Source organism: Myotis nattereri, assembly GCF_964212035.1.
Source record: "Myotis nattereri genome assembly, chromosome: 9".
In the NCBI taxonomy this organism is placed as follows: Eukaryota; Metazoa; Chordata; class Mammalia; order Chiroptera; family Vespertilionidae; genus Myotis; species Myotis nattereri.
The window spans coordinates 48,502,728-48,574,816 of record NC_138084.1 but is presented as its reverse complement, the minus strand read 5'-3'; the positions used below and the strand labels follow the sequence as shown (position 1 = coordinate 48,574,816).

The 72,089-nt window shown below is 41.8% G+C and overlaps 2 pseudogenes across 2 annotated transcripts; both read left to right on the top strand.

The window, feature by feature from the left end:
• Positions 1-15,985: 15,985 nt before the first annotated feature.
• LOC308525507 (F-box only protein 34-like) lies at positions 15,986-43,165 on the top strand (annotated as a pseudogene). The gene is made up of 2 exons: positions 15,986-16,164; positions 42,237-43,165. The product of its transcript is annotated as an F-box only protein 34-like (transcript).
• Positions 43,166-43,336: 171 nt separating this feature from the next.
• LOC308525506 (F-box only protein 34-like) lies at positions 43,337-44,191 on the top strand (annotated as a pseudogene). Its single transcript has one exon. The product of its transcript is annotated as an F-box only protein 34-like (transcript).
• Positions 44,192-72,089: the final 27,898 nt, after the last annotated feature.

Here is a 72,089-nt window from a genome sequence, read left to right as displayed (position 1 = left end):
ATCACCCCAGGAGCTTCAGGGATCCTAACCCACAGAGAAGGCCAAATTCACTAGAATGCAGGCCTGGTCATCTTTGAAACTGAGCCAGGTTCAGTGCACTGTTTAATGAGCAGAATATTCCCTTGCTGCCCCTCCCTCTACATTGACTTTCCTCTCTCCCTTCCATGGTTTTTCTATTTTGTTTTCCACTCCCATCCATCCTCCCTCACCCACCCACCTCTCTCTCCACTAACTATAATACATCTTAGGTAGAATTTGATGCCCCCTCTTAATAAATATAAGCAAACTGACTATTTTAAACTGGCTCTTAATGGAATTAGAAGATAAATGATGTTGATTTTGAATTAAAATATTTTTGCTTATTTCATTTTAAATTCATTTGTCACTAGCTCTCTCGGTAAAAATTACTCTGGTTGTAATGTGCAGGCTTATAATGACCTCTTTTTTTCTTTCTTTCTCATAATTTGGCTACAATCTCTAAGTACAAAGCTTGAAAACCAAGCTCTGTTCTTGCTTAAGTTGGCTACTAGGTGTATGCTGCGTAGTGTGGTGAGTGCTATGCTCAGAGAGGCAGCAGGGTGTTCTGTCTGGACCATTCAATCGTCCTTCAACAGATGCTGCTGGGCCCTGGGGTTTAATGAGAGAAAGATGATTAGGTAGAACTCCAGGACGGAGTCTGAGTAAATAGCACAGGTGTAGAAGTGGACAAATCTGGCTTCAGAATCTGACCGCCATTTACTGTGTCATCTTGCAGGGTGACTCCATTGCTCTGCTTGGATCCTCAACTTCCCATGCGCATGACTAGTCAGAGTGAAATGATTCATTGGTATTAGTTGTGTGTCTTGTGAGAGGTAGGGATGGAGGGTCCCATTGGGTTTTCTGTGTTTTACAAATATCTATTTATTCCAGTATATTTGTTAAAAATGTTTTCTTTCTTTCTTTCTGGTGCCTATGTGACCAGCCTCCAGTAAAAATCTTAGGTGCCAAGTCTCTAATGGGCTTCCCTGGGCAAAAGCATCATACAACTGTTACTGCTGGGGGAGCATTGTGTTCTGTGTGCACCTCTTGGGAGGGAGAGAACATGGGGAAACGTGCACATGGATTCCTCCAGACTCTGTCTGTGTCTTTCCCTTATGATCCAGCTGCATAATCTTTACTGTGTCACTGTAACGGAACTTACTCATGGGTACAACTAAAACAATGTGTGGACAGTTCTGGCTTCAAAGTCTGAATGAACAAAAGAGAAACACAAGTATTGGTGAGGCTGTGGAGAAACTGGACCCCTTATCCACCATTGATGGGAATGTAACATAGTGAAGCCACTGTGGGAAATGTTGTGGTCTTGCCCCAAACATTTAAAAGGGGATTTACCATACAACCCAGCCATTACACTTCACTTTGGGTTGTACACTCAAAAGTGAAAGTAGAATTCATAGGGATATTTGTACACCCATGTTTACATAGCTTTATTCCTAATAGCTAAAACGTGGAAACAAACCAAATATCCACTAAGAGATGAATAGATAAGCAAATGTGGTTGTGTATCTAATGAAATATTGTTTAGCCTTAAAAAGAAAGGTAAGTCTGATACATGCTACAACATGAATGAACTGTAAAGCCATTATGTTAAGTGAAATAAGCCTGCCACATACACAAAAATAAATACTCTATGGTTCCACTGCTTTGAGATACTTAGAATAATCAGATTCATAGAGAGAAAAATTAGAATGGTGGTTGCCAGGAATTGGGGAGAAGGGAGGAGGAGAAGTTATTATTTAATGGGTATTGACTTTCAGTTTTGCAAGATGAAATGAGTTCTGAAGATGGATGATAGTGATGGTTGGACAATGATATGAATGTACTTAATGTCATGAACTGTCACTTAAAAATTGTTACGATAGTAAATACTATATGTATTTTACCACAATACAAAATAATTATTATATTGATTAGTTACCTTTGTAAAAAAAACAACAAAATGACTATATAAATGGGTGTATATTTCCATCGCTCTATTCTGTTCTACTAATCTCTTTTTTCCCTTTAAATAGCTAACTAATTCATTTTTTTACATACCACATTACCTTGAATTATGTAGCTTTATGGTAAATCCTGAAATCATATGTTAGCCCTTCAACTTTGTTCTTTCATAATTGCTTCGGATAGCCTTACTTTTGTATATAAATTCTATAATCTGCTTATGAATTTCTACCCAAAAAATAGGTCTCCTAAGGTTTTGATGGGGATTGTGTTGAATCTGTAGATCAATTTAGGATCAGTTGACTTTAAGAAACTGAACATGGTATTTTCCTCTATTTATTTAATTTCTCTCACTAATATTTTGTAGTTTTTAGTGTAGAGGTTTGCCCCATATTTTGTAAAATTAATTCCAAACTATTTTATGTTTTATAAACACTATTTTCAATGAAATATTTTACATATTAGCTGCTAGAATGGAAAACTACAAGTGATTTATTCACATTAACAGTGACCCTACTATCTTACTAAATACACTTATCAAGTCTAATAAATATATTGTAGTTTCCTTTGGATTTTCTATGTGAATGATTGTATTACATGCAAATAGAAACAGTTTAACTTTATTCTAATATTTTTATGTTTTCTTTCTCTTTTCATGTATGTCTCTGTGTATGATGTTTGTTGTAGCATTTCTATAGGAATTTTCATCAAGTTATAGAAATTTTTGAGTTTTTTATCATGAAAAGGTTTTGAAATTGTAACTTTCTGCATCTATTAAAATGAACATATGATTTGTCTTCTATATTGTCTTAATATAGCACATAACATTAATTGATTTTTAAATGTTAAGAAAACCTTACTTGGTGAGAAAAACCTACTTACCCAGGATGTTTTATCCTTTTATTACATTGCTTATTAATTTGCTATTTTTGCATACGTGTTCATAAGGGGTTTAGGCTAAGTTTTAAAAATATTTTCTCAAGTTTTGGTATTATGCTTATGATGGCTTCAGAAAAAAAGATAGGAGCCCTAACTGGTTTGGCTCAGTGGATAGAGTGCCGGCCTGCAGACTCAAAGGTCCCAAGTTTGATTCCATTCAAGGGCATGTACCTCGGTTGTAGGCACATCCTCAGTAGGAAGTGTGCAGGAGGCAGCTATCAATGTTTCTCTCTCATTGATGTTTCATCTTTCTCCCTTCCTCTTTGTAAAAAATCAATAAAATATATTTTTTTTAAAAAAAAAGATAGGAAAGTTTTTATTTCTCTTTGCTTTTCTGATATTTTAAATTGGTTTAATTTATTTCTTTAATGTTTGATTGGGTATTATTTCTTTCTTTGATATCTGATAGGATTCACCAGTAAAATTTTCTTCCAGGCCTAAAATTTTTTTGTGGGAGCATTTGATAGTGAATTCAATTTATTATCAGATACAAGGTTTGTTTTCAGATGTCTGGGTTAGTTTTCTTTCCTTGAGTCATTTTTGCTAAGTTGCATTTTTCAAGGAATTTGTTGAATTCTTAGTTTTGCAACATAAATATATCCATAATATTTGGATTTACCCTTTAATTGTCTGTAGGATCTGTAGTAATCATACCTCATTTAGGCGTTGTTTCAGTGACTTTTATTCTCGATTTCTTTTCCTTTATCAATTTAGCTAGAGTTTTACTAAGTTTCTTAGTCTTTCCAAAGAATTGAGTTTGGACTGTGTTAATTTTCTTTATTGCTTACCAATTATTAATTCGCTTGATTTCTACATTTATTTTTACTGTTCCCTTTATTTCTACTTTCTTTTTATTCACTTTGCTATTCTTTTTGTGGTTTCTTTAGGGGAAATCAGACATTTTTAAAAGCATTTCTCTTTTTTAATATAAGCATTTAAGTCAAATTTCTTCTAAACACTTCTTTTGTTTCATCCTAAAATTTTTGATATGTCATATTTTATTAGAATTTACATAAAATTATGTTCTAATTTCTCTCATGGTTTATTCTTTGATCCATGTATTAAGTGTATCAATTAATTATCAAATATTTGCTAAATTCTTAGATATTATATTGTTATTGACTTCAGTTTAATTCTGTAGAGGTCAGAGAACATGCTCTATATGATTTCAAGTCTTTTCAACTATTATTTTATAAATTTGTGGTCCAACACATAATTTATTTTGATGAACATATGCACTTGAATAGAATGAGTGGGTTTAGCTATAGAGTGCAGTGTTCTATAAATATCATTTAGGTTAAGATGGTTGGTAATGTTGCTCTTTATGTCTTTACTTTTTTTTTCTAGTTACTGAAGGAAGGGTGTTTGAGGTTCCAGCTGTGACTGGAATTACCTATTTCTCCCTTTAATTCTGTCAATTTTAAACTTCTTCTTCAATGTGCTTTTACCATTATAAAGGGACTTCCTTTATTCCTGATCAAGCTCTTTGTCTTGAACCCTGCATCAGTCAGGGTTCAGAAGTCACACAGAATTTGAACAGGGAAAGTTTAATATAAAGAATCATTAATTAGTAACAGGAGATTAATTACTAAGGGGCAAAGAGGACTCTAAAGAACACAAAAATAGCATATATGGAGCACCCAATACCTCTGGGCTGAGGGATAGTACACAAGGAAGAAACACATTTTAAAAATTTATCTTTATTGTTGAAAGTATGACAGATATCCTCCCCATTGACCCCTTCTAACCCACACCCAACTCCTTCCCCAGGCTTTCACCACATTATTGTCATTTTTCTGGTTAAACTCTTCCCGCCTTCCTACCTTCCCTCTGAGATTCAACAGTCTGTTCCATGCTTCTATGTCTCTGGATTTTCTTTGGTCATCAGTTTATTTTGTTCTGTAGATTCCGCATATGAGTGAAATCATGTGATACTTGTCTTTCTCTGACTGGCTTATTTTGCTTAGCATAATACTCTCCAGGCCCCTCCATGCTGTCTCAAAGGGTAAGAGACCCGTCTTTTCTACTGCTGCATAGTATTCCATGGTATAAATATACCACAGTTTATCTACTTGTCTACTGATGGGAACTTTGGCTGTTTTCCAGATCTTAACTATTATAAATTGCACTGCTATGAACATAGGGTTGCATATACTCTTTCTGATTAGTGTGTTGGGTTTCTTTGGATGGATTCCTAGAACTGGCATCAAAAGAAACACATTTTGAGGAGCATGAGATTCAGACCTTGTTGGAGAGTGTGTGGTTTTGGCACATTGGATGGCAGAGAAGTTCACTGAGTATCACAGAAGGGAGGTGGCAGGCAGGAAAGAACACGCTAAGGTATTGATGAAATTCTACAGGAAATTACCAACTGAAGTATCACTGAAACCCTCTGAAAAGCCTCCTCCTGAGGTCTCTACCAAGGTTATCTGCAAGGGTGCTTCTGAAACTCACTGAGAAGGTGCCTATGAGGAGTCACTAGAAAATGAGCTGGGTTGCTGGTGTAAACTTGCTAAGAAGCCACTCACAAGGGTTCCACTGATACTCAGTGGGGAGTGAGCACACCGGACTGATGTCCCACACACTCACTGCCTCCCACCAGATGCCCCAGGAGAAAGGAAGGACAAAGACACACCAATCAGGAAGAGAAACCCTTTCTTCCTGTGATAACACTGCAGCACCCTCTACTGGCAAAACTTATCAGAGGTGACAAAGGTGAAATGTTTTCAGGTTCTGCCTCGGGTACCACAAAGCAGGCGGTGGAGGATGGATTTGGAGCTGAGAAACAATGAATTGATAATTGATAAAAGGTGTAATTTGCTTGATATGGAAACAACTAGTCCAAACTTTTTTGTGTTTACTGTTTGGATGGTTAGTCTTTTTCCATCCACTTACTTTCAAAAAAGCAGTGTCTTTATATTTGAAATGGAATTCTTTTAGACAGCATATGTTGTTGGTTGGGACCTTTTTTATTCTGTAAATTTCTGATTTTTAATTGGAATGTTTGCTACATTCACATTTATTATAATTACCGACATGGTAGTTTTCATGTCTACTAGTTTACAATTTATTTTCTATTTGTGCCCTGTGCTTTTGCTTCTTCCTTTTCTTCTTATGGACTGCTTTATGATTTTTTTAAGAATTCAACTTCATTTATCTCTTGGAATTTTAAATATATCTGTTTGCATTTTTTAAGTGACTGCTCTAGTGATTCCAACTTTTCTCTCTCCTTAGAGCTGATCTTGCAACACCTGTCATAAAACCCCATAACTCTGTTTATCACTCCTCATCTTCCTGTGTATCATAGTTGCCATATTATTTATAACTACACTAGAGGCCCAATGCATGAAGATTCATGCAAAAATAGGCCTTCCTTCCCCTGGCTGCCAGCATCAGCTTCCCTCCAGCACCCGGGACCTGGGCCTTCACTCTGGCCGCCACCTTCTTCCTTTGCTCCAGCCCTGCCGCCCTCCCGTAGCTCCCTCCACCCCTTGGCCCCCCTCACCTCATAGCAAGCATCTCCAGTCAGTCACTGCTATCTTTGTTACATCAATTTGCATATTCCCTCCTTATTGGCTGTGAGTGCCACTATCTTTGTCATGGAGTGATGGTCAATTTTCATATTCCATCTTTATTAGATATGATATGCTATAAGCCCCATAGACAGTGTTATGAAATTTGTTTTAAAGAGTCCCATGGGTTTTAAATAATTTAAGAGAAAACTCTAGTCTAATATGTTTATCCAAATATTTATAATTTCCATTAGCTTTCTCTCCCTCCCAAAGACTCAAGCTTCTATCTGGTAGCATTTCTCACTAGCTTGAAGCCTCTCCTTTACTACTTCACATAGTGCAAATCTCTGACAATGAATTCTCTTAGTCTTGTTTTATTTTAAAATGTCTTTACTTCAGCTTTATTCTTGAAAGAAAATATCAATGGATATTCTTACCCTGGGTTAATTGTTTTTCTTTTCGCACTTTTTGGACTCCATAGTTACTGATGAGTAGTCAGCAAGATTTTGAGTTCTTATTGCCCTTTGTGTAAGGTGCCATTTTCTTCTGGGTGCTTTAAATGTTTCTCTTTATCTTTGGTTTCCAGTAATTTGACTATGATTTCCCTAGATGTGATTTTTCTTTTTATCTATCCTGCTTTGAGTTTTCTGCATTGTTGAATCTGTACATTTATATCTACACCAAAGTTTGGAAAATTTCAGCTGTATTAGTCTGAGTTCTCCAAAGAAACATAACCAATACGGTATATAAGCAGATCTATATAAAGACAAGATTTATTATAGAAATTGGCTCACATGATTATGGAGGCTGAGAAGTCCCACAATATGCTTCCTATAAGCTAGAGAACCAGAAAAGCTGCTTGTATGATTCAGTACAAGTCTGAACCCATAGAAATCAGGGGGCTGTTGGTGTAAAAGCCACAGCCCAAGCCTGAAGGCTTGAAAACTAGAAGTGATGATGTCTATGGTCAGTAGAAGATGGATTTCTCAGCTCGAGCAAGAAGAGAAAATTCACGCTTTCCTCACCTTCTTGTTTTAGTCACATCTTTAACAGTTGGTGAGGGTGATCTTCTTTCCTTGGTCAACCAATTCAAATGCCGGTCTCTTCTGGCAACACCCCACAGACACATCCAGAAATGATATTTTAATAGTTATCTGGGCATCCCTTAGATCAGTCAAGTTAGCATATGACACTGACCATCACATCAGCATTACGTCTCTTATTAATTTATCTTCCCCATTCTTTCTTTCCCTTCCTTTTGGATATTCAGAAGGAAACCTTTTGTTATTCTTTCTTAATTCCTTTGAGTCTCCTTTCATCATTTTCAATATATTTTTTTCTCTTTCTACTCTCACTTTGGATAATATCTAGACTCTTTTTTCTGTCATGCCCATGCTGATGTTAAGCCCATTTAGATAATTTTTATTTCACATGTTACATTTTTCAGTTTATTTGTTCTTTTCAGAAGCTGCTTTCTTTGTTGATATTTTACATCTTTTTATTCACCAAAAGCATAGTTTCCTTTACTTTATTGAGCATAGTTACAGTAGTCTCCTAATTCCAGCAGTTGGGTAACCTTAGGGTCGCTCTCAGTTGGTTCTCTTTTCTTTTGCAACTGAGCTACAATTTCTTGGTTCTTAGAACATCAAGTAATGTTTGATTTTATCCTGGTCATTGTGAATATTATGTTGTGGGGCCTCTAGATTTAGTTACAGCTCTGAAGAGTGTTGTTGTTTTTGTTTTAGCAATCAGTAAACTGGTTGTCTCAGTCAGGGTTCTCCAGAGAAACAGAACCAATACATATTGTTATGGTCAAAGAAATTTATTTTCAGGAATTGGGTCTTATAGATATGGGGCTATTAAGAAGCCAAACTGAGTAACAGATATCATATGATCTCACTTATTTGTGGAATATAATGAACAAAATGAATTGATCAACAAAATAAGACCTGAAGAAGGGAGACATGGAACATACTGCCATACCTCAATGTGGGGTTGTGGGGAAGAGAAGAGATAAACTTATATGCATATATATCTTGTGGACATGGGCAATATGGTAGTGAAGAACTGGAGGGGTGGGTAGGGGCTAGTAGGAAAAGGGGGAGGGGTAGAAAATGGAAGATATGTGTAATACTATCAACAATAAAAGTATATTTTAAAATGAAAATACAATCAAATCTGTAGGACAGGCTGGAGGCTGGAAACTCAGTCAGGATTTGATGTGCAGTCTTGAGGCAAAATTATGTCTTCAGGAAACCTCAGTTTTGCTCATTAAGGCCATCAGCTAATTGGATGAAAACCAACCACATTATCAAGTGTAATCTGCTCCACTTAAAGTCACCGTATTGTAGATGTTAATCATATCTATGAAATACCTTCACAGAAACACAAATATTAATATTTGATGAAGTAACTGCATGCAAATTAGCCAAGTTGACACAGGAGACTAACCATCACACTTGGTTAGACTTACAGTGCAAACTTTCACACTGTAGTGGGCATGTGTTCTTTAAGCCTTAAGTACAAGCTGTTTTTTATTTTGCCCCATACATGCTGGAGTAAGGCAGGGACTTGGACAGAATTTATAAACAGAATTTGGCTGTCTCTTTTCCGAGATTCCTTTCTCACTTTTCAGTGGCTTTGGTTAGCCTGAGTTCTGTTATTTTGTTCTCCAGGCTGGAAAGACTATGGGTTTTTTTGTCATAGATTTACCCACTCTGCAAAATATCAATTTTGCCCATCTTTAGGTTAAAAGCTGTAAAAATAAAAATAAAAAATACACCCCACGCTACTCTCTTCTTCCAAATATTTTATTTCTCTTAAGACTTTGCCTACTACTTTGTCATTTTCTAGTGCTTACAGGTCATTGTTTTCATTTTGGGTTTATATTTAGTCCACAGTTTATAGTTGTTACTAGAGGCCCGGTGCATGAAATTCGTGCACTCAGGGGAGGGTCCCTCACACTGGCCTGTGCCCTCTCACAGTCCGGTACCCCTCAGGGGATGTCTGACTGACAGCTGTCAGTCGGACATCCTTAGCATTACTGTGGAGGCTGCTTCTGTCTGAGCGGAGCTCCCACTGTGGGAGCACACTAACCACCAGAGGTCGGCTCCTGTGTTGAGCATCTGCCTCCTGGTGGTCAGTGCACATCATAGCGACTGCTGTTTGGTTTATTTGCATATTAGCCTTTTATTATATAGGGCTAGAGGCCCGGTGCACGAAATTCGTGCACGGGGGTGGGGCGGGGAGGGTATGTCCCTCAGCCCAGCCTGCACCCTCTCCAATCTGGGACACCTTGAGGGATGTCCGACTTCCCGGTGTGGGATCGGGCCTAAATGGGCAGTCAGACATCCCTCTCACAATTCAGGACTGCCTGCCTGCCAGCCTGATCAGTCCCTAACCACTCCCCTGCCAGCCTGATCAACACCTAACTGCTCCCCTGCTGACCTGGTTCCCCCCAAGCCCTCCCCTGCTGGCCTGGTCCTCTCTTGCTGCCCTCCTCTGCAGGCCTGGTTGCCCCCAAATGCCCTCCCCTGCTGGCCTGGTTCCCCCCAACTGCCCTTCCCTGCAGTCCTGGTCCACCCCCAACTGCCCTCCCCTGCTGACCATCTTGTGGCGGCCATCTTGAGTCCACATGGGGGCAGCCATCTTGTGTGTTGGAGTGATGGTCAATTTGCATATCACTCTCTTATTAGATAGGATTAGTGGAAGGGTGGAATCCCATAGGAGATATACTAAAAGCAGAAGTCGCATACATTGTGAATGTTTAATTGAGACAGTGAAAGAAAAAGTGTGGCACATTTTGGGTACATGGTGAATAATCAATAAATGATAGCTATGATGATGGTGGTGATGACGATGATGAGTCTCTAGCAGAGTGGTGATTCTGATTCACCCTTGGCTCACAGGCAAACTCTAGATGGCTCTCAGGATTCAGGGGGCAGCAAGTCTCCACACTTCAAAGGAAGCAAGCTCTCCGGAGCAAGTCAGTGTCATAGCCAAGCTTGTTTTCCAAGGCTATCTCCAGCCCTTTCCAGGAACTAGTTCTAACTGGGAAACTGAGGCAGCCATCCAATTAGGCAGATGACATTATTCCAGGATTTTTTTTCAAAAAAGTAGTAAGAGAGGACTGGGGCTTGGCAAGCACTCAAGCCTAAACTACAGGCTTGCTACTATAATATAAGCTTCATGGGGACAAGAATTTATGTCTGTTTTATTAGTGCCTACATTCCCAATATCCAGTCCCATGCTTGGCACACAGTAGGGCCTCCATAAACACTGTTTGAATGAATGGATGAAAATTTAGGAAGCAGGTCTTGTTCATACACCTACTTGACAGGTTTAAAAGTGATTTTCTGAAGGAAGATGTCCTCAAAGAAGAGAGCTGAGTCTGTGGCTAAGACATCACCAGTGGCAGCAATAAAATAGCTGAACAGGCAGATAAGCCCTTCTGAACAGAGCCTCCCTCAATCAGCTCAGCCACAGGACTTATCTTCTGCCTCAGCCTATCCTGGGGCTGCAAAGCATTAAGACTGAATGAATGGCCCGTGGACAACCCCAATTTGAGGTTTCATCAACATCTTGAAGCAGTTTTTGATCATTTGGGGTTTGGCACCACCAAAACCAGAGGCTTTGCCAAACCCTCACGCTCTTTTATGTTTCAGCCCTAACACCCTCAAAGCAATCTTGAGCCTGTTGATTCTACTTCTTCATTTTCACGTATATCATCAAAACATTCACTTTAAACATATCACTGGCAATCAAAGGAATCATCAGCCCTTGGTTAAGGCACTGCGTCAGCGAGATCTGGGTTATTTTCCCAAACACTGCACTGATCCCGCTGTCACTTTTACACCCTTCAATCTCTCCCAGCTACAAAATCCTTGGACTGAGCCAGCTGCATTACCTTGTTTTTAAGGATATATATATATATATATATATATATATATATATATATATATCCCAATATATATATCCCAATATATATTTCCCAATATATACTTATTGGGAAAATTTAGATTAATATAGATCAACCTAAGGAAAATATTATCAACCAGAGAGCAAAATGAACATGAATTCTTCCTTTTTGTAGTTTTTCTCTGCCATATGTTTTATACAATTGAGGTTATGGTATGGCATAATTTAGTATCTACTGTTTCACTTAATATAAAGGGGAACTTTTTGTTATTAAATATTCATTTATACAGTTATTATGCCTCTATGTGTCCATTCTGTCAAGAAAATTTTAGTGGGTATCTGCCAGGTGCCTAGTAGTGAAGGCAAAGCCCCTGGCCTCATGGGTCATGGAGGAGACACAACATAAGGAACCAGTTTACGAGTTATAAGTGCAGTGAGGGAAGCTAAGGTAGGGTAAGAGGCATGTGTGCTGTTTAGGGGAAGTCTGTCTGAGGGTGTGACAATTAAGCAATTTAGAGCCTCTATCATACTCTGTGAAAAGGATGAACAATAATTCACACATCTGATAGCAAACATGTACCTTGTTGAAAATATTTAATTACTAAAAATCACTGCTGAACACTTTGAGGTCAGCAAGCATTTTGAGCTGAGTGGTGCTTATGAAAACAAAACCTGCCAGAATGAATTGCATTAAACAGAGGAGAAAGGGGAGAAGAAAAAGAAGAGAAAATGTCAGAGAAAACAGGGGAAATAGAAGAGAGAGGGGAGGAGATGATGATGATGATGATGAGTGTGCGCGCACACGTGTGCGTAGCCTGATGTTGTAATGTGATGGTACCTAAGTCCATAGGTAACACCCAGTAAGGGAATATAAAGGAGGTGCTTTTTTTTAGAGAGCAGTTGTATTGGCAGAAATTCCTATTTTATTGGCCAAGATAGGACTAAATGTAAAGGAATAGGGTTTTCTTGCTATAGCCTAACATTTACCTTTGGTAATTTTCTCTTCTCGCCACCACGGCCCTCTTGGCTGCCAATAGCTAGCCAAAAGCAATCGTTCCCTTCTTGAATTCCTGTAGAATTGTATCTGTGCCAAGCACAGTGCTTTATAATTACAAGGGGTTTAAACAAACGATGCCCTGAATGAATAAACAACTTAGGAATGCCACTTCATGCAGTCTACCCTGAATCACAGTCACAAATGTGTGTGTTTGCTCCTGTGATGATATCAGGTCCCTGGGAAGCAGTCCATCTTCTATACTTACAGTATTTGGTGCACTACAGACATCTCTGTGTTAAGGGAGGAAAGAAGAAAGGAGGTAGGGGTAAGACGTAGGTAAATACAGGGGAAAAAAAATTTAAAAAGGCATTGCAACAGAGACCAGGAATTCCACAAGGGGAAGAAAAAATGATGAATGGAGAGAGAGAGAGAGAGAGAGAGAGAGAGAGAGAGAGAGAGAGAAGGGAGAATTGAGCAAGAGTGAAGAAGCAGAGGCAGAAACATTCATAATGGACAGACCTTAGTTTTAAGCCATCTTCAGGCCAACCATGAGGCCAACCATGAGGCCTGGCAAGTCTGAATTGGATCCAGAAAAAAAGCAAAGTCCTGTTTGGTTCTAGTACAAAAGACAGAAGAGTTATAAAATTAACAACGAAACCAGGCACAGCTACCACCACAATTCCCACCACTTATTGAGTCCTTATTATTATGTGTATATTAGAGGCTTTACAATTTTCATCTCATTTAATTCTCACCACCGGATGGGGAATCATTACTTCTTTTTTCCAAAGGAGGAAAATAAGGTACAGAGAGGTTAAGCAGCAAGCCTCCAAACCACAGAGCAAAGACGCTGCAGAAGCCAGCATTCACACAGAGTGCACAGGTCAGTTTCAAGGGGAAGCCCATGCTGTAAACTCGGCAGTGGAATTGCTTCTCTGTGTAGGACAACTGATGCCTGTCAAGTGCTTCAACCGTTGTCTTAAACTTTTACCCCCCCCCCCTCATTGCAATCAGAAGTCTTCTCAAGTGGCCACAGACGCCCCCGTGGGTCCCCATAGCTGCAGACATCAGAAAGTGTATATCTATCTGATCAGCTTCATTTGCTGCTCAGCCGGCAGCAAATGGTCAAGGCAGCAGACGGGTCGCATCTCAAGATTCATTGCTGCTCAGGGTCTGCACAGGGCTCCCTGTTTGTTGACACCCCCCGCCCCCCGCCTTTTCCTCTTTGCTGTGCCCATGGTCATGATGCAGCAATGTGCCACCATGTATATCTGGCACACCACATCAGTGTGTGTCCACATATGCTTCAACACTTCTAGGCGACAGATGACCTCGGAGAAGGGGATTCTAGCATGTGATTTAAAATAGCTGATGCAGACTACACACAGGCTGTGTCAGTATTTATCTGAGAGCCGCATCTGCTGTTTTGTGTCAGTGTCTCCTCTAGCCTTCTTACTCAATTCATGGACTAGTCTATAGCAGGGGCTTTACATTGAAACTGATGTGGGTTTGAATTATGGCTTTGCAGCTTCTTTGCTCTGTGATTCTAGCCCAGTGGTCGGCAAACTCATTAGTCAACAGAGCCAAATATCAACAGTACAACGATTGAAATTTCTTTTGAGAGCCAAATTTTTTAAACTTAAACTATATAAGTAGGTACATTGTTATTAACTTAATTAGGGTACTCCTAAGCTGGCCTTTGCTAAAAACGTGCTCAATCTGAGGGGTCGACCTCAGCGAATGTACCCCCACTTCTTCTAATGCCACTTCTTCAAAATAGACTCGCCCAGGCCAAAAACCCACTTCTGCGTTTGGGCCACAAAGTTTCAATTGCACTGTATGTGCGTGCCCGCACATGGCTATTTGCGGAAGAGCCACACTCAAGGGGCCAAAGAGCCGCATGTGGCTCGTGAGCCGCGGTTTGCTGACCACTGTCCTAGGCTAATTACTTAACCTCTCTGGCCTTGTTTTCTTTTAAAAATAGTTTTAATTGAGATAAAATCGACACAACATTTATGAGTTTCAGGTGTACAACATAAGAATTCAGCCGAGACCGGTTTGGCTCAGTGGATAGAGCGTCGGCCTGCGGAATGAGAGGTCCCGGGTTCGATTCCGGTCAAGGGCATGTACCTGGGTTCCGGGCATATCCCCAGTAGGAGATGTGCAGGAGGCAGCCGATCGATGTTTCTCTCTCATCGATGTTTCTAACTATCTCTCTCCCTTCCTCTCTGTAAAAAATCAATAAAATATATTTAATAAAAGAATTCAATATATGTACATGTTGCTAAATGATCACCATAATAAATCTAGTTAACATCTGTCACTGCACATAGTTACAAATTGTTTTCTTTTGATGATAACTTTTAAGAAATATTTTCTTAGCAACTTTCAAATATTCAGTACAGTATTATTAACTGTATTCATGATGCTATACATTACGTTTTCAGGACTTATTTATTTTATAACTGCAAGTTTATAACTTTTGACTACCTCCACCATTCACTGAACCCTAGTAATCACTGTTTTCTCTCTGTCTGTAAGCTTGTTGAGTTTTCCTCTGTTTGATTTATTTCACTTATCATTACACCCTCAAGATCTATCTATGTTATCCCAGGATTTCCTTCTATTTATGGCTGAATAATATTCCATTGTATACATACACCACATTTTCTTTATTCATTCATTCATCAATGGGCACTTAGGTTGTTTTCATGTCTTGGCTACTGTAAATAATGCTGCAAAGAGCATGGGATGCATATATCTTTTCGAGTTAGAGTTGTCAGTTTCTTTGGATAATTACCCAGAAATGGAATTGCTAGATCATATGATAGTTGTATTTGTAATTTTTTTTGAGGAACCGCCATACTGCTTTCCATAGGGTTGTACCAACAGCGCATGAGTGTTCCCGTTTTTCCACGTCCTCCCCCACACTTGCTTTTTTTGGCTTTTTTTATGACAGCCATCCTAACAAGTGAGAGGCAATATCTCATTGTGGTTCTGATTGCCTTTCTCTGATGATTAGTGATGTTGAGCTTCTTTATTTGTACCGTTGATCACCTGTATGTCTTTGTAAAAGTGTCTATTCGGTTCCTCTGCCATCTGATTTTTCAATCTGATTTTTTTTTTTTTTTGCTGTTAGGTTGCATGTGTTTTTTATGTATTTTGGATATTAATGCCTCTGTGCCTTATTTTCTTCCTCTTACAATGAGGGATAAGAATGCCCCATCCTGTGGTGAGAATTAAATGAGATGGAAATTGTAAAACACTAATATGCCCCTAATACATATTCAATAAATGGTGGAAACGGTGGTGGTAGTTTTTGTTGCTGTTTTTCTTGTTACCTTATAATTGCTATGTCTTTGAAACTAGATAGGCCTTGGCTTTTCCTTCTACATATTATACGTTATTAATTCCTTTACCCATAAGCCTCCACCATCACCTTTACTCTTCAAAACAACTCTGAAAGGAATTGAGGAGATAGTAGTTATTGATCTGGGGGAGACAGGAGGTGTTTCTGGAAGAGGTGCCTTAGGGCCAGGCTGTGAAGGAAGGGTTGGATTCCATGGCAGGGCAGTGTGAGCAGAAGAGCTAGGCTAACGAGTGGCCACTATGTGTCTCCCTTCACAGTCCCCACGTAGCAATGCCCAGGACTGAAGTGTGGGCACTGATCTCCATCCCAGGAGATCCAGCAAGCTTGTCGAAGCTCTTTACTGCCCTTATAAAAATGGTGTGCTCTAACACATTACACGTTCATGTGAAAGGATTGCCACCAGCTGGCCATAGCTTCAGAGTTCAAGGACGATACAGATCCTGTCTGATGTAAGGTGACTTGGGGTTTCCAGGCTGCAGGGTGCATTAGTGATATTTTGGGTAGAAGTGCCATTAGTCAAAAGCTAAGCTCTATGTTTTTACAGTTATTAACAAGAATTCTCCAAATGGGGCTTCACTCTGAATTCGGTGACATTTTTATGGTTCAAACCTTCTGCAACTTAGACATGCTATATCACCCACCACACACACACACACACGATCAGGCCTCAACATCAAGTGACTTCTTCATACTTGACATTCTCTGATAGCCCCAAATGAGCTCTTGTGGCTCCCTTCCCAACAAGTAGAAGTGTTGAATAAAAATCCATATATTTCTAAGTTTGATCAATCAAACCCTAAGCAAATCAACCAAAATTTTCTCTGGCTAGTACTTTGATTTCTGCTTATGAAACATAATTCATTTGCAAGTCTGTGTTCAGGGCAATGCATGGCAACTCAAAATGACAGGCATGCTAGGGGAGTACCGCTCCTCAAATATTGGCTATAAATTAAATGAACCATGTTTATTATCTGAAGGGTTTTATCTTTCTTTTATACTAGAAAACATGGAACTATTTTTTCCATACATCATGGCATAGCCATAGCAGGTATGTGTGCATCTACGGGGTGTTTAAATCTGATTTGAATAGCTTTACACCCAAAAAGAAGATGCTAGAGGAAAATAAAATAAGCCTTATTGAGAACATGAGATTATACATGAACAAAAATTTTATAATTTGCTGAAGGTTGGTTGGAAGTAATACTGATTAATATAATAACTTTATTTTTAATCTAATTTTACACATGGCATAAAATTGAAAAATCTAACGAGTGTAGAATAAAAGGAAACGTAACTTTCTCTTCTCCCATTCTCTAAGCCCTGCTGCCAGAGAGCCCTTTTTAATTGTTTCATTTTCGAGTGAGGTTGGGTTTTTTAATTACTATCATAATGTTAAATAATACTTTATGCTTTTACTTCTGGATTCATCTACTGCAGACTGTATCATGGGCCCTTTTATTTAAAGGGGAATTTGGTCTTCTTATATTACTTCCCTCCTATCCTCCCACCCTTCTGTGGGTTTTATTATTTTTACTGTATTTTCCTGCTCTGTTTTTCTACTGAAATATTAAACTTAAACCTCTGTTTCTTTAACTGTCATTATAGAGAATATCCACTGGTTTGTCACTCATTGAGTGGAGGAAGCCACTCCTCTATTCTTTCCTCTGACTTCAAACAGATATGCCATTATTATTACTTTGTCAAGGTTGTAGGGTTGCCAGATGTAATTCAGGACTCCAGTTAATCTTGAAGCTCAGAAAAACAATGGAAAACTTTTAGTGTAACTCTGTCCCAAATATTACATGGGGCATACTTATACTAAAAAAATGTTTACTGCTTATCTGAAATTCTAATTTAAGTAAATACCCTAAATTTTTATTTGCTAAACCTGGAAATCCTATGAAGTTTATAACATTTCTAGTCCCTTCTGAAACAGACCACAGTGATGTCATAGTTTATCTTTAAAGTGGTTTAAAAACTGAAAGCCATTACCTTTTGTTTGTCCTATTTATTTTTTTACTTTTTTTATTGTTTAAAGTATTACAAACAGTAGTACATATGTCTCCTTTTTTCCTCATTGATCTCCCCCCCCCGGCCTCCCTACCCCCTGGCACATGTCCTCACTCCCCACCCCCAGTGTCTTGTGGCCATTGGTTATGCCTATTAATGCAGATGGCCTTAGCACTGCACAGACTGGAGGTCAAATCCCAGTTCCACACTGACTGCCCTGAACTTGGGCAAATCCCTAAACTCTCTGAACCTCATGCCTGGTCAGGTCTGCTTTGCACTTGTACTAAGATGAACTTAGCCAACATGCGGCATGCTGAGCCTGGTGGCATGATGGAGCATGGCAGTTGCCGTGTAAACAGGCACTGGGTGTTCACTGAGAGGATGAGTCCATCAGCCCTCCATGTTTGGTGCGTACCAAGGGATGAGGGCGACATTAGCACCATGGCAAATCCACAGGCTGCTTCTTCAGGGTCCTTTTTACTAGGCCCTCCCCTTACACACACTTCATTGTGTCTGACGTGTGTGTGTGCATTTATCCCATAAAGTCTGCACTGCAAATCTCACCAGGTGCTGGAGTGTTTAACACATGTTAGTTTTGTCTTTTAAGTTTTTGTTGAAGAAACCCATTCATCCTTGGCCTTTTTTTCTCTAAATATAATGCTGGGTCATCTGAATGCAAGTGTGAGTAGCCAGGTTGTTTGGATAGATGAAACCAGAGGGAGGGCTGTTTCAGTAGCCACCTGCCTTGTGTCTTTGCTTCCTGCCCCTGCGCTCCAGGTCCACCTTCCCACAATCCCACACTGCTGCAGAGAGATGCGTCTACAGTGCTCATCCTGCCAGACTGCCCCTCTGCATACATCAGCCACAGCCCAGCCCATCCTACTGGAGAGAGTCCAGGTCCATGGCCCATATTTCCAATGGCTCCAAAGTGCCCTCGGCCTCCCCTGTGCTTTGCTCTAACCACGTCATCATCCACTTCTGAGGGCATCACCTTCACCTTGGCTGTGCCCAGAACACCCTCACGTTCCTTCTTCACACTGAATACATAATGTCCTGTTTAAATATCACATCTTCTGGGGCAGTGCCCCCAGCCCCATCTGTACCCCAGGCAAGGTTAGTAAATCCCTTTTCTAGAGCTTCCTGCTACTGCCCTCAGATACATAGTGGTGCCTTGGTGATATCATTCATCAAATGTATGTCAGAACCATTCAAAATCACCCAGGGCCAAAAGCTTGGCATCCAGGCTCTCTTCTAGGATGAAGTATCATCAGCTTATGCTCACTCCTGTTCCATCCTCTACACACAGCAACACCCACCTCCAGCCTCTGCTGCCACCTTCCCTATCACAGTCCAGATTGAACCAGATACCCCACTCTGCAGATCCACTGCCAGTCTGGTTTCCATCTGCCAGGTACACACTTACCTTAGTTACCAGGTACAACATGTACCTCTTTCTTTTTAAAAAATATATTTTTATTGATTTTAGAGAGAGGAAGGGAGATAGAAACATAGATGAGAGAGAAACAATGACTGGCTGCCTCCTTCATGCCTCCTACTGGGGACCAAGCCCACAACCTGGACATGTGCCCTGACCAGGAACTGTGACCTCCTGGTTCATAGGTCCACGCTCAACAACTGAGCCATCGTGGTTGGGCAACATGCACCTGTTGTATTGCACTTACCACTTTAACACTTTATCATCTTTACACCCTTGCTTTGCCTGGCATGTCCCTAGGATCAAAGACTAAATATAATTGTATCATTTTATCCAGTAAATGCCTATCCCAGTACTAGGCTCACCATTGGTCTTCAAATGTGCAGTTGAATGATGAATGAATGAATGTGAATGAATTAATATATAAAGGACCTTACCAAATAACCGATATATTATAGTGGGACACCACAGGAAGCAGCCCGCAGTTAAATGTCCCCCAGCCAAAGGAATGAGAACAATGTTTCATGTCATAATAAGTAGAGCATGTCAGAACTGCAAAGTAATCTGTCTTTTCTTCTAAAAACATTTTTAATAAAGGATTTCCAAAGCTGTCTATCAGAAAGGTGACCCTCCCGATAAGTAATGAGAGAGCAGTGACATGGTTGTCAAGGCGTCAGCCCTAGGGTACCAGGCGCACGAAGGACTGACAGCCCCTGCAAAGTCTCAGTGACCAGCACAGGGTGGTGCCTGACAGGCAGTGTCACTCAGTGAACAAAGCAAGCGTGGAACATGGATCATGGGGCCTGGTGAGGCCGGGGACTCGAGCACAGGCTGATGCTGGGCAACCCGACACAGCACAAGGCCTGGCTTGACCTTGGAGGGTCTCTTGGCTTACACAAGTTGTGGGGGCGGCGGGGATAGTTGAGGACTGATTGTGACCCAGTCATTAAGGGGGAGCTGGGATGGGATAGAGCTCTGATTTTAGAGTGCCTCTTGTGTGCACCATTTCATGTCATCCTTACTATAATTGCTTTCCATAGATAGGCATCATTTGTTCTGTTTCACACGTGAACAGATAACCCAAATTATTAAAAGCCGAGCTTCCATGTTACCTAAATGTGCTCTGTGCATGTGGATGGGACACAGGAACTGAAATCAGCCTAGATGTCCGCATGCTGTTTATTCAATTTCTTCACCTGTGAAATGAAGATTGTATGAATAATACTTAGCAATAGGTGCTCTTAAAAATCAAGGGAGATTGTATATAGGAAAGCTCTTTGTCAATGAGTGGATGATATTATTGTCAGCCCCAAAGTTCAGCGTCCACATTTTGGAACCTGTACAATTGAAAGAGATCAGACATATACAGGAAAATTAGCCTGATGCTTAGTGACTAGTATTTATCAAGCCCAAGATTCTCAGGCTTGGCACTATTGACATTTTGAGACAGATAATTCCTTTTCATAGGGGCTACTGTGGATCATGAACTGTTTAGCAACATCCCTGACATCCACCCATGAGATGCCAGTAGCATCTACTACCTCTGTTCTATAGTTGAGATAATATCTCAGCCATTGCCAGATGTCCCCAAGGGAAGATCACCCTCTGAGTATTCTGTATGTGTTAGACTGAGTTAATAAATTTTTTGTATCTATTTAAACTTCACAACACTTCTAAGAGTTGGTATTAAGTAAGCAGCACTATTCTCATTTTAGGAGTGAAATGAAATTTCTGAGGGTGTAATTAATGTATCCAAGTTTGTGCAGAAGATGGGGAGCCCAGAGCTGGTCTAGGTCTCTCAGACTCTAAAGCCCAGGCCCTTCATTCTGCCTTACGCAAAAGGATGAAACACAACTTGGATGGTTTGGGATTAGCTGACAGATGAAAGAGTTGCCAAGCATTAAAACTGGCCAGTCCCCTCCAGGGCAAATAAATTTCTCTACTAGCTAACAATAGGATTTATTCTTATTCTGACTCCTTATTCCTTCTATGGTCAGACTCTAGCTCATTGTGATGATGATATTTAAAGCATTGACCTTTGAAGATATTATGAGCCAGCAAGCTGGTTCAAGCCCTCCTTTGTTACAAAGCCCGTGTTTTTGCCTACCACAGATGACTCTCAACTATATAATTTTTGGCTTTTTAGCAGCTTTTCTACTTTATGCATTGTTGTCATTCAGTAAATGAAATGAACATGGTGACATGGAGATGCTGCCTGCAGAGAGCAGTGATATCCCCTTCCTCATCTGTGATGGCAATAACAGCAGTGATAATTATAATAGCTAAGTGACAGCAAAGAAAGTATAAGTAGGACTTATTTCCTTAATAAAACTGAGTCAAGGACAACAAATTTTAAACCTGTCCAAAAAATAAACCCTGGACTCAGCTGGACACACTTTAGACTACAACATGCCAACTTGTATTCAGTTGTGCAAGAAAAAAGCCAAATTAAAGATCATATACAGGCTTGGCCAGTGTGGCTCAGCTGGTTGGGGCAGCGCCCTGTGCACCAAAGGGTCACAGGTTTGATTCCCACTCAGGGCACATACCCAGGTTGTGGGTTCAATCAATGTTTCTCTCTCTCCTTCTCCCTTCCCATCTCTCTAAAATAAATTAAAACAAAACACAAAAACATACCCTCAGATGAGGATTTAAAAAATCACGCACAAAATGAAAGGGCTATGTATTACTATTATGTCTAAAAAGCAAAAAAAAAAAAAAAAAAAAAAAAAAATAGTGAATGTTCAATGCCATTTAGCTTTTAAGAGAATGTCCTTATTCTATGAATTTTTTGATTGACATTCTCATGCTTCAGCTTTCACACCCATCTTCAAGGACACACAAGTGAAAGTAGGTTATGCCATTCTCTCGAACAACCTTTTATGGCATCTGATTTAAAAGCCTGAAATTTTAAATTTTATGCTCCCTGCTTCCTCTCTCCCTCCCTCCTCATCTCATCTAAAAAGTCATCAGCCAGAAGAGGACCTGGGCAAAGACTCTTAGGTCGGCATGGAAAAGGAATGGATTATGAAATGGCATCTGTTTAGTAGCATACTCAGAATCTGCCTGCAGGCTGTGTGCAGGTATTGCATCTGGCAATAGGAGGAAAACTCAGTGATGCTGGTATTGAGAATGGACAAAAATAGCCTGTGTCCTGCAGAGATGAAAGGAGAGAATGGAGAGTGAGCTGAAGGGATCCTGCTGTGGACTCTCTGTGAGAGAAACACAATTTATAAGCCCAGATGTGGAAAGCATAACTCCATGCTTTGGGAGGTCCTCTTGTTTTGGAAGAAAAGAACATTCAAGCAGGGTGGACTCCTGGTGCCAAGGCCTCTCTCAGTCAATGCCTCTCTGTTAGTCAACCATGGCCTACTTCTCTTTGTTGGTCAGACTGAATTTTAATTGGCTGCCCCCACATTCATCCCACACCACCTCTTTTTGGAAGCTTACAGGGAGGTGAAATGAACTCACCAATGAAGTGGTCAGTTTTACTGGAAAGCAAAGCCCCTGGCCTGTGGAGATGCTCTCAGGGTGGGCCCTGCCTTCTCTTCCCCCAACCCCCTTTTCATGGCCCATGCTTGTCCTCTTACTTTGGAGTTGCCATCAGAGCTTAGCAGTCTCTGTGTGGGAGCAAATATTGGCTCAAGGGATTAGACCCACATACAAAAAAGGGAAGAATCTTCTTGTTCTCCTTCAAGTAGGGCATGGTCTACATGAATCTGCCAACAGAACACGGTAAATCTTGTACCCAGTCAACAGAGACAATGATCTGAGTCTTTGTCATGCCCGAGAGGAAGTGCCTTTTCATCCGTGGGCCATCCTCTTTTAAGTGAGCCTGAGTAAGTGGTGACAAGAGGTTGCAGAGAGGCGGGCAGAGTGCCCACTGTTATGCTGGCTGATGCTAAGGGACTCACTTCCAGCACAATGCAGCAGGAATACACGGCGGGAAAATGTCCTTTCCATTCCATGAAACTGACTAAGGGTTGCCTGGTGCCAGACCCGGTGCTGGGTACTGAGCACCCAACAACAATGGTACCCTCTTCCTGCCCCAGAGGAGCCCACATTCTATTCTAAGAACCAGGGACAGGATGCAAAGGAAGGAGAAAGAACCAGAGCAAATGCATTCATTCATTCAACAGCTATTTAATAAGTACCTCCTTGAACCAGGAACTAATGTGGACCCTAGGGATAGAGGAGTGAACAATACAGTTACAGCTAGAATGTATTCTGTGCCTGGCTCTAATCTAAGGTATAAATTATCCCTATAACATGCTTATGCTTTCATTATTAGCTCCATTTTAGTATGAGGAAAGTTGGGGAAGAGAGTAAGTAACTTACCCTCTAGTAAGTGGAAGAGTTGGAATTTGAAGTTGGACAACCTAGTCCAAGGCTTTTAAAGATGGGAGTGGAGTAGAGAGGTGGGATATTAGATAGGGGGCCACGCTCAAGAGATGATATTTGAGCCCAGCCAGTGTGGCTCAATGGTTGAGCATTGACCTATGAATCAGGAAGTCACAGTTTGATTCCTGGTCAGGCCATAGGCCTGGGTTGATCTCAATCCCCAGTGTGGGGCATGCAGAGCAGTTGATCAATGATTCCCTCTCATTGTTGATGCTTTTCTCTCTCTCTCTCCCTTCATCTCTGAAATCAATAAAAATATATCTATTTTTTTAAAAGGTGATATTTGAGCCAAGAACTGGGAAGCTGCTGCCCATGAAATAGAATCTGTGTTCTGCACTGTAAATGCTCGCCTCCTTTTGCCACAAGAGCCAAAACAGGCAGGTGATAGCACCCTCATTTCCACAAAAGAAATGGAAGCTCACATTTGGCTAAATCATGCCTGTGAGCATGACTTTTATGTGGCAGAGTTAGAATTTATGCCCAGGTATATCCAACTCTAAAGTCTATACTTTATCCACCAGCCACACCATGCCACAAAACAGGAAATGTTGCCGTAATTATATCTAGAAGATTGGGAAGCTCCTAGGTGTGGATATGTCTTACCTGGGACAGGCTTAATGGAGAAAAAGTTAGCCTAACAGAGACCTACAGGATGAGTTGCCCTGTTTTTTGGTTATTGTTTGTTTTTGTGTGTCTTTTTAAGAGATGGGTTGGGTTGCAGGAATTCTAAGAAGCAGAAACAGCATAAGCAAAGGCACAGGGGTTAGAAACATTGGGGTGTATCTAGAAAACAGTATTCAAGTGCAGTTAGAGCTATGCGCAAGGGGTGGAATATTAAGAGAACAATTTGGGCCAGACTGGTGTGCCTCAGTGGTTGAGTGTCAGCCCATGAACCAGGAGGTCATAGTTTGATTCCCAATCAGGGCACAAGCCCAGGTTGTGGGTTCGATACCCAGTGGGAGGCATGCAGGAGGCAGCTGATGATGATTTTCTCTCATCATTGATGTTTCTAACTCTCTCTCCCTCTCGCTTCCTCTCTCTGAAATCAATAAAAAAATTATATTTAAAAAGAGAGAAAAATTGGGGCAAATTTTGAAGAGTTTCACTGTATTAATTTGAGTGGCATTCAGAATAAACTACACTGAACATTATGCTAAAATCTCACTATATCCTGAGACTCATGGAATCCATTTCAGGCACCTCCTAAAGTAGGAGTTTCTAAAGTAGGAGCTCTGGTTAAAATAATTGTCCTTTGCTTTTAATTGTTGTAGCGAAATCTCTGTCATATGTGTCCATCTACTTTCTGGACATCCGGAGCGTGCTGCTCAAAGCCTGGCTCCGTCACTGTTTTCTGGTGGAGGATCCTGCCCTGGCATCATCCGCTTGAGCATCAGTTTTCATTTCAGAGTCTGTGGGAGGAGAGAAGATTGGGATGAAAATCCTGTATTGACCTCAGAGCAGACTCTGGAAGTTGTTTTTCGAAAGAAAGAGAGAGAGAGAGAGAGAGAGAGAGAGAGAGAGAGAGAGAGAGAGAGAGAGAGAGAGAGAGGAGAGAGAGAGAAAGGAAGGAAGGAAGGAAGGAAGGAAGGAAGGAAGGAAGGAAGGAAGGAAGGAAAGAAGGAAGGAAGGAAGGAAGGAAAGAAAGAAAGAAAGAAAGAAAGAAAGAAAGAAAGAAAGAAAGAAAGAAAGAAAGAAAGAGAGAAAGAGAGAAAGAAGGAAAGAGAGAAATAAGGAAAGAGAGAAAGAAAGAAAGAAAGAAACTTGGTATCAACACATATTATTCTGCTTTGCCTTTTTCTCAGGAAAAGGACATAATGAAGCAGGTATAGAGAACATACTCTGAAAATGGCAGACTCTCTAGTTAGGTAGCTTCCAACCAACTGGCAGTGGCTGGTGCCCATAAGGCTTGTCCCTGCTCTCGGCCTCAGTTTCCCTCTATGTAAAGGGGGACATAACAAAGGCTGTGTCCTACACATAAGTACGGTACTGTTTACAAAGTACTTGGCATATACAATATATGAGCAAGCACTCAACACATGTTGGGTTGCATTGTAATTCTTCCTAATAATTATATTAAGTATTATTTTAAAGTGTAAAAAACAGAAGTTAGAAGGAATATTCTAATAAAGATTTCCCTTATCAGAGGCAAATGACCCAAACCACATTCCAAGCACATATCTAAGCACATATGTATCACATTTCATTCTCAAACTCCACTGAGAAGTATGAATTATTAACCCATATCAAAGATGAAGACCTTGGAGCTTTTAGTGAAAGAGACACTAAAGATAGACTTTGATTGACACAGGGTTGGCACACAAGATATTCACTGTGTTTCTGACAAAGTATTTTTGAGTGCTTACTATCTCTCATGGGCTATGCAAGGCTACATGGGGTGTACAATTAACAAGAATGACACAGAGTCTATTCTCAAGGTCTAAACTCAGAGCCTAGTGGGGGCAGGGGAACATACTGTGATATGCTTTACAAAGACATAATAACAGGCGGGTTTGGTTTAGAATGGGAAGGAAAGTTAGGGGGCCAGGGAATCCAAGCAAATGAAATAGAAGGCTTTTCCATGGAGTAGGAAAAGATTTTGTATTTTCTTTTTGGAAATGTTAGAGGTTCCACTAGGTGAAGCTAAATGCGTGAAAGACGAAGTGATACTACCTGCAGAGAAAAGGAGGAGAGTGACCCAATCACACTAGCCTTGCTAAGGACTTTGTATTCTGAGGTCATGAAATTGCTTGTGGAACATCTTTACTGCTTTTGGGACATTGCTGGATGTGTAATTTTAGTTTGGATTGTGGTAATGGAATCATCCTGTATAATAAAAGGCTAATATGCAAATTGTCCCCTCGACCAGGAGTTCAACAGGGAGTTCGACCAGGGGCCAGGGCCAGCCCACCAACCACCTGCGGCCCCTTCCCCCAGTCATTCCCCAATCCCCCCCCCCACCTCCAATCGGGGGCAGAGCCAGCTGGACCCACTTGTGCATGAATTCATGCACCAGGCCTCTAGTTGGTATATAAAAATGACACATCAGTATGGATGACATCCTATTCTCATTCAAAGAAAATTAGATTTATAGTATTTAGGAAAGCCAAGATTTTTTTTTTTTTTAAATCACATAGCCAGAAATTCAGAGATAAATGTATGTAAGAATGGTCAAGGCCAGAATTTTTATAAACCTCCTAACCTTTGCCTCATGCCCACCATGAGGCTGTTGTAACTCCAGGCATTACATCTGCATTCAAGTCAGGATTAAGAAAGGGTGACACAAGGTTGTGACAGCTGTATCTGTATTCTTTTATTAGGAAACCAAGTGCCTTTTCAGATACACCAACAGAAGACTTCTGCTTACATGTCATGGCCCCCAAATTAGTCTCATGGCCATTTCTAAATTCAGGGAGGTCTGAGAAAGTGATTGTGTGGCTTTGAAGTTTCAATATTATGAGACAGCAAGGGAAAAGGGATTAGAAATAGCTTCTGATTGGTGAATTAAGATGTCAGTAATAAATACTAGAACAATAAAAGAATTCCTCTTTTCTAATAATCAGTAACATTAGCTACCTGCCAATAAGAAAATGTCAATCAAAACAATGGACAGGGAGGAGGGGAACAAAGGAGGGGGTGATGAGAGATATCTGTAATACTATCAACAATAAAAAGTATATTTTAAAAAACAATAGACAAATAAACAAAAGACTTGAGCAGGTACATCACAGAGAGGGAAACACAAAAGTCCAATAATCATTTCAAAGTAACTAAGGAAATGCAAATTGAAACCATGAGAAGAGATGTATAGGTAATACCAAATGGAAAATATTTAATATCTCCGCAAATGTAAAAGAATGGAGGCTTCACTCGGCTGGCATGGCTCAGTGGTAGAGAATTGACCTATGAACCAGGAAGTTATGGTTCAATTCCCAGTCAGGGCTCATACCCGAGTTGTTGGTTCAGTCCCCAGAAGGAGGCATGCAGGAGGAAGCCAATCAATGATTTTCTCTCTTCATTGATGTTTCTATCTCTCTCTCCCTCTCCCTTCCTCTCTGAAATCAATCAAAAATATATTTTTTTTAAAAAAAAGAACAGAGACTTCTATGCACTGGTAATGGAGTACAACTCCTTTGGAAAACAATTTATTATTGATATGTATGTAATTATTTATAATCTATTTTACTCCTGGTATGCACCCTAGGAAGAGTTCCTACACATGTGTACCAGGAAACAAATATAAAAATTTGCATGATTTTTTTAAATAGCAACAACAATAAAACCTTGAAACCCAAATGTCCAACAGAAAAATAAAGCACCATATAGTTACATAATTAAATAGCATACAGCAATTAAAGTTTGAAATACAGCTATGTATAACTTGCTGAATTGTAAATATAAAATAGGTAATTGAACAAAAATACTCTCAAGAAAAACATATTAAAATACACCATTATATGATTCAAAATAAGCACAATTAAAATTAAATACTTATTTAAGTGGTTTTAAAAAAAAATTTTTTTAAAAATCAAGGGGATTATAAACAAACAAAAAAACTTAACATAGTTACCACATGGGGGAATTTGGGAGGACTTGTTGATAGGTTTAATCATACTAGTGGTATTTGAATCTATAAGTTAGATGGTGATCTATATCTTATTATCATGCTTTATAACCTACATATACCTTACTTACAACCCTTTATATTTGCCTAATATTCTATAATAAAAATTTTAATAGGAAGCAAGTTAGCAAGCAGCATGAGTAATATGAGCTAGTTGTACATTTATGTGGGAATATAAAATACTGCATGTATAAGAATGGTGGTTTAAAAATTCTTCTTTTGATCTTTTCTGTATTTTCTAACATCTATAATGAATATAGGCTATTTTAGTAAGTAGAAAAATGTCGGAAAAAGTGTTACTGACAATTTTTAAAGCATTACTTTCTAGTTCAGTGGTTCTAAGAGTTGATAATTCCCATTAAATTGCCACTGAGTTCCTCTGACTGGGTGTTGGCAAAAGTACCTGAAAGTTAAAGAATTTTTTTTTTATCTATTTAGTGACTCCCAAAACATGGTATTAAGTAGCTTAAATTTTCACCAAAATCTTTCTTATCCATTAGAGGAAGGAAGTTTCTAAAATATTTTTGAGTGATGATAACAGGTTAGGATAGATAAAAGGGAGAACAAATACTGTTTTGTCTCCTTCAAAAAATTTTTCATTGTTTCTACCTCTTTAAACACTTTCATGCCCTTCATGTAATATGAGAACTTGTGTTTATGTCATGAATACTGTCTGTGTGAAGAAAAAATAAAAAACGTGTTCACTGGCTTTTGCTGGATATTTCCTCTATCAGTGTTCATAACTTAGCAAAGCCCTTCTGATCTTCAGGTGAGAGATACCACCTGCTCTGGCTCTCTGCATCATCACATCTGTAGACTTCAGAGTCAAAACTCTGAGTCTTGAGACTCAGGAATTTCCAATTTTCCCAAGAACAAGATCTTTTTCCAAATGCCAGAGCATTTTGTGGACCCCACATCATCAGATAATTTTATTTTCTGATTTAAAAAAAAATGCAAAAACAGATTCAACACTTTCAAGAATGACTTAAGAGTCTTGCATTTTATAAATTATAACCACATTTCCATATATGTGAAAACATAATTCAGATATGAGCCAGCGACACTAAATTTTAGGAAGCCAGCAATATTTGATACCCTTGTGGCTGGATTACCAGACACCTGGCAGTGACACCCTTGGTATTCACTCTTCTCTTCCAAACCATTCATTCTGATGACCTGAGCCTTGAGACAAGGAAGCGATGTGTGAAAGGCAGCTCCACTGGTCAGTTTTGGGGATGGGATTGAAATTCAGGCATTTTTATTTCAAATCCAGTTTATGGTGCAGGTATCAAAACACCTGCTTAAGCCCTTCCAGGGCTTCTCTTTCTGCCTCTGCAGACACTTTGGATGACTTCCTGAGTGGCTTACAAAAATAATTCTGAATGATTCCACTTATATAAGGTACAAATAGTCAAACTTATAGAAGTGTAGAATAAAAAAAGTGGTGGGCAGGGGTTAAATGTGGGGGAAATGGGGAGTTGTTCAACGATTATAAGGTTTCAATTATGCTAGATGAGTAAATTCTAGAGATCTTCTCTACAACATAGTGTCTATGCTTAATACAGTACTTGCACTTCAAAATTTGTGGAGTTTAAGAAGGTAAATCGGATGTTACCTATCCTTACCACCGGAAAAATAAATAGAGTCATAAGCATAAGGAAACTGAGTGGTTTGGGATATGTCCTTGATTGGGCTAATGGTATCACATGTGTCTGCATATGTCCAAACTCATCAAATTGTACATATTCAATATGTGCAGGTCTTTGCAGATCAATTATACCTCAATAAAGCTGGGAAGCATGGACTATCTCCAGTTGGCTATAGGAAACAAAATGGTAATTATGAAAAAGATTGCCATCTCTACTTCTTCCTTCAACAAACATTTATTTATTACACAACTTGGTGACTAAAACTATCTTGGGGAGCTAGCAATCTAGAAGGGGAGAAGAGAAATATGCAAATAGAGTAGTGAGGAAGGGGTCAATGGTGGGAAAAGGGGACATCTGTAACACTTTCAACAATGAAGATGATTTTTTAAAGTGATATGGGGCAATTAAGATCTGAGTCAAATTCAGTTGAGAGCCCAGCAGAAGGAAAGATGAATCCTTCCCTAACGTGAGCAAGGCCAGTTGACAAAGACAGAGCTGAAAATGGCCAAGTTTCCCTGAGGCTTCATTCCTGCACAAGAAACCATTTCCTTACTTCTTCCTCTGGAACTTGGTTTCCAGAGTCTTACTTGTCCTCCTATGAAGATGTCCAGTTCATCTGCACCTGTAAGAAATTAATCTCTTCTGTTCTGGCCCAGACTCAGGAAAGAAAAGCAGGAATCTCTCTGATTCTAAACACTCCCTTTTATCAGTGAAGAAGTGATAGCTACAATTTAAATGATAAATCAAAGTTCATAGTAGAAAGGTCAGTGCAGGCAGAAAGAATGTTTTTCGTTGCTGCTGACATTTCTGATCCACTTCAGGTCCCAGCTCTTCATCCAAGGTGAATTCTAGTCATCCCCTACTCATTGATGAGTCAATGTCCCTGCAGAAACAAAAGGCATACTCAAATGGAATGATTGAGGAGAGTTGAATAAAGGAGGTGATTATGACAGTGTGGGCAGAGTGAATACCTCCAATGAGGACTGGAAAAGCATCCCAGAGTGAGCCTGAAGGAGCAGTTTAAGCAGCAGTTCTGGAAGCTGGAAGCCTATTGAGGTTCCTGTGACTCATTTAGAGGACCACAAGGTCAAAACTAGTTTTACAATAATGCCAAGACATTTTTTTGCCTCCTCCCTCTTATTCACTCATGAATGCACAATAGAATTTCCAGGAGGACACAGGGCTTGTGATGGATCCATTGTTCTGATGGCTAATGGAATGTACAGGGCTCGGCAAAGGTAGGACTATGGTTGTTTGTTATGGAAAATAATACAATAATTAATAAATAATCATATGAGAATAAACTCTGTGTTTTGTGTACTCACCTCACGGCTATAAACCTACTTTTGCCCCACCCTGTTTGTGTATTCTTGTGTTTGAGTCTTTGTCCTTTTCAATTTCTAATGTGGTAAACATTGAGAGATAAACACAAGCTATTTGGGGGTCTTTAACAATTTTTAAAAGTCTAAAGGGTCCCACGGTCAAGACATTTGGAAACTGTTGGGTGACTGCGGTTCAAAGGGGGTCAATGTAGAAGATGGCCACTGGGCAGGGCCTGGTTAGCCACCATAGCATCCTGGCAGGGAAAGAGCCTGGGAAATGAATACCCCAAGGAACCTCGTCCTCTTCCTCTCTCAATGCCACCAGGGCCTCCCATTGACCAAACACAGCTTAAAGCCAGAGGGCGAGGGTGGCTCTTTCTGGAGCACAGATCAGGGTGGAAAGGAGTGCATCTGGAGGAGCCAATGGAAAATACCCACACTTGGAGATTGCAAGGAAATTTTAAAAATGAAGAAAAAGAAGGAAGAAGAGGAGGGTGTAGAGAAGGGGTTGGGGAAGGAAAGCAGGAAGAAGAGGGAGAAGAACAGGAGGAACAAGAGCAGAGGGAGTGGGGATCCTTCAAAATGGGATCCAGAGAGAAAAACCTCCACATAGCTCCTGAGCACTTTGCTCCATTCACTTCTCTGGCTAATGAGGAGGATCCAGGTTCAAATTCTGACTCTACAATTTTTAAATCATGGTTCCTTAAGCAAGTTAATAGACCTCGACTCAGTTTTCTCATCTCCAACATGGAATAATGATACCTAGCTCAGAGTGCAGATGACAGAACTGACCGAGTTAATATGCAATATTTAGCGTAGAGTAGACCCTTCACATTGCTCTATTTTCCTCTGTCCTTCCTATGCAAACTCCTGGGAAGAGGTTCTGGTAACTATTAGGGCATCTATCTTGGACTTTGTGTTAAACTCATTTTAAAACCACAAAGACTGGGTGTCTGATCATCCTCATGTCTTTCTAAGGGCTTCCTGCCAGCTTAACTGTTCATAATGGTTAGCCATTTAGAGTGAAAGAAAAAGAACACACGTAATAAAATGTTGTATAAGTGCTAATTATGTCTTATGGGAATTAGTCCTTTGGAACAACCGACTCTTGGCATCCTAAGATTTCATTAAGAAAAAAAAATCTGCAGGGTTTTCTGATTTGCACGCCTTCCCCTACCTTTCTATCATCTTTCTCTGGAGCTGCTGACATTCTGCACTGGTTGTGGGAAGAGATTTGTGTTTAGGTGGAGAGGACTGACATTGGATTTGCTCCACACTGGCTTTTCCTCCCCTCTTTCTGAATGGATCTATTTGCGGAGTCCCTCACAAAGCTCCAGTTGCTACAGCACTTTGATTCTTCCATGGGATATTCACTGTTAACACATGTTTGAAACCTGCTGGGAACATAAGCCCTGCTTAATAGAAATAAAGGTGTGATTAAGGAGATAATCTGGTAAACTGTCAGTCACGTTTTGCAAAGTTATTATCCGGTTGCAAATCTCTAAGTATTAAGGGCTTCAAGTTTTGTTTTGTTTTGTGTTTTTGTTTTTTTTTTCCCCCAAGGAACAGTCATTGCCTGTGGCCTCAGCGAGTGAATTTTATTTTTGTACTTTAATTAGTGGTGTACATGTCTGCAATTCCAACTCCTTTACCATACCTCTTCCCTATGCCCACCAAATCTCTTTCTTTTAGTAAAGAAGCAATGCCCGCCTCCCGCGCCCCCCCCCCCCCAAAAAAAAAAAAGAAAAACCAACAACGCCTCTGGGCCAAACTGCAAATTTGTGTTGATAACATGCAGTTATTCAATTAAAGATCAGATGGAAAGTGGGCAGCCAATTTACCAATCAAATTGATGGATGGGATAGGGAACTGCTGGACCATTGTCCAAATGCAAATGATTTTAAAACTCCAAATACTCAGGGAAAATGAGATTGATTATGAAGCTGCTTTTTTACTCCCATTACTCATATGGGTAAATAGATGATAGATAAGGAGGGGTGAGGGTTGGAGGGTGTCTGGGTAGAAATTGCTACAGGAGCTGCTGTTTTCTTGTCACAGAAGACATTTAGCATCTCTCTTATTCTGATAAGCAGGTTGAACAAAGACTTGAGTTCTTCTAATATATATAGGTATATGTAATATTGATTATGGAAATGGCAAGGGGGGTGTCTATGAAGGGGGAGGGGAAATGTACATCCCTCAGTCCATGATGAACTTTGAAGAACTACAATTGTTATCTCAACTTGGAGATCCCTTCTCTTCCCCTCATACTCCTCCATATGCCTCCTTTCACACACACACACACACACACACACACACACACACACACACACACACACATACTCATCTCTAATACAACCCAAAAGTTAATGGTCAAAATTTGGACTCTCAACAAATTACACTCCCATTAACTGCTGGGCTCTTCGAACACACAACTCACATTCTCCCCAAGACTCTGCTTCAGTGAACCAAGAACTATAATAACGTATAAATACAAGGGCTGGGGAGTTAGTGACACCATCCACTCTGACAAGGAAGGCAGGCCAAGAAGAGCTAGATGTGGAAGAAGGATCATGAATTGCATATTGAACGTGTTGGATTTAAGATGCGTTGAGAGAGCCACATGCACATGTCAAACTTATATCAATAATCAAGGGCTTGAGGTGAAAAGCAGACTCTGATCTCAAGGCAGTTCCTACAAGTTGAGGTTAATTATCTGCCCAGTGTCTATCTTCCCTGACAAAGGTGAGCCTGTCTATCCACCACTATATCCTCAGTTTCTGTCTCAATAAATAGTGAGGATGCAAGAGAGAAGTTGGGAAGAAGGGGAGGGAGGAGGGAAGGAAGAAAGGAGAGAGGGAAGGAGAAAGATAGGAAGGGAGGGGGGAGGAAGGAGGGAAGGAAGGAAGGAGAGAGGGAAGAAGGAAGAGAGGAAGGGAGGGGGAGGGAAGGGGGTTGATGATTTAGTAAATATTAGGGACCATCAACTTCTCCTCAGTCCAGCAGCTAATAGGATGTGGGAGGAAGCTGTTGATCAGCTTCTCAGATTATTTTAAAAATCCTGACTACAAAGGAAGTAAAGGAAAGAAACTTATATTCATTAAGAATACACTGTCAGAAAGACAAAATCCTAGGATTTCTACCTTCATTACCTGCTATTTCCTCCAGAGTATGTTCAGCAGTGGCTGAAGATGCCTCATCTTGCTGGAATATTTTGGTCACCCACCCTAACTCCTTAGCAGATATCAGTGAATAAATGGGCTGTTCCTACTTGTTTCCTTCTGTTATTTGACACTCCCCCTTCCCAACTTCTGATCTGAAGCTGGTATGTTTTCTGTTTGTTTTTAAATAGATTACAGCAAATACCTTTCTTCCTCTTCCCTTTGAACAAATCATCTCAAGTTGTCCTCTTCTGACTACACTGAGAAGTCGGTTCCGTTGTTCTGAGGAGTCTGTACATGTTCACTGCTCTGTCAGACTTGAGAGCATGAATAGCTGATGACTAATAGGGCCCTGGCCGAGCTTTCTCTGCCTGCAAGTCTGAAATGTTCAGAAATTTTCAAATGGTACAACGTAGCTTAATTTTTGAATTGTGCTAAATACTTACCCTTAAAGTACAGGAAAGAGCATTTACAGGTATTTACTAGATGTGAGCCACTGTGCTAGGCACTTCTATAGATCATACCTAGTGTGGCCATACAATCCAGTTTGCTCAAGATGGTATGAGTTTATACTTATTATCCTAGTATAAGTTTTTACAGGGCTTCCCCCCACACACACACACTTCCACAGTGTCCCTGTTTGAATAATAAATTACATATCCACCCTACTCATACCTCATTTAATAGTTTCTCATTATTGTCTTCTGAGTTGACATTGCCAATAATCCCATTCTTAGATGAGGCAACTAAGGGCTCAATGAGTTCAAATCACTTGCCTGAAGTCTGACAACTCATATGGTAGAATCCAGCTTCCAATTGCTGGATGGCTGATTCTAAAGCAGGCTTTCCCAGATCCCATGAGTAATTCTGAATGTATTCAGAAGAATACAATGATCAAAGTTCTCGGTTTCCAAGTGAAACACTTCTGTGTGATCATGGCCCAGCAATTCCCATTCTGCAAATAAAATGAGCCTACACAGATGTATTTTTCTCTGTTATTAATGAACACCTGGCAGGATTTTAGTCAGGATCCATGCTTAATAAGATTGGCAAGGGTAGAAAATTTGGCTTTCCTGCCTGCCTGAACTCTTCTATTCTCTCTCCACTCCTGTAACCCAACACTGCTTCATCTCCTCTCTAACAAAACTCAGGGAAATGCAAGACTGTGTCAGCAGAGACATCTGAATTCAATTCCCAGAGCCAATATCCATAGCTGTGTAAAAACAAGCAAGTCAAATGACCTCTCTTTGCCTCAGTTTCCTCCTGTGTAAAATGAATAACACTGTCTACTCTCTAGGGTTGTACTAAAGATTAAATATGAGGACATATGAAGCACTCATGCAGGGCCAACACATCATAGGAAATCAACAAGTATTAGTCCCCTCCCTGACTCAGCAAAGATCTGCCAATCAACCTCAATTTAAGGGTCTAGGAATCTCTTCCCAGGCTTTTAACTAGTTCTTATTTAGATTGAATGGTGACTAGAAAGACATGTCAAATATTCCTCATTAGCAGATCTGTGGGTACTTGGGAAAAGGTTCCTGTAAGTGGTTCACTCATAAGGTTAGCTGGTGGTGTTGTGAGTGCTATTGTTTATGTGTTTGTTTCACCATAAATATTATAAACTCTGGGGATGCATGTCACCTCATATATCTTACTACTGTGTTTTCTGTGATGAGTCTTGATGTATCAGTAGAAGCTTATCCAATGAAGGACAAGAGAGGGGACAATATCATGGGAAGGGCAGGTGCAAAGTTGTGGAGGGAGGAAGGAGCCCAGAGAATGGCGTAGTGTGGCTAGCTGGTTAGAAGAATGGGATAAGGCAATTCAGACCCACTGAGCATGCACTGTGTGCTCGGCACTGTGCTAAGCACTTCACTTGGATGAACCCAGTTAAGCTTCACAATAACTCAATGTGAGGGGAACTCTGTTATTCCATTTTGTATGCGATGGGCTAAGGCCCAGAGGGAGTGCACACTGAGCGAACAAGATTGTGAACCCAGGCATTCTGATTGCAGAGCCCAGACTCTTGGCAAGGGGTTGAAATGAAAACAAAGCTGATGCTGTATGTTGGGCTCAGACTGCAGGGGTCCCTGTGGGCTAGGGTTGAGGATTGACTTTCACTCTGGAGACCAGGTGGTGAGAGCCTCCACAGGTGCTGAACCAGAGCAGGGAGAGTGTAGACAGTTTTTGAATTTAAAATTGAATGAATTTCCTAATTGATCTAAGTCATTCCTCTTTCTGTCTTTGTGCTATTTGCCAGTGCTTCTCCAATTACTTCAAGAGTTGTTGTGAAATTCTCAATGTAATCTCCGAAGAAAATCAATTTATAAACACATATTACTTAAGGTGAATTATTCATGAGCATTAATGTGCTTAAGTATATATGAATTTAAATTAGTTTTATTGGAGATTTTTAAAAATATTTCAAAGGTACACATACACCAGTTATTCATTCAATATCTGTTGAAGGCCTACTATATGATAGGGAACATGTTAGATATATACCTAAAGACTAATAGATGGTCTGGTAAATAATAATAATATTCCTGAGTGTTTGCTACATGCAAGATGCTATTTTATGCCCTGACCAGTTTGGCTCAATGACTAGAGCATCAGCCTGTGGACTGAAGAGTCCCAGGTTCGATTACGGTCAAGGGCATGTACCTTGGTTGCGGGCACATCCCCAGTAGGAGGTGTGCAGGAGGCAGCTGATCCATGTTTCTCTCTCATGGATGTTTCTAACGCTCTATCCCCCTCCCTTCCTCTATGTAAAAAATCAATAAAATATATACATTTTTTAAAAAGATGCTATTTTATACATTTTACATATATTAATTTACTTATTCCCCATAATGCCTATGTTACTACATTATATCTATTTAAAAGATAAAGAAACTGAGTATATTGTCTGATGGAGCCCAAACTGTTTATCATCAGAGAAGATATTATTAATCCTGATGGTGCACATAAATTCTTGATACCTATTTATTGAATGAACAAACCAAACATTGGAAGTACAAAATAATAATAATAATAATGCCTAATATTTTGTGTAAGATTGTGTCATTCACTTTCCATGCACATTCTCATTTAGAAAAAAAAAATGTATGTAAAGGAGCTTAGTTTCTACCAAAGGAGCTAAGATGTGAACGCCAATATCAAACAATATAGTCATTTGAAAGTATGATTTAAAACATAAAAACCTTCATGAAAATTTAAATAGAAGAGATACGTTCTCCATGAAGGGATGGAGATGGTCCGTGAGGCTGAGCCATGGGGGATTATGCACACAAAGATGGGGTTGGAGAAGCACAGCAGAGAGGGAAGGCTCTCAGCAGAGAAATCCCTACAAGAAAAAGCACAGAAGGAGGAAAACACGGAGCCCATGTGGAGGACATGGAATAGTTTTCTGTAGCTGCAATGCTGCTGCTCAGTACCACCTACTGACGTTTTTTCTGCTGCCTGTCCTTACGCTTCTATCCGTTAGGCCTACATTCAGCAATAAGTACACAGGGAACCCAAATATAGTGACTTAAATATAAGGGTTTATGTTCCTTACATGCCAAGAACTCTGGATAAATGGATGACTGTGGGCATCGTGTAGACTAGCAGCTCCCCAAGGTTGGGCTGGTTGGCCTCCTTTTGAATCTCTTGACCTTTTCTTCATTGTTGTGAGTTAGCTATTCCAGCATTGGGCATCATGCCTGAATTTAAGATAGGAATTGAAGGCAGAAGGAAGTTGGGCCACATTGAGTGGGTCTCTTCCTTTAATCATGGAAGTGAAAGCATCTCAGAATCCTCCAGCAGACATTGCTCATGTCTTAGTGGACAGAACTCTGTCACCTGGCCACTCGTAGCTGCAAAGGAGGCTGGGAAATAGAGTAATTAGTTTTGAAGATTCTGTAATCTGAGAGGAAAAGAGAAGAGGTTGAATTAAAGTGAATTCAGCTGGCAAGCAGTGTCCATCAGACACTAATCTGTGTGTGTGTGTGTGTGTGTGTGTGTGTGTGTGTGTATTATGCAAAGTGTCCCCTCAGGAGTTTGACCGACCAGGAGTCTGATCACTTGCTATGATGTGTGCTGACCACCAGGGGGCAGCATGAAACAAAGGAAAGTCCCTGCCAACAGCCAGCACCTAGGGAAGGGAGACCCCAGCTGGCAGCCAGCAGCTGCCTAGGGACCCTACCTGTGCACAAATTTCATGCACTGGGCTTCTAGTGTGCTAATAATAAACAACTCCCCTTTACCTGAGTGCTTCCTATGAGCCCATTGCAGGCTAATCACTTCACATACATTTCTCTCATTTAACTTAACATTCATTACAACAGAGCTGAGAGAGAGCCACTATAATCCCCATTTACTAAGATTCACTTAGGTCCAGTCATTTGCCTAAGGTCAAGCTCTGACAAGGGGCAGCAGTAATGACACTTCTAGCCCAGCTCTTGGCCTGGATGCTCCTTTGTGCCCCCCACCCCCAGATGATGACCACTAACTGTTCACCTACAATGTGACTAGCTTTCTGCATTTGTTGATTGTCACAAAGGTCTGTGAGTGGTTACTAATTTAGCATTTTACGGGTGAAGAAACTGAATCTCAATGAGTTCATGTGATTTGCACACGATCACATGCCTGTGGGTAGCTGAGCTGAGATTCAAAACTCACACTGCTTCATTCCAAAGCCCATATCCTTTCTTCTAGGCTGTGACACGTTTTATCAAGATTCCACTGGGGGAAAAGAACTCCAGTTTATCCCATCCCAAGTACCTCCCTACTTTCCAGTCCACATCCACTTCCCTGGCTCAGGCCCTCATCACCTTATAGATAAACTATTCTAAGACTTTACTAAATAGCCTTCACACCTTTACTTTCTCCTACCAGATTTACCTTCTCTAGACATTAGTCCTACCATGGGCCCCACCCCTCTGCTCCATGGTTCCCCACTGACTAACAAAGGGAACTGAATAAAAAATGTTCCATTTTATTAACCAAATCTACCTCTCACCACCCTTCCTACCTGGCCTCCCATTATTGGTTATCCTTTGCTTTTGACTCTGTCCCTACTGATCATTGCACAAAGGCTAGTCTTGCCAAAGGACAAATTCAGCATATCCAAAGCCCCATCCAGTGGGATATTGAAAAGGGGAAGGGAACCTAGTTACAGGTGTGTAGGTAGGACATTTGAAATGGACACACAGCAGAAGTAAAGGAATGAAGGTGGAAGGATGAGGGTTTTAGTCAGTCTTCCCATTAGTCTGTTGTGCTGCAGGAAGGAATCTTGTAGTGGAAAATCACAGTGGAGAGTTCTGCCAGTTTGTGTTCAAATTACAGAGTGGGAGAGGAAAAAAAAATATGTTTAGCCTTATATCAGCATGCATCAATATCAAAAGCTATTCTTTGGTTCATGGTCATTGTCTAATGAGTTTGACTAATTCTTCCAGAGAATCTCTCTTCTAATTAGTATCTTACAAATAAAGTTGGCTGGCTGAAGATAGGAGAGCCAACACTGTTTTCCTAGTCCTCCCAATTAGAGAAGGAATCCAGTGTGGGCATAATGGAAAGTCTTTAGCACCACAACAGACATGGGTTTGAATCCTGGCTGTGTGTGGCCTTGGGTACATAAGTCACTCAATCTCTCCAAGCCTCAAGGTCCTCATCTGTCAATAGCAGATAATTGAGCCTATCTCTCAATGTTGTCACAAGGCCTTGAGAAGTCCCAGGGCAGGATTGTGGAAAGATCAGCGAGCAAGCATGCCCACCCCTAATCACTCCAAAGGCACACGGTTTTGTTGGGGAAATTGCTAGAGACCAGGCTCTGCCAACCTGAAAATCATCAGGGCAGGAGTTACAATCAGTTTGGAAAGGCAGTAAAAAGATGCAATTTGTTTCATCTGGCTTCATTTTATGTCTAAACAGGAAAGGAACTTACTAAACTACACTCATGACAAGGAAGCCAAATTACTTGAGTGCAACAGAATGTGGAGTTGCTAGGTAAGGGTGAGTTAATGGGGCTAGGCCTATGCAGCACAGCCATATCAGCTAAGTGCCAGCTTTAGACTGCTGAGAACACATGGGCCAGGTCCGGGTTTAACCCTGCTCTTAACTACCTCTGTGACCTTGCACAGGTCATGGCAAGCTCTCTACCTCCTGTGTGGCAACTATCAAGTGGACAGGAAAAAAGAGACAATGGCTATGAGAATAAAAATGTGAAACACTTCAAAAATTATATTCTATTTAAATTATTTTGTTATAAAATCACTTTAAAATGTGAAGCAGATTATTGATGCTGTTATGTTGGTCCTTCATACAATAACCAAAGTCATCAAAAGGCCCTTCATAAATATTTCTGTCCTCAGGAACTCACATTCTAGTGGGAGAGACTGGCATGTGCATAAATCACTCTTATACAAGGTAAATAGTGGCAAGTACTGCAGGAAAGGAACAAGCCAAAGGCCCTGGGGACACGGGAGTCGGGAGATTAATTTCTAATAGGGCGATCTGGAAAGGTTTCATGAAGGAGATAGGATTTGGGTTGAGCCGTGAAAGCTTGGGAGTGCTATGATTTATACTGTCTTATCTTGTGGCTCATAGAGCACATGGAGCTTTCTCCTCTCCGTTAACTTTGAGCTCCTGAAGGAGAGGGATATTGACTTTCACCTCTCATCACCAGCTCCCCAGCATAGGGCCTGGCCCCCAGGCAGTGATCCATACATGTTGAGTCCAATTAATAATGATAGCCCTAGCCAATTTGGCTCAGTAGATAGAGCATTGGCCTGTGGGCTGAAGGGTCCCGGGTTAGATTCCAGTCAAGGGCACATACCTCAATTGCAGGCTTGATCCCTGGCCCTGGTGGGGAAGGGTGGGGTGGCAACCAATCCATGTATGTCTCTCCTATCTCCCTCCCTCCCTCCTCTCTCTAAAAATCAGGGGAAGAATGTCTGGCTGAAGATTAAAAACAAACAAACAAAAAACACAATAAATAATGATAGAAGGAGGAGAAGTCATACTCATAATATCAGTAGCATTTATTCTTTATAGATTTCATGTTAGGTTTCAGGTTATTTAAAACATCAAGGTGTGGGGGAGGCCCAGCAGGTCCAGGGAGCACTCCACTGCAGGTGCATCTGAGGCAGGGACCCAAGAGCCCTCACATCCTCCCAGGCTGAGCGAGTCACCTGGCCCACAGGGTTCTGGCTGAGGCCAGAGAGATTATGGACAGGCCAGCACCCCAGCGGCTGCGTCTCCATGACCTGCATCTGGTGAGGAAGTTAAGCCCTGGGTGGGGATCACCTCGCAAGGTCACGCCCGCCTGGGCTTGGCCACTCTGTCCTTCCTGTCCCAGAGCAAATGAGCTGGCCCCTGGCCTTAACCTTTCTCAGGACCTGTCAGGACAGAGGCTGGGAAGCTTCTTTCGCCTCCCGGCTAGGCAAGTCGACTGCGGGCGGCCTCAGTTCCAGAGGAAGTCATAGTGCTGTGGGTCCATGTGCCTGTGATGTCAGGGTTTTGCGGGAGGTGGACTGTGATGTCACAGCAGGCTCCAGACCTTAGCGCCAAAGGAAGTTCAGTCTCCTGTCATGAGAAATCACAGCAGATTTGAATGGAAAGTTGTTCAATATTAGCATTTCACAATTTTAATCTTTTAAAAAAGACCAGACCCATCTCAGTAGGAGAAGCTAGCCTCTTCCATTACTGACTCCAGCAGGAAGCTGGGAGATGCGTCCTCAGTCCTTCTTCACCGGCCTTTATTTGCAAGAGCCTCTGCCATGTACCTATGCCACATTGGAAACCACTCAAGAAAGCGCAACCTGTGGGAATCATCAATGAAACCCCGAGAACTCCCATGAGCCACCTGGAGGCTACGACCAAAAAAAAAAAAAAGGTAGCTACACGAAAACCAGTGTCTTTCCTTTCACTTCTCATAGTAAAGCATCATCTCGAAAACCTTTTGGGGTCCTTTCTCCAAATGTTCTGAGCGGCATGAGAGGGAAGAGCCCCATAGAGAGCAGCGTGGATGCTCAAACCAAGAATAAGGCACCATGGGCAGCCATCCACCAGGGTGAGGAGGGGGAAGGGCCTCTGGAATGCAGGGCGCTGGTGAAAATCGGAAACACCAAGGAGAACATCGCATTCTTTGCAGCCCACCAGGGCAGGAATAGTATATGATCTATGAAAATAAAGGGTCCTGGGGTATGGATGGGAGAGCTACGAAAAGAGGGAGACGATCAGGGGACCATACAGAAGCCAGGATTCAGTTAGGATGAGGGAAGCCAGAGGCCGGTGCCACGAGCCTGAGCCTTTTGCATGTGGCATTGAGCACTGTTCTGTGCACTATGTGAGTGACAGTGGGGCCGGCATCTGCTCTCGGAGGCCTCTGTCTGTCACCCAGATGGTTGCCTTCCTGGAGCGAAGAGCTGGTGCTGCTCTGCGGGCCAGTTGTGCTAACTCCCCTGCGGTGGGGAGCCTTTCTGGGCCATCCAGAGCTGTGCCTCCATCCTCTGAGTCCTTTCCTGCCCCCAGGGCTTGTGAAGAGACCACAGAAAGGGGAAATCCTGAGGTTGGTGAATCCCAGAGAGAGCCAGTCAGCGTCCTGGACATGGTAGCCCAGCTGGAGTCCCAGCGCCTGAAGCGGTAGAACCAGCGTGAGCCTGGGAGCCTCCCTCAGAAGAGCAGCTTCCGTGGGAAGCGGGTGCTGCTTGCACATGGCACTCAGGCTGATGAAGGTGCCTTGGAAGCACCTGACACTCGGGTGAATCCTCCTGCGGGGTCTGTACCTGTGGGCTGTGGCCCGTCAAGAGCTGACCACTGTTCTCAGAAGGAGAAGCAGGCCTGGGATGGGGCTCCTCGGGGCTGACCCTCAATGCCAGCAGGCGTGAGCTCCCCCATGGGTAATGCAGAAATAGAGCCAGATCAGCAAACTCCTGTAAAAAACAGCAATAGGCACGATGCAGAAATGACAGAAGGTCTTGAGTGACCTTTTCCTCCAACTCAAGCCATCAAGTCGCCTACAGGTGCCGTTGAATGCATGAGGAGAGAGCTTGGGCCACAAGATCCTGAGCAGAAAAGAAAGGAATCTGTGTGCGTTGGCCTCACTGTGTCCAAGGTGCAGAAGGGCCAGCCTTCTCGGGTAAAGCCCTGTGAAGACCCACTTCCAGGGAGGCTGTTTTTCTATTTGCCGCCTGGTTAGCACCAGCCAGACTGTTCCTGGTTCAATGAAAGCACAGCACAAGTGTCTTTGGAGGCCAGCCACCTGATGGTGCTGCTGAGGGGATGGTGCCTCTGTGGAGAAAAGTGTTGCAGCCAATTCATATGACCCAATGCCAGCCTCTCCCATGGGAAGTATAGTACCGGTGCGTCAGGCCTCCAGTTGGAAGAAGCAGGGGTCTCATGACTTTCTGGAGACCAGGTTTAAAACCCAGCATCTTCTGTAGCCTAAGCCATAGATGGTTTTTCTGCCCCACCACGTTCTGGTGAAAATCTTCAGGTTTTCAGGGAAGAAAATCTTCAGGTTTCTTCCCACAAGAGCTTAGTGGCTCTTAAATGTGCCTGTTGCTATTTCAAGTTCCTCATTGAGTACTACAACATCAGGCCAGCAGATTCTCGCTGGGTTTGAGACCCATGCTATAGAGAGGACCCTTGTAAGCAGTGCAAGAAAAAATATTTGAAGGGGGATGTGTCCCTGTGCCGGTGGCATCCCAAGCCCTGTTGCCAGGCATTGCCCTACCGGCGAGGATACTGGAGGTGCTGCCGCCGCTCTGAGAAGGACTTCCCTGGCTATAAGCTTGGGCTTCATGACAATCACTGGGTCCCTGTTTGCCAGGGCTTTCATCAGGCGATCCATAAGGAAGCAGAAGGGACTGAAACTGAAGAGGAATACTAAAGTCTATCCGAGAGGCAACCAATTGATTGATTTTTAAAACTGCAAATTACCACCTAGATATCCCAGTCAAGTAAATGTTGCCTCTCAGAGCCCTCACCCTAGGAGAATCTGTGCCGGTTTCTGCAGGACTGCCGTTCCTTGGGTATATTTTCATTTACAAGCTGTACAAGAAAACTGGTCTCATTGTTTACACAAGTGCCTCCTATTTGAACCAGTGTGGCAGCCTGCGGTTTGATTCACTTGGCCATGACTAATTATGCCTGTTTTTGTTTTTGTTTTTCAAATCAAATCCATCCTCAAAGGATGGAGACTTGCCACCATTAAGGATGTTCAGAAAAGGTCACTGTGGCCTGTGCAGGCAATCCCCACAAAGCGGTTCCAGAGATGTTTTGAGCACTGGCACCATATTTGAAATAAGTGAGTAGTGTCCTATGGGGAGAACAGCAGCCATCTTGGATGAGAAGTGTGCTTACGGAGGAAAAGTCAGGCACCTTACCTGACGCCTTGCATGCTTGATGCAGTGAGACTGCTGTTTGTGGTTGGAGATGGATGTCATGCCCTGTGGTGTTTACAGTGTGTATAATGGCTGTGTCCTCATAGGGCTGTGAAAGTGCACATTAAACCTGAGTAGCGCCTTTGCCTTAGATGAACGCCCTCGGCCCCTCTGTAAATAACACTATTAAAATCCAGTTGTGTAGAGTGGACAGCTGACTGAACAACATAATCACCACAATGCAGCTAAGATAGTGTTGCAGGTACAATTGGGTGTGTGTTTTGTTGTCTCAAATTTGTAAATCCTGTGTAAAATATGAATGTTTTCCAAATAAATTATGATTGTTTCCCGTTTCCTGTGTAATATGTGAATGTTTCTGAGAAGAAGCTCTAAATAGTTAAGCTGTTAAAAAGATATCAGATAATAGTTTAACTAGACAACCTTAAAATTAGCATAGAAAAAAATTCTTCATTATATTTTAGTGCTCCAACAAGAATGAGAGATTATCTAGTCAGATTATAACATTGTCTGTGTTTTATTTATTCTGTTGAGTTACAATGTTTTTGTTTTTTAATTTCAATAAAAACATGCATCTTAAAAAGCACACACACATAATCTCATCTGACCATCCCAGCAACCCCTGAACAAGCTGTTATCATCACACCCCATGCCCCACCTCCTGTTTGATAGATGAGGAAATTGAGGCCCAGAGGGAGTGCTGTCTGCACCAGGCCCTACACTAGTAAGTAGTGTGACTAGATTCACTCTCAGGACACTTGACCTTGACATAACAGCCAGAACATGAGAACAACATTCCTGGAAAAAGTCTGAGAACAATGAATTTTATGACATTTCTGTTGGGAAAAGCTTTGAACCATATATATATATATATATATATATATATATATATATATATATATATATATTTCTAAGGATTTCCAGAGAACTAGTAGGCCACATTTCTATGTTGAATCTTTGACAGAATTCCTTGTTCTCCAAGAAATCTCAGTCTTTGTTCTTATGGCCTTCAACTGATCGGGTGGGGCCCACCACATTACAGAGGTCAATCTGCTTTACCCAAAGTCAATTGATTGTAAAAGTTAATCCCATCCACAGATAGAGACCTTCACAGCAACATCTAGAATTTGTTCCACAACAGGGCACCATTGCCTAGCCAAGTTGACATATAAAATTAACTGTCACAAGATGTAGATAAACAGGGACCCTAAGAAAGTTTTTAATTTAAGCCACTGTACCCCTGTACCCATCCTATTGTTTTGTTGTTTTTAATTAGCACTTTTTAAATGCATGAGAATAAAAAATGTTTGAAATTCTATGCCTTTTTAAAGGAAAAATATACTTTTCTCATAAAATGAAGACTATTTTTAAAAAGTCATACATGGTTAAAAAAGAGAATAAAAAATGCCAAGGTTTGATTTAAACATCAAAATAGTTGATGCGTGTTTAATTTTAGATTTTGCTTCATAGGGAAGAGTATTTGACTTCTGGTATGTGTGCGCTGACCTGTTTTAAATGGATTTCTACAAGGTCAGCACTGGGAGATCTCAGGTGTCATTTTGTGCAACCTCATGTGTTACAGATGGGAAAATTAGAGCGGATACCCCAATGGTACAGTTTGTCACCTCAAGCAAGTGGTAGAGCCAGGACTCCTGCCCAGTCACTGGTGGGGCTTCATTCATCAGCTTCATTATCCAGTTTTATTATCAGCAGAGAAAAGAAAAATAAGCACACACAAAGCCCACATTCTACACCATAGGATTGCAGGAGCCATACTCAGGCCAGCTGTGAGCCAGATGTCTGCCCTCCCCCCAAGGGGCTGCAAGGGATTCCCTGGATCTTGGTGAAGATGAGGGAGAAGATGAGGATTTCTGGTTTTGGGGGAGTCCAGTCCCCAAGGGACTGGAGGAGGTGGTGAATACAGTCAGAGACCACTTGTCATGAGGAACATCAGGCAGGCCATGAGGTGTGGGACAGAGAAGCTGTCAGGCTGGAGTTCTGAGTTTCAGTCCCTGTTCTGCCTTCTATTAGCTGTGAGCTTGCTTTTCTAGGGCTCAGTCTTCTCCATCAAATGAGGAAAATAAAATGGCTTCACTGTATGAAGGCTGATAAGTCAGAAGACCCAGGTTTGAATCCTGCCTTTGCCACTTACAAATGATTCATCTTTGGGCAATTCACTTCGCCTCTCAAACCTCAGCTCACAGGAGAGGTAGTTATTCCTGGTTAGGATTTAAGGAAAGTAATTGATGTGAAGTGCCAACCATAAATGTCTGTCCCACGGAGTAGGTACCACATTCACATTCCAGAGACCTCTGCTTTCCCGAGATCTCCAATCACGTTGAGACCCATGCAACAATCTTCACATCATCACCTCCACACTAATCAGTCATTCAACAACTATTTATTGAGGGACTCTACTGGGCGTGTCCCTGTCTCCAAGAGCCTGCATGCTAAACCTGCAGCCAGGACCCACAGACCCTCTGGAGGTGACATATTTTAGCATCACCTTGACTGCACTGATGACAGCACTTCCAGGTCCCACCATGCTGGAAGAGCTTGCCAACACTCTCTGGTGGGAACACCATGAGCTTGGCAAGGAGGGGTGGAATAGAGCCCTGAGGGTGGGTCCTGACAGCTGGTGCTACTCAAGTATTGATGATGCCATCCGGCCACCCACGCTTTGGAAACTAGGTGTGGCTGCTTTTGTGTCTCTCTCCAAACAGTAACAAGGGCTCACTCTTTTTCATCTGTGGAGGAACGTATAAGGTGAGGTTTCTTAAGATCTTTGTTTCTTTCTATCAGGCAAAATGTCAGTGGTCTCAAGAGGCCCCATTGATGTCTGGAATCTAGTGCCCAGCTGGTCTCCGTGGGCCCCGAACCACACCTGTGCATCATGTTTGCCCCTGGAAACCAGGGCAGGAGACAAAGAGATTCCTCAGGAGCAGGCTTCGGGCCTCAGGTGTGCAGGGTCTGCAATGGAGCTTATTGTAAGCTGTTGTCTGAAGCCCAGCTGGCCTGACACTGTTCACTGAGTCACGCTCAAATCTGTTTGTGGGGTTGCTCCAGGAAGGCAGGGAGATTAAAGCAACACAAAATGTGTGAGCCAGGAGGGAGCTGAGAAATTGCCTAAACCAACCTCCTATTGTGGGAGCCTCTGGAAATGTCCATGCTCAGGCTCAGGTGCCTGCCCAGGCCCCAGCTGGCAGCAGCTCCAGTCATTCTCACAAGTCCCAGGGCTTCAGTTGCATCCTTCCCACTTTAACACTACCCTCACCCCCCAGTCATTTCATCTCTGAGGGGCCTCCTCACCCACTGAAACAACAGGGGCCCTACACCTCCATGCTAACAACTCCACTGGTAGATAAACAACAAACAAGCCCTCTACAGTTTCCCTGCCTGGGACTCAAACTCAGGTAACAAGCAACCACTGAAAGAAAGTACCCACCATCCTTGGGTGACAGAGGCCTTATGGCCCCTGGTCTGTGGTTCCCAAGCCTTCTCTGCAAGACATAAAGTATAGGACACTCGGTCTCATTTTCCTTTCAGAAGATTGAAGTCACCAAAATTCCCATCCTGTGGACTTAAGATTATCTCCCTTTCCAGGACTAATTGGTTCAGAGGATGCAACCCTGGCCAGATAATTGGTCCCTCTTGCCTCCAGACAGAGACCATACCCATAGATTTATCGCCACTGGCAATCTTCTCACACCCCTTTATTTTATATATGAGAAACTGAGGCCAAGTGGGTTTAGGATATTTGCCATGATCACACTCTCTGGGAGTACCACCCCAATTAGACACCTGGCCTTCCTCCTGCCCACCACTGTCTCTTCCTGCCCAGCACCCCCAGGCCCTGCCTTGGTCATTTTCGCTCAGCGCTCTAAGAGGATATCAACAAGTCTTATGGTTTGGGGCATAAATCCAAAATAGACTTTTTAGGGTGAAACAAAACATTGTCAAACCATTGAAGCATAAACTCCATTTGATCTCCTTTGAGCTCAGTTACTAGTTCCCAATATTCTTATTCTTCTTGAACCTGCAAATTAAACCAGACCTGGAACACAAGTAGGGTCAGAGGCATCTGGAAAATCTAACTCTATCAGGGTCCAGGGTGGCAGGGATGGTGCCATTCACTAGAAAAAGGCAGTGGGGTAAGAGGACAGAGCATGCTTTTTGGAATTAAGCATAAATATAAAGCTTTTCTGAGCATCGTGGTGCTGTGTGACCCTGGGAAAGTCACCTAAGCTCTCTGAGTCTCAGTGTGCTCTGTAAAATTGGAGTAATGACACTTATCTCTCAGGATTATTGCAAAGGTTCAGGAGGTGATGTAGGTGAAGCACCCCATACTCTCTATGCACTAAGCAAGCATTTTTTTTAGTGAGTTTTCCTAACCTATCCCATTGTGGATTTTTAAATTAATGATAATTTGACTATGTACAAATCTCTTGTTCTTTGTGTGTGGGGTGTGTGTGTGTGTGTGTGTGTGTGTGTGTGTGTGTGTGATATCGTGTAGACTTGCCTAGAAAAAGGGTGAAAATGGCAGCAACCAAAAATGCCATGCAACTTGATGACCAGATCCCCACTGTACATCAGAAACCCTTACTTCATCTTCCTCCTGCCAGCTAGCTGCCTTCCCTGGTACAAGTCACATACATGCCTGCCTTTCAGTGTCACCTATGAATACAACTCATACAACCTTTCTCACTGCCTGCTCTAGCAGAATGTAAAATGTTAGATTCTGTGCACCTGAAGGGGTGGTTATCTAGAGCAGCACTTCTTAGGGTGTAGGAACAATGCAAAAAGCAGTGTTCTCTAGCCAAATAAGTTTAGGAAATGCTTCAATAGAGGGGTTTCTTATTGCAGGACTTCTCTGTGCCTTTTATCTGCCAATATGCCTTAGCAATCTCTAAGTGTGGGATGTAGTGTTCTATGCTTCCCGAGGACATTTGACCAGTAAACTTACATTTGGAAGACCACACCCTGGCCCCAGTGTTGATTGCAAAACACTCAACAGACATGCTTCAAACTGCTTCCAGCGCCCAGAGAATGAGAGATTTACCTGTCCCACCATCTTCCCTCCATACAACAGGAAGAGCATCAAGGATATAGCTTTTAAGAGCAATCCCTTCTGGCAGCAAGAGGCAAAGAGGGCAGGTACCAAGATTAAGAACCTGGAGGGAGACTGTAATGGCATTAAATGAAGGTGCTATTGGGAGGCCCCATGTACCCCAAATAATTACAGGAGGTTTCAGCTTAGAGGTGGCACAGCACACCCAAGGCAGCTGAGGAACATGGGATGTGAAGATGGCTGGATTTTTTTTAATGCTTAACAGCAAGGGGGGGAAATGTGAATGTCAGAACCTTTACAGCTATGCTTGGGAATGAAGGCTGATCAGGAACATGAGCAGATCAGTTCAGCATCTTGTATGCAAAAAGGATCCCTCTGAAAACCATTGTACCCCATGGACACATGTGGCTGGGAGTGTGGACCCTGCCACAGCTCTGGACTTTCGCACAAGCTGTTTTCTCACCTGAAATGCCTTCCTCCCTTGTTCAGGTATTGGGAACCACCCCACTCTAATACCCTGTTCCATCTGCTCTCTCTTTTTTAAAAATCAACCAATCCTCTGAAACCAAGTGTAATCCAAATGTCCGCTATCTCTTCCTTCTCCTGATAGCCCTAAATACCTGTTCTACCACCACCACCACCAAATAAACATACTGCGCATGAATATCAGGAGCAATGGGGAATTCACTGAAGAGACCACAGATGAGACTGGGGAGAGAATTTACATGGCGCAGCAGCAGAAGTGGTTTGTGTGTGTGTGTGTGTGTGTGTGTGTGTGTGTGTGTGTGTGTGTGTTTTCTCATTCCCTATCTCCCTCAGACCCTTTCTCTGCTATGTTTCTCTGGGGTCTCCCTGCCTGTTTTACCCTTTTATGTAGTTTATAGCTGAGCTAGCACCTGTCTTTTATTCTAAGATCTTAGAGATTAAAGGCACAGCTACAGACAATGCAGAGAAGTGGAAGGAGCATAATTATTAAAGTCAACACAGACCTCACTTCAAATCCTTGCTTTTCATCTTCTGAGTTGAGGGACACTGGTCAAGTCACTTCACTTTTCTATGACTTCATCTCCTATTGGAGAACGTGGGGATGTGCTCTGTTGCATGATTGTTTCGTGGATGGGAGAGGAGGACTATGAAACCCACAGCATGGTGCCTGGCACAGAACAGGCATTCAGTGGATCTCAGGAACAATGATTCCGAGATGCATTGCAAAGTGTCTGATCCCAGATGGTGTCTGTTAGAATGGGAAAGGAGAGACAGGTGCATAAGACATCATGTCTCAACATGGACTGGGGCCACACTGGAGTTGTGACAGGTCTCCGTTAAAGAGATTAAGCGCTTGGCCTTGCATGAAGCTCAGAGTGCCAGCCATGATGTGGCTTGACAGCTGAGCGTCAGGGACGGCTGTGAAAATAAGCCAGGCATCTCCCAGGGGCTGCCCTGGCGATAAAGGGCTGAATTAATTAATTAAAATAATAGTTGCAGATCTGCTTGACGTTCAAGTAGAAAAATGACAGGGCCACCTAATTGGTGAATGTGGATGAACAGTTAATAAATGGCTTCTTGATTATAGTTCTAAAACATCTTTTAAAAAGTCACGATTTGTTTCAAATTCTGTTTGTGGATGTGCGTGTTTCGTGTTGCTTTATAAAAAAGACTGCTGAGGCATAAAGTGGACGTACCTCGCTCTGATTTTCAACCTGGTCACAAGTGATAAAGAACAGAATATTATAATAGTTGGCTCCTCCAGAAAGCAGAACAAGTCAGAATAGTCTGCAGGTCTTAAATGCTACCTAGTACTTTGTATTAGAAAGACCTGGCCTTCAAAGATAGACAAAGAAAGATCAAAATCCTGACTTTGACCCTCAAGAGAATGAGTTTGACCACAGTATTTAACTTCTCTAAGCCTCAGTTTCCTTTTCTGTGTAATGGGTGTGAAATGTTCATCCTCTCTTGATCTAAGGCATAATTAAGACAACCTAAGGGAAAGTGGATGCCTGGCACATGGTTAATGCTCAAGACATGTTCATGTCCCTTCCTTAAAGACTGGATTTACAGGATTTACATTATTGTCAGTCTTCATATTGGGTACAACAGGGGAGATAAACTAAGACTATTCAGAGGTTTATATATGCCTTCAGTTGGTTATTGGGAGTAGATGTAGGAAGCTAAAAGAACTCAAGAGTATACACTCAGCATTTCAGTACCATTGGTGGGCTAAGTTGCATGATCATAATATAACAGTGGAAAGAGAGATGCTGTTTAAAAAGAAGAAGGAAGGCAAGAAAGAAGAGAAGAAGGAAGGAAGGAAGGAAGGAAGGAAGGAAGGAAGGAAGGAAGGAAGGAAGGAAGGAAAGAAAGAAAGAAAGAAAGAAAGAAAGAAAGAAAGAAAGAAAGAAAGAAAGAAAGAAAGAAAGACTCTCATGAAATGAGGGATTGGGGTCTCCATATATTAAGATCCTGATCATCTATATAGTGCTGTGGAAGTATGAGGCAAAGCATTTGGGTGGTAGATAAAAGCGGGGGGAAGTACACATAAATGTTATTATCATGGGAATGTGCTTCCAAGTCCTGTAGTCTATTCACCTACATGAAACCCTAATGCAGAAGCCAGAACTGGTGCAGGGTCAAGATTAACAGGAGGACAACCAACCATTATATACTCAAAGGAAGGAGCCACAAGAAGAACTGCTCCTTGGGACACTCCTTGGGGCTGAATGGTACTGAATCTTTTCATTGATGGTGATATACTCATAACAGGAGTTTGGTAGAAACTGCCATTTTTGAGGTTAAAACGTCCCACTTAAGCCCTCATGCTTTCTTGACTTCAGAACTTCAGCACGATCCCCAGCCTCCAAAGAACAGATTCCAATTTCCCAAAGGGAGATTACAACGGTACCATCTGCAGTGGCCTGCTAAGTGAGAAAAGGCTGCATGGATACCAGCACGGTCACACAGAAAGCCAAGCTACTTTGCTAACAGCCTTGTAAATGTTGATGTCCTGGAAGCAGCAGAGACTTGAGCTGGGCATGCCTGGGTTTGAATTTTAGGTCCATCCCTATGAGTTATATAGCCTCTGGCAAGTTCTTTAAACTTTCTACATGTTTCCTTATGCATCAAAAAGAAACAATACTACGTATATTGCAGTGTCAGCATAGGGTTAAATAATACAATATATGCAAAATAGGCTACCCATCCCAGGAACATAGAAACTGCCCAAGGTGAAATATGAGGCTCTTTTCCTTTTGCTTTGTGGGACTGTTTGGCAGGTAGATTGGAGGAAAGCCTATGGGATGGGGGCAGATTGCAGAAGTGAGTCTGAAAATTTTCTCCTGTGGGCAAGATGATGGAGGGGCACCATTTTATCCTAACGAAGTGTCTTGAGTGATGGAACTGACAGTCTGTTTGGAGAGATTATTTTGGAAGTATTAGACAGAGGAGAAAGGTTCAGGTAGAATGTGTCCAATCAATGTACCGGCAGGCATCGTCTTGCCATAACAACCCTTAGCTGCTCATCAGGGAAAGTTTACAGGGGCACAGATTGCCACTCTGACCAGCTCCCCAATCCCTCTTTTTTATGGATTTCAGAGAGTAAGGGAGAGATATAAAGAGATAGACACATCAATGATGAAAGATACATTGATTGGCTGCCTCCTGCATGCCCACACTGGGGTTTGAGTCCAAAATCCAGGCATGTGCCCTGACTGGGAATCGAACCATAGCCTTCTGATTCATAGGTTGATGCTCAATCACTGACCCACACCAACTGCCCCCCCCTCCCACCACCCTCCAGTCCCTCTCTATAAAAATTTGGCTTGGATCTTCCTTTCATCACATTGTTTTGGCGGATAAATGACTCACTGCAATTTATGGGTGCTTTTTTGTGTGAGTTCCTTAAGGAACTGAAAAAGCTTTGGCACATCAGGTCCACAGATGCCACCTGAGAACATAGAGCCCTTATGAATTCTGGCCTGAAAATGCAAGCCACTGGAAGAGAGACCACAGGTCTGGGTCCCAGTCTTGACTCTGCGGGCTCTTAGCTCTGTGACCTTGAGCAAATGGCTAGAAACCTCTGACCCTCAGTCTCCTCACCTGAAAAATGGGGAAATGTTGGGGACAAGTTGTGGGGACAGTACCTTCTTAATGTATACTGTTATAAAAGTCTGTTAAAATGTGAGAAATTGTGAATTGCCAGCATGGTGAAGTAGAAGCACCAGCTAAAAGGTATTGAGTGACTACTACCATGTGCCAGAAATTACTCAAAGTTCTTTATGTTTTTAATTTTTTAATCTTTACCTCCCTATAAAGTAGGTATTATCCATAGCCCATTTCACCGGTGGGACAATTAAAACACTGAGAGGTTACATAAGTCACCCCAGGTCACAGAGCTTTTAGGTGCCAGAGCCAGAATCTGAACTCAGTCTGCAGGCTTTCCTCCAATCTACCTGCCAAATAGTCCCACAAAGCAGAGCCTGCAGGCTTTGCCACTGACCTCGACTTTGGAGTTGGGCAGACCTTGTGGTTGAGGTCCCCTCACTTATGATCTGTTTTGCACAGCCATATCCTTTAACTACTCTGGCCTCAGTGGCCTCATTTACAAAGTAGAGATGCTATTTCCTGACTCGCAGGGTTGGTGCAAGTAACAAGTCAGGACAGTATGGGTAGCTGGATGAATTAACAAGAAATAAATTGGCGTTATGATTGCCCAGGAAGAAGAAGCTAGGTGTGATTCTGTAAGTCTTGGTTTTTCTAAGAATAGACAACAAATGGATGGAAATAAACTAATGGGGGGGAAAAAAGAACAAAATAGTCATGGATTATGATAAATATTAGGAGGAAGTAACCATGATAATAGAGAAGAAAAATAGATACCCATGTGAATAGGGTGATCCGTAAAGCAACACTGAGGAAGTAATAAATAGAATAAAAAATAGTGGTGATTGTTTTAATTTTGTGGCAGGAGTTGGAGGACCCCTGATAATGACTGAGGCAGCTAAGAGATCTGGGAGGAATCTATTTGAGAGAAATAATGGAATAATGATGACATTTATTTTGCCTGGGGTGGGGGAAAGTGTGACAAAGAATCACATGCACCTTTTTTGTGTAGAGTGAATACCATGAGTAGAACATAATAGGTCCTAAACAAATCTTATTTCTGTCCCTCTGTAGTTATCATCTCCTATTAGTGGCAGTGGCCATGGGAAGGAGGTACTGTTAGGCATTCTCCTGTCATTTGGGAAAAATCATGCCACTCTGTTCAAATTGGAATCAACACTTTGGCTTCTCCCCACCTGAAAAAAATATGTATTTTAATTTTATCATTAAAGTTTGATGATCCGAATATGCAGTGTTGCATGGGTCGATATCTACATTTCAAATGCATTTACTGTCATTACTGAAAGAATCTCCACTTGGTGAACCATTAAGACAAAGCGTTGAGTAAATTAGCTACATCATCCCCAGGGTAACTGCTCTGCAGGGCTTCTTGGGGAAAGATTCTTCCTGCAAATGATGATTGGTGAAGGAGTGTTTCTGGAAAAGGATCCTTCTGGAGAGAGCTACTAATCAAGGAAACACTCAGGGGAGGCAAGGAGGGTGAGGGACCAGAGGAAACATCCTGGACTGCAAACAAAGAGATCCTTATGAGTTTCCTTTTTGTGTCACCAACCAGCTGTGTGACTGTGTACATATTTCACAAATATTTATTGATCATGTACTATGTGCATGGTGGTGGTCTAAGCACAGAGAATATTTAGCAATTCACAAGTGAAATATATAGACAAGCTCCTTCCCAATGAGGCTTACACTCAGGTAGTAGTATATTATTATGGACTAAATGTTCCTGTCCTCCCTAAATTCATATGTTGAGGCCCTAACCCCAAGATAGAGTTAGAGGAGGTCACAGGATGGGCTCCTCATGATGGGATTAGTGCTCTTATAAGAAGAGATACTAGAGAGCTCTCTCTCTTCCTCTCTCTCTCTCTCTCTCTCTCTCTCTCTCTCTCTCTCTCTCTCTCCTCTTTCTCTTTCCCTGTCATGTGAGGTCACAGCACCTTCTTGCTACAAACCAGAAAGAGAGTTCTCACCAGAATGCATCTTTGTCAGAGCAGTGAGAAAATTAATTTCTGTTGTTTTAAATCACCCAGCCCATAGTATTTTTGTTATAGCATCCCCAGCTGACTAAGAGAGAGATAAATAATAAATAAATACATAAAAATATAGTATGCCCGTTGATGGGCAGTGCTTTTAAGTAAATGAGCAGGACATAGAAAATGATGGCAGTGGATGACCTTCTGCAAAGTTAAGTAGGGTGGCAGGAGAGCCCCCCACTCCAAGCAAAGCCCATGCTGGTCACAGCATAGAAGTTAAATGCACAGCTTATTTGTTTTTGACCTTCTAAAACAAATATGGTTCTAAATCTCAGCTCCAACCATTACCAGCTGGATCATATAGGCCAGTACTTGGTACAATTCAGTCAAATTTTAATCTGTATCATAATTACCTTAAAGGCTTTAAAACTCATATCTCTGGGCCAGGGGTCATCAAACTACGGCCTGCGGGCCACATGCAAATACAAATATCGTATTTGTTCCGTTTTGTTCTTTTACTTCAAAATAAGATATGTGCAGTGTGCATAGGAATTTGTTCATAGTGTTTTTTTTAAACTATAGTCCGACCCTCCAACGGTCTGAGGGACAGTGAACTGGCCCCCTGTTTAAAAAGTTTGAGGACCCCTGCTCTGGGCTCACCACCAGAGGTTCCGATTCAATAGGTCTGGGTCATCTGGCTGTTCCGAATTTCTCCCAAGATTCTAGCTGATGCTGCGTGATTGGGGACCACACTTTGAGAACCACTGTACTAGATGATTGATTTCACTCATCGCCTTGGCTTCCTCACCCATAAACTAGAAATGATAATGTTTACATCATAGTATGGCTGTCAGGGCCTGGTACATTCAGTGATGGCTGCTGCTGCTGGTTTTATCATTCTTGCCAGCAAAGTTTCAGCTGTCTGGGCCTCCATTCATAAACTAACATGAGACCTTTCACTAGAAGAGGTTATCTCTGTGCTAAGGCTCAGTGAAGGCCTCACCCTTCCCCCCCCCCCTCCCTCCCCCCCCCCCCCCCCCCCCCGCCACACACACACAGTCTGTCTTGGTGTCTTGGGGATAGGGGATCACAGAAAGATTACTGGAGATGACACTTGAGCTGAGTCTCAATGGGTGCCAGGGCATTAGCTAAGATGAAAGGTGGAAAGGAGGGTCTTGGAGAGGCTCTTCTGAGCAAGGATACCTGTGTGTGCAGAAGCATGGCAGCAAGGAAAAGCATTGCTGTTCAGGGAACTGCAAATGTCCGGTGTGTATAGAGGTCCACAGAGTGAAGAAAAGCATGTATGAGGCTTAGCAAAGCAGCTTGGTTTTATCCTGAAGCCATTGGGGGCCAGTGAGGCTTTGCACAGGAAGGAGTGTGACCCTGTCATTTAGTTTGAGAGTGATTTCCTGGAATAGTATGGAGGAAGGACTGGAATAGAGCAGCTATGTCTAGAGGCTAAGAGACCAATGAGAAAGCCAGGGCCACAGTGAATTCTGGTGGACATTGTACAATGTGCTAGAATGTCTGGCTAGGAAAAATATACAGGTCAAAATCAAGCCCATAGTTGGCTCCCAAGCCACTCTGGCATGGAACTGGGTCAGTCCGGGGGAAAGTCAGCTCTTTCTAATCTGTATGGATCATCATTTCCCAACAGATCATCATTTCCCAATTTGTGCATGAACCAGCTGCTGGGACTTGTCTGCTGTTGTTCTCTATCTTAGCCATTTGGGCTTCTATAACAGTGCAATAGGCGGGGTGGCTTATAAACATCCAAAATGTATTTCTCAGTCCTGGAGACTGGGAGTCCAAACAAGAGCAAGGTAGCAGCAGATTCAGCGCCTGGTGAGAAAACCACTTCCTGGTTCATAGATGGCTATGTTTCCTCTCTTTTTATTAAAGTTTGTATTGAATTTGTTGGAGTGACATTGCTTAATAAAATTATATAGGTTTCAAGTATACAATTCTATAACACATCATCTGTATGTATACTGTTTGTTCACCACCAAAAGTCAAGTCTCCTTTCATCACCATTTATCCTCCCTAAACCCTCTTCTGTCTCCCCCACCTCACTTTCCTTCTGATAATCACCACACTGTTGTCTGTGTTTAAAAAGCAAGCCCCCTTCCTTCTTATAGCTGTAACTAGAGGCCGGGTGCATGAAATTCGTGCATGGGTAGGGTCCCTAGGACTGGCTGGCAATCAGGGCCAATCGGGTCCTTCTGGCTGCAGGCCAGGACCTGCCTTTGTTCCATGCCACCCCCTGGTGGTTAGCGCACATCATAGCGAGCAATAGAACTCCTGGTCTCTTGGTCGAACTCCCGTGGGGACACTTTGAATATTAGCCTTTAAATATATAGATTCTATTCTCTGGATCTATGAGTCTGTTTCCATTTTTTTTGTTACTTTATTTTATCCATTAGATTCCATATATTAGTGAAATCAGATGGTATTTGTCTTTCTCTGACTGGCTTATTTCACTTAGCACAATAATCTTCAGGTCCATCCATGCTGTCACAAATGGAAAGATTTTATTTTTACCTCCGAGTAGTATTTTCCGTTGTGTAAATGCACCACATCTTTTTAACCCATTCAGATGTTGGGCACTTTGGTTGCTTCCAAATCATGGATATTTTAAATAACACTGAAATGAACATAGGGGTTCATATCTTCTTTCTAATTAGTGTTTCAGGTTTCTTTGAATATATTCCCAGAAGTGGGATTGCCGAGTCAAATGGAAGTTCCGTTTTTTTTTAATTTTTTGAGGAAACTCCATGCTGTTTTTCACAGTGGCTGCTCCAATTTGCATTCCCACCAATACTGCACAAGGATTCCTTTTCTTCACTTTTTGTTTGTTGATTTATTGATGACAGCCATTCTGACAGGTGTGAGGTAATATCTTATTGTGGTTTTAATTTGCATTTCTCTGATGATTTAGTGACATTGTGCATCTTTTCATATATCTATTGGCCATCTGTATGTCCTCTTTGGAGAAGTAAATATCCAAGTCCTTTGTCTGTCTTTTATTTTGTTTTTGTTTTTTTTTAAAAAAAAAAATAGATTGTTTGTTGTTGTTTATTAAGTTGAATTGTACAAGTTCTTTATAAATTTTGCATATTAACCCCTTATCAGATGTATCATTGACAAAACTTTTTAGTCTGATGTAATTCCATTTGTTTATTTTTTCTTTTGTTTCCTTTGCCTGAGGAAATATATCAGAAAAAAAAATATTGCTAAGAGAAATGTCCAAGATTTAACTGCCTATGTTTCCTTCTGGGAGTTTTATGGTCTCAAGTCTTACATTTTTAATCCATTTTGAGTTTATTCTTGCATATGATGTAAGAAGGTGATTTAGTTTCATTTTTTTGCACATATCTGTCCAATTTTTCTAAGACCATTTATTGAATAGACTGTCTTTACCCCAATGTATGTTCTTGCCTCCTTTGTCAAATATTAATTGACCATAAAGGTGGGGGGTTATTTCTGGGCTCTCTAGTCTATTCCATTGATCTACATGTCTATTTTTATGCCATGCCATGCTGTTTTTATTACAATGGCCTTGTAATATAGTTTAATATCAGGTAACATGATTCCTCCAATTTTGTTCTTCTTTCTCAAGATTGCTGTGGTTATTCAGGGTATTTTATGGTTCCATATGAATTTTGAAATATTTGTTCTCATTCTGAGAAATACACCATTGATATTTTGATAGAAATTGCATTGAATCTGTAGATTGCTTTTGGTAGTATGGATATTTTAATGATGTTATTTCTTCCTATCCATGAACATGGTATATGTTTCCACGTATTTATATCTTCTTTAGTTTCTTTGTTCTGTGTCTTATAATTTTCTGAGTACAGGTATTTTACATCCTTGGTTAAATTTATTCCTAGGTGTGCGTATTTTTATGCAACTGCAAATGGGATTATTTTCTTAGTTTGCCTTTCTGATAGTTCATTATTAATGTACAAAATGCAGCTTATTTCTGGATATTTATTTAGTATCCTGGTACTTACTGAATTCACTTATCAATTCTAGTAGTCTTTTTGGTGGAATCTTTAGGGTTCTCTATCTACAGTATCATATCATCTGCTACATGGCCATGCTTTCAATGTGTCTTCACAAGCTGGTTTTGCAGCCACACACTCAATTTCTCCCATTTACCAGAATATTCCAGACCCTTTCTGCCTTCATTCTATTGAAATTGCTCCTTCACCTCCTAGTGTAAGTCACAACCATCATCTGTCCTGTCAGTCTCATCTATTTTCCAGTCCCAGCCCAACTGGCACTTATTCCAGGGAGCCTTCTCTGATCTCCACTGACCACATCACTTGTTGCCTCCTGTGGTGATCTGAGCCTCCCTCTATTGCTTTAGATATATTGTATCCTAATTTACCTGTTCACATGCCTGTTTCTCCCTATTCATCTCTGTATACCCAGTGTCTAGAAGTGAGCCTGACAATCAAGGTTAGTTGAATGGATGAGTAAAGGGATCTGTAGAGAAAGGGAGTGAGTGGGTGGGTTGGTAGATGGATGGATGAAGGCTTTGCTTTGTGTTCAAAAATAGAGCCATACTGCTATATCCAATATGCTCTGAACATTTACCCAAAGAAAGTTCTAGGTGTCCACAATCTCATATTGAATCACTGCTGGTTCTCACCTTCCCAGCCTCCTCCTCAGTACTTAGTCCCCACCCTGCTCTTCCCTGCTGTGTGTCAGTTCTGCTCCACTTTCCTGGGAGCTTCACCTGACTCCAGAATTCAAGGAGACACACCCCATTGTCTGTTAAAGCACAATGCTAATGGCCTGGGCCAACATGAACACTGACATTCCTTCCCCCACTGAAGCAAGACTGGACAGAGGACACAAGGGAGAAAAGGCTACTGATACTGGCTCCCACTTTTCCACAACACCCTATGTGTGTCTCATGATCCTTTCCAGGCAGAAGTATGTTAATTAGGTGAGAAAATGGCCTCTGAGGAAAATCATTCTTCTTAAAGAGAAGGAACTCAAGAGTTCTTAATGTCCCTAATTCTTCCCAAACACAGGGCATTTGAAGGCAGTAGTCCCAAATTATTAGAATCACAAAAGATTTATCTTTGCAAAGATTTTTAGAAACTGATTCTAGGGTTTTGAGTTGCATCAAACCTGTGCTCATTTGTTTGCTTACTTTTAACAAATACTCAGTGGCTGGTATGGATACCAGCTCATCAAGTGGCATTGACAGACTGATCTAGTTAGTAATCATGTTCTTAGCACAAGAACTCAGTAAATGCATTGAATAAATTAATAAACAATAAACATACCAAATGAAATCGTAATATCTTTTTATATCACTGTTATTTGACAGAATACAGTTACTATTTTCTCTTAACCCAATTATTTGTGTTTATATAACACTAGAGGCCCAGTGCTCAAAAATTTGTGCACTCCAGAGGGTCCCTCAGCCAGGCCTGTGCCCTCTCGCAGTCTGGGACCTCTCAGAGGATGTCCATCTGCTGGCTTAGGCCTGCTCCCTGGGTATTGGGCCTAAGCTGGCGGTCAGACATCCCTCTGGCAGCCCAGGAACCCTCAGAGGATGTCCACTTGCCAGCGGGGAGCAGGCCTAAGCTGCAGTCAGACATCCTTAGCATTGCTGAGGAGGTGGGAGAGGCTCCCACCACCACAGCTGTACTGGCAGCTGGCAGCCTGGCTTCTGGCTGAGCAGAGCTCCCCCTGTGGGATCGCACTGACCACCAGGAGGCAGCTCCTGCAATGAGCGTCTGCCCATTGGTGGTCAGTGTGTGTCATAGTGACCAGTCATTCCCAGTCGTTCTGCTGTTAGGGTCAATTTGCATATCACCCTTTTATTATATACGATAGAGGCCTGGTGCATGGGTGGGGGCCGGCTGGTTTGCCCTGAAGGGTGTCCAGGATCAAGGTGGGGGTCCTGCTGGAGTGCCTGGCCAGCCTGGGTGAGGGGCTGAGGGCCGTTTTCAGGCTGGCCACAGCCCCTTCAGGGTGGGAGGTCCAGCTGGGGTGCCTGGCAAGTCTGGGTGAGGGGCTGATGGCTGTTTTCAGGCTGGTCAAGCCCCCCAGTGGGGACCCTCACCCCATGAGGGAGTGGCCAGCCTGGGTGAGGGGCTGTTGGCTGTTTGCAAACTGGCCACAGCCCCCAGCCACCAGCTTCCAGTGGAGGCTGGCTGGAAGCAGGTATCTGGGATTTATTTATCTTCTATAATTGAAACTTTGTTGCCTTGAGTGGAGGCCACAGCCAGCCAGGGCAGGCAGAAATCTTGGCTTCCTCTATCACCGGGGCAACCAAGCCTCCTGCTTGCTCCAGCTCCGTGGCTGCCAGCCACCATCTTGATTGGGTTAATTTGCATATAGTTGCTCTGATTGGCTGGTGGGCATGGCTTGGGCATAGTGGAGGTGTGGTCAATTTGCATGTTTCTCTTATTAGATTAGATGTCCTTATCGCGTAAACCCAAGATGACATAGAGACTCCTTCCTCCTCCTTTCCACTGTCCCAGTATATTCCTCTTGTGGTTCAGTCCCCTTAATCTACAACAAACAACTGTCATTCTGTGTGACCACCAGACTCTGAATTCCTTGAAAACAAGGATCGTCTCATTCATGCATCCAGCTTCTTACACAGAGCCTGGCCTAGAACAGGCACTCAGAAAATGTTGTTGAATTACTGCTGGATTTGGTAATTTCACTCTCCTAAAGTATCAAAGAGGGAGGGAGGTATGTTCTATTATTTTTATTATGAAAATAAAAATGCTAGGACACAAACATCTCTAATAACATTTCTACACTTACTTAGTAATAGAGCTAAAAGTGGAATCTCTGTACTATGGATGCTCTTCAGGGGTCTCCACCCCTCCTCCCTACTCCAAGTTGTGATCTCATCTCACAGGATGAGATCTTGCGTTCAGGAAATCTTGCTAACAGACCTTTAGAGATGGCCAAGAACAGGTTCCAGAGCTTGCTTTTAGATGGCCAGTGAGAGCTAAGTTGCTCTGCATTAATAAACAGGATGTGTTACTTTTCTATCTGTGGTTAAGGAAGACAGGAATTAGGGGGGTCTCCGGTTCTAAAAGGAAAACTAGAGATGGTGTAGAAGGAGGCTGGCTGCAAGGTATACCAAAAGTGAGACAAATCTTTACGCCCAAAGCATAGTAGACAAAGGTACAACATTGGATGGGTGCTTAGCAGCTAAATGGAGCCTACAGATGTGGTGTTTTTAGGTATAATGTTGGAAGATGTTACATAAAACCCATATTTTATGCTTCTCTTAAAAAATTAGAAGTTGTGATAACCCATGTCTCCTCCATTGAAGCTGGGTAGTTGCTGCCACCTTTTGTCCCTATGGCAATTGTACTCTCTACAGTGGGGTCTTGACTTACGAGTGTCCCGACTAACGAGTTTTTCAAGATACGAGCTGTCTCTCAGACGATTTTTTGCTTTGAGTTGCGAGCTAAAATCTGGGTTACGAGCCAGCTTCAGATACCCCACCCCTAGTTGGTTCAACGAACGGCACAGTGAATGCCACAACATCAACCCAGCATCACGTGTCTCACTCGTTCACTTTAAGCGGTAGATCTTAGTTGAAGCATCAGTGTTGTGCTCGCATTTGTGCTCGCAATTATTTTGCAAAACTTCGTTTTTTCAACCATGGATCTGAAGAAAGTAAGTGCGAAGGACAGTGCTGAGAAGAAGCAGATGATGTGCATTGAATTAAAGAAATAAATTATCGAAAAACATGACCAAGGTGTGTGTGTAATCGACTTGGCGAAGCAGTACGAGCATAGCACTTCTATGATCTGCACCATACTGAAGCAGAAGGAGTCGATACAGGCTACAATTCCAGTCAAGGGCGTTAAAATAATTTCTAAACAGCGGACAGCTATCCATGAAAATATGGAGAAGCTGCTAATGGTGTGGTTAACGGAGAAGCAGCTCGCAGGGGATACCGTGACGAAGGCTATAATCTGCAAGAAGGCACGAGCTATTTATGCTGATTTGCTGCAGGAGACCCCAGGCACTTCAATGGATGAGGCATCTGGCAAGCCGTTTAAAGCCAGTCGGGGCTGGTTCGAAAATTTTAAAAAGAGGACCGGCATTCACTCCGTTGTCAGACATGGTGAGGCAGCAAGCCCGGATATAAAGGAAGGTGACATCAACGAGCTCATTGAGGAGCACTCCGAGGAACTGACAATGCAGGAGCTAAAGAAGCTACAGACGCAGTAGCACAAGGAGGTTTTGCAGGAAATAGATGACACGGAGGAGGAGAAGGAGGTTATCTCTATAAGTGAGATAAAGGAAATGTTGGGAATGTGGGAGAAACTTTCAGACTTTATTCAAAAGAAACACCCAGAAAAAATTGCAACTGGGCGTGCGATGGAGCTATTTAATGACACTTGCCTAACTCATTTCAGAAATATTCTGAAAGGGAGGATGAAACAGATCTCATTGGACAGGTTTTTATCAAAAACTCCTGTAGATGAAAGTGTGGCGAAAAGGGCAAAAATCAGCAAATAAGATTCAGTTATTCAGTTATTCAGTTCAGCCTTTCTCCTCCAACTCCATCAGCATCTTTAAGTCGTTTGATCTCCAAGGTAAATGCTGTACATTAAACTTAATAAAACAAGTTTATTGCACTACATTCTATCGTTCAGCATTGTGTTTTTATACAATACTCATTATTTTTAAATAAATTGTTCTTGTTTAAAAACATTTAACAAAACAATTGTGGTGTTTTTTGGGTGTCCGGAACGAATTAATGACATTTCAATTCATTGTAATGGTGAAAATTGATTTGACATATGAGTAATTTGAGTTACGAGCTCCGTCACGGAACGAATTAAACTCATAAGTCAAGGCCCCACTGTAGTTTGCCACAGTCCTCACCACTCCTTATTGTTCTCATACTACCCTAATCCACTGACTCCTTTGCAATACCTACCTGGCACCTGCATGCCTTTGAGTTTGCAACATCTGCACAAGAGAGAAATGACAACTCATGAAAGAAAAGAACAGAGTTTAGTCCCAGCTCTCCTACAGGGTGCACCTAGCCATGTGGCAAATGTTGTAACACCTGTGAGGTCATACAGGGGCAGTAAGTTTCCCCATTTTAAGGCTGATGAAACTAAGGCTCAAATAGGGTAAATCTCATGATCATGGTAATGAAGCAAGTAAATGTTAGAGCCAGGATTCAAATCTGGGTTGATCAGATTCCAGATCCTATACTGTGTCTGAACTACTCCAAAAGCATTTGTTAAGTCCTCCCTCCTCCATCTCTTTCCCAACTCCTTTGATTCTGAACTTGAATGCTGACCCAGAAGGTCTCATTCATTTACATATTAATTGAATGTGGTCTGAGAGAAGGGTCATTGGTTCCAGTGTGCAGTCTAAAAAATCCTAGATAAACCAGTGTTTCATTTGCTGGTTCTTCTTGGTTAAGGGAAGGAGAAAGAGAAATAATTAAATGACCTGGGCGTTTGGACTTTGATGTTCAGACTACTAATTGTTAAAGGCAAGAATCTGATAATTGAGGGGCAGGAGCGATGCTTTAGTACATCAAGCCTCTGTTTGTTGCAGACATGACAAGGGAAGTTGTAACTAAAGAGGAGGATGTGTATAATTAAATGTCAAAACATATTTTGAAAAATGGTTTTTAACTTCTCAAATCTCCCAGCAGGATGTAAAAGAGAAGCTCTCAGATACAGCTGGTCCCCCCTCACGGGACACCACTGAGTTATTGTTAGGTGGCAGAAACCTGGGGATGAGATAGCCCTAGTGTTGGCCGCATGTGCTCCTCCCTCTGTTCAGATAGGAGTAGCTAAACAAAAGGGGGTCTTAAGTACACATGTTAAGTACCTAAATGCATTATCTCATTCGATCTCCACAGTCATTATTCAAAATGTGATTCACTCCCATTTCACAAATGAGAATATTGAGGTTCAGGGAGATTTAGTAGTCCACTCTTTCCATTCCCTTCCTTCAACTCTCTGCCTTAGCCAGTAGCCAGCTGCTTCCTACACAGGTCCTGCAAATCACCAAGGTGTGAGAAAGTTGTAGAAGGAGACAAAACTGTGAAGACTTTCCTAGACCTGGGTTCAAATCCTGGCCTTCCAGCAGTGAAGGTTGGGCAGTTTAATCCTGCTTCTCTGAGATTCATCTTCCTCATCTCTAGAACAGAAAGACTGTACTTGCAGGGTTCTTAGTGAATTTAATGAAATAATATACACAAGTGTGTGGCATACAGTAGGTATTCTAAAAGTAGTATTGAATTTTCATTAGTTACTTAAATAGTTTGCTTCACTAGTTTTTCCTGAGAGTGAAATAAACTTTTCATTTCTTCCATTGGAATGAATGGCTTCTTCCATGTTAACAGGTTTTGGTCTTTGCCTAGCAGGAGAGGGTGGCTGGGGCCTGAGCCCTGTGCTGGTAGTCAGCTGGAGCCAAGTGTCAGCCCTGCCTTTGCCATTTGGTAGCTGTGGGACTTGGGCCAAGTTATTTTAGCTTCAAGATTTCAGTTCCAAAAATCATCGAGTGGAGATAATAAATACTCCATAGCAAGTGGCAAAGATCAAATGAGATAAGACTTCTTCATAAGAAATTGAGGAAACATGTAAGGCCTAATAAGTGTTCCTCTCTGAATACAGGGCTTTACACCCTTTGAAGGAATGGATAACAGTAACTCTTAAACTTTTGAGAGTCACACATGTTTTCCAAGTCCATGACAGTCATGGACTCCCTGACCATCCACGTGTAATGCATATAACGCATGTATATACGACTCCAAGGGTTCATGCCCCGCCCCCTCCCAAAACTATCCATGACCTACCAGGGAACTTCCCCATCTGCAATTCTCCAAATACCTTTGTAGCTATGGAGGGTGGGGACTGGAGATGTCCCACTGTGGCTGCTGCTGTTTATTTCAGGAAGCTGCTGGGATGCAACAGGAAGGTAGGCAGAGCAACCACAGGTGTGCACCAAGCTAACTGCCTGAGAGGGAGAGCTCCAGAGAGACAGTGAGCCCTGAGAAGTCTAACCTACCATTCAAACCACCCTTTCCTTCAGCCTCTCCTTCAGGGGCATTGTGCCCAAAGTAAAAAGGACCAAAGAAGGGCTGGAGACCAATGAGAGACTCATCCTCTAGGCCTCTAGAACACATTCTGGAACTAATGCATAGAAGCAGAAAGGAGGTAAAGTTTTAGTGAATATAGGAAAAATTTAAGCCATGAGTGGCTCCCAATTGGGAAATGTGACTTCCCCTTGACTGTATCACCAATGCCCAGCACAAAGGTGAATGGCATCAGTGGTTAGATGGATGACCTTCTCAAAGTCTGAGGATGTAGAGAAGATTCAGCTCTCAGAGAGAGTCAAACAATGCATTAAGTCAAATCGACATCCCAAAGGTTGTTCTAAGAACCAGCTTTGTCAAAATCGTCTGAACCATTTGTTAAAAAAATAATAATACATGTTCGTAGACCCCACCCCAGATGCACCGAATCAAAATCCATGTGGAGCGCCTGGGGGAAACAGAGAGAAGGAGAGGAAGGGAGGGTAGGAGAGAGAGAGAGAGAGAGAGAGAGAGAGAGAGAGAGAGAGAGAGAGAGAGACTGAGACTTGCATATACCTTTTCTAAGTAGTTCTTTTAGTCTGGCTTAGGCACCACATCTATGTGAGTGGAGTGTGATCATAAAAGGTTTGTTGGCAGCATTAATCTAGTCCAAGTTCTGCCTTGCCTACAATAGCTGTGTGATATTGAGCAGGTTACTTGAAGTAACTAAGCCACAGTGACTTCATCTCCACAATGGAGGTAAAGACATAGTTAACTCCAGAGCACTGTGAGGGTTCAGTGGGATCCTGCAAAGCTTTCAGTAAGTATTGGGTGTTGCTGATGGTGGCAGGGCTGGTGGTAGAGAATTGTTAAGGCCTTCATACTAACCACAGGAAGTCAACAAGGAAGGTGCTCATAATTCCTATTTTAAAGATGAGAAAACTGATGCTCCCCAAGGACTTTAGGCTCATTTGTGGAGCCAGGATGTGAACCTACACATGCTGACTGGCTCACACTCCTGGATGATGCTATTTGGACTCCCAGTAGGAACAGCTTGTTGGTGTCCAGGATCCACAGCACACCCAGGACACAGCTCAAGTTGCCCTGGGGTGTGAGTTGAATTGGACATGAAAGGAGGAGGGACTGCTTTCCATGAAGGAGCCCCTTTACCACCCACCATGGGCCTTGGAATGGACTCACTGGACCGCTCGTGTTAATTGGTATGCTGACACCACTTGGCGTAGGCAGATAGCTTTATTAGATGAAGGGTCAAATGCAATGAAATGCTTGGAGGCTTTTAAAAAAACATTGGAAACATTTACCATGACATTATTGACAATCTGGTTAATAAGCTGCCTGGACTAGAGGAATACTGCTGGGATCAGCGGCTTTTGCCTTCCCCTCCTCATTCTCTGTGCTCCCAAAGTATTGGGTGTGTGCCCACTATGGGTGGTTATTACTCTGCCTTGCATCAAGAGCAATCTCCTCTTCCAAGCTGAAGGCTTTGTCAAGGGCAAGAACTAGCACTTTTCCACCTCTGTATCTTCATTTCCTAGCACATGTATTGGCAATTAATAGGACTAAAAAATTAACTAACATAATGACTATTTTTAAAGCCTACTTTTAAAAACATATCTCCACTAATACTCCAATACCTTCCTTTCTTATTCTCTCTTTCTATTTTTTCTCCCCTCTCCACTCTTACCCCAACTGATCCATTTTCACTCTCTGGCTCTCCCTAACAAAATAATGTAACGCAAGATTTCACAACATGAATATATGCCAATAATTAAGCAAATCTGTCTTAGTCTTTTGATTCTTCCCCATCCCCACTCCCTGAAAATCAGAGGGTGTATGTACTAGCAAAGTCAGTCTCCTGTTAGACAGAAGACTTGGTCTTATTCCTTTGGCTATGAAATAGTAATCATTTTTAGACATAATTTTAAATTCAAAGGTAGTGCTAATCTGGAAATTATTCCATTCGCTGTGATTGTGAGCATGTTTCTCTGGGCCTCCGTGTTCTCACAGGCATAAAAGGGTAAAACCATGCAAATATCCCAGCGCTGACACAGGATTATATATGATAAAATTACCACTGAAGAGAGCCACGTGTCTTTCTAAGGGGAACAGTTCTAACTTTCTCAAGTTTATAATGCTGCCTCCTGGGTGGTGCATTATTGAAAATGCAACATTTAAATCATAGAACCCCATGTTGAGTGTCTAAGAAACAAAGCACTCTACTAGGCAGTGTAGGTGAGAGAGATGACAAATACCGCCCTGTCCTCCACCTGCACACTGTCTATTCAAGGAGGAACATACAAATTAAAAAAAAAAAAATCTCATAGAAAGTTCAGAGTGAACATTGCTTTGGAAATAAAAACAAGGGGCCATCATAGGAAGATCTGTGATGCAACTCTAGATTTTATTGTGATTGACAAGTAGTCACTCTGCCGGGGAAAAGATAACACTTGCCCACCCCACTGATGGCAGACTTGGTCATAAGATTTACTTGGCCAAGGAAATGTTAGTGGAAGTGGGTGTGCTACTCCTGAGTAGAAGCTTTAAGAACCAGTGTGTGAGTCACCATGCCCTCTTCTCCTTTCTGCTCTGATTGCTGGTAGTGGAGCTGAGCTGTGGGTGATCTTCAATGGCTGCCTACGAATGAGTGAGAAAGTAAAATAAGCCTCTGGTATAATAAAGTGATTGAGATACTGGGGTTCTTTGTTACTGCAGCCTAACATGCACTATTCTGACAGATATACAATAAAACAGCAAAGATACCCAAAGTAGAAGAAAACACTGAAGCAAAGGCTTGGAGACAGATGAGCTGTAGACATCCTATGGCATAAAGTTTTGCAGACTGAGTATAGAGTGGAAACATGGTGGATAACTGAACTGTGTATGCTCAAAATCATACACAAAGAGCTTTGACTTCATTTCATACTTGGTGAAAAGCCATACAATCTTTTGAATAAGATTCAGAATTCTTTCCCTAAGCCATAGAAAAGCATAAGCAATGACCTTGCAATTGATCCACCAGCCAGAAGACTGAGAAGGCTGCAGACTATGGAGTGTGTAAATATTATTGGCTTTAAAATTATTGTCAAGGTAGCTCATATGAACCCACAGCCCCAGAGCCCAGCTTAATACCTCAGCCCAAAGATATTTATGTGAATGCCCACAGCAGTCTAATTACTCTGTATCAAGTACCATGTATCAAAATGCCTTTCAAGATTATAACACATTTAATTAAATGCACAGTGAAATCCACTTACAATGAGCTAATTGGGTAGAACCTGATTTTCCTCCCCGCTGAGTCTGATAGACATGAGGACATCCCAGAGAAAGGGCAGCACATAAAGTGATGCTGAAGGAGGCAGGGGTCAGAAGCAGGTGCCTTAGGAGCTGTAGCAGGACTGAAGTGTCCCAGAGACAGGAATGCGGAGCTAGGAAAGGCTGGGCACAAGCCCAATGACAGTAATCCATCCTAGAGGGGACATTCTTCCAAATGTGCTCTGACCCTCACTCTTCCTCTACTCAGTAAAGGGCTACGCCAACCTATTTTTACTCCAGCCAAAGACACTGATGTTACCCTTGACTCCTTTCTTTTTCTCATACATCACATTTGCTCTATCCACAATCCCATCAGCCTGGTATTCAAAATACAGATCTTATCTAAAACATTTCTCACCATTCTACTATTCCTGCCCTGGTTCAAGCCACCCTCATATTTCACCCAGGTGACTGACGTAGCCTCCCAGCCCATCTCCTGTAGCTCTACCCCTATAGTTTCTCCTCAACCTAGCAGCCAGAGTGTGATCCTTTCAAAGCAAGACTCCCAAGAGCTCCCAACTTATTCAAACTATGACCCAATGAAGATCCTGACAATGGCTTAGGAGGCTCTATGTTATGTACTCCATGTACAAAGCAAATCCTAAAATGGTGAAGGTTCTGATGGGTGAGATGCTTCACCTCTCCAGGCAAGGTAAGTCCTAGAATTTCTGAAGAAATATTGCACTGAACTGGACTGCTGCCTGACACAGATGTGGAAATGAGAGTTTGCTCTCAGACAGTTTCTGATCTTGTTAGCAAGAGAAACATATCAGCTCAGATACTAGAAAATAATGTGACCACTGGCAAGAGTAGAGATAAGCATCAAATTTATGAGGAGTACCACGAAGAAGCACCTAATCTAGCCTGTGGATAAATTAGTTTTGATGGCCAACAGTTATATCCAAGTTGATCTTGTCATCAGTAATATTCATTATGAACTAGTGTGTGTGTTTTTTTAAAGGAACCGAATAGTTTTATTTTGTTTTGTTTTTACTTAATTCATGAGTAATGTATATAACACCTGTCAGACATTTCAGGATCACACTAATGTCTTCCTCATTGCATTCCTAATCTAACAATTTCAGCACATCTACACACTATATGAGCCAAGCATACACAATGGGGAATGGATGGTCTCTTCAGTAAATGCTATTAGGAAAGCTAGATATGTACATGCAAACGAATGAATTTGGACCCTGATCTCACACCATACACAAAAATATACTCAAAATGGGTTAAAGACTTAAACATAAGACCTGAAACCATAAAACCCCATAAAAGTAACATAGGGAAAGAGCTTCTTGATTGTGGCTTTTGTAATAAATTTTTGGATATGATACCAAGAACTTAGGCAACAAAAGCAAAAATAAACCAGTGGGACTACATCAAACTAAACAGTGCCAGTACAACAAATTAACAAAATGAAAGGGCAACTACAAACAAAATCTTTATAAACCATATACCCTGTAAGAGGTTAATATCAAAGGAATTCACATAATTCAATGGCAAAAAATAAAAAGTGAGCAAAGGACATAGACATTTTCCCAAAGAAAGACAGACAGGTGTCCAACAGCTACATGAAAAGGTATCCAGCCATGGCTAATCATAAGGGAAATGCAAATCAAAACCACAATGAGCTATCATCTCACACCTGTTAGTATAACTAGTATCAAATAGAAAAATATTATCAAGGATGTGGAGAAAAGAAAACCCTTGTACACTGTTGGTGGGAATGTAAATTGGTACAGCCATTATGGAGGTTACTCAAAAACTAAAAATAGAACTAACATAATCCGCCAATCCCTCTTTTGAATGTACAACAACCAAAGGAAATGAAACCAGTA